This window comes from Triticum aestivum, chromosome 2D (genome assembly GCF_018294505.1).
Source record: "Triticum aestivum cultivar Chinese Spring chromosome 2D, IWGSC CS RefSeq v2.1, whole genome shotgun sequence".
Lineage (NCBI taxonomy): Eukaryota > Viridiplantae > Streptophyta > Magnoliopsida > Poales > Poaceae > Triticum > Triticum aestivum.
This window is the reverse complement of record NC_057799.1, coordinates 284,758,766-284,830,854: the sequence shown is the minus strand read 5'-3', so window position 1 is coordinate 284,830,854 and position 72,089 is coordinate 284,758,766.

Sequence of the window (72,089 nt, the reverse complement as noted above, 5' to 3'; positions counted from 1 at the left end):
ACATCTTCATGTTGATCGTATCTACTATACGACTCATGTTCGACCTTTCGGTCTCTTGTGTTCCGAGGCATGTCTGTACATGCTAGGCTCGTCAAGTCAACCTAAGTGTATTGCGTGTGTAAATCTGGCTTACACCCGTTGTATGCGAACGTTAGAACCTATCACACCCGATCATCACGTGGTGCTTTAGAACAACAAACCTTTGCAACGGTGCAAAGTTAGGGGGAACACTTACTTGAAATTTTAGCAAGGGCTCATCTTATTTATGCTACCGTCGTTCTAAGCAAATAAGATGTAAAACATGATAAACATCACATGCAATCAAATAGTGACATGATATGGCCAATATCATTTTGCTCCTTTTGATCTCCATCTTCGGGGCGCCATGTTCATCATCGTCACCGGCATGACACCATGATCTCCATCATCGTGTCTTCATGAAGTTGTCTCGCCAACTATTACTTCTACTACTATGGCTAACGTTTAGCAATAAAGTAAAGTAATTATATGATGTTCCAGTTGACACGCAGGTCATAAATAAATTAAGACAACTCCTATGGCTCCTACCGGTTGTCATACTCATCGACATGCAAGTCGTGATTCCTATTACAAGAACATGATCAATCTCATACATCACATATATCATTCATCACATCCTTCTGGCCATATCACATCACATGACACTTTCTGCAAAAACAAGTTAGACGTCCTCTAATTGTTGTTGCAAACTTTTACGTGGCTGCTATAGGTTTCTAGCAAGAACGATTCTTACCTACGCCAAAACCACAACGTGATATGAAAATTTCTATTTACCCTTCATAAGGACCCTTTTCATCGAATCCTATCCGACTCAAGTGGGAGAGACAGACACCCGCTAGCCACCTTATGCAACTAGTGCATGTCAATCGGTGAAACCTGTCTCACGTAAGCGTACATGTAAGGTCGGTCCGGGCCGCTTCATCCCACAATGCTGCCGAATCAAGATAAGACTAGTAACGGCAAGTAAATTGACAAAATCGACACCCACAACAACTTGTGTTCTACTCGTGCATAGAAACTACGCATAGACCTAGCTCATGATGCCACTGATGGGGATCGTAGCAGAAATTAAAATTTTCTACGCATCACCAAGATCAATCTATGGAGTTTACTAGCAACGAGAGGGGAGGAGTGCATCTACATACCCTTGTAGATCACGAGCGGAAGCGTTCAAGAGAACGGGGTTGATGGAGTCGTACTCGTCGTGATCCAAATCACCGATGATCCAAGCGCCGAACGGACGGCACCTCCGCCTTCAACACATGTACGGAGCGGTGACGTCTCCCACGCCTTGATCCAGCAAGGAGGAGGGAGAGGTTGAGGAAGAAGGATCCAACAGCAACACGACGACGTGGTGGTGGTGGAGTGACAGTTCTCCGGCAGGGCTTCGCCAAGCACACGTGGAGGAGGAGACGTGTTGGGGAGGGGAGGGGCTGCTCCTTGGATGTGGTGCCGCAGCCCTCCCCTCACCCCTCTGTTTATAGGGAGAAGGAGGAAGGGGGCCGGCCCCTCTAGATGAGATCTAGAGGGGGGCGGCAGCAAGGGGGGAGGGAGCTTGCCCCCCAAGCAAGGGGGGCGCCCCCCCCCTTTAGGGTTCCCCCCAAACCCTAGGCGCATGGGCCCTAGGGGGGTTGGCCCCCAGCCCACTAAGGGCTGGTTCCCTTCCACCTACAGCCCATAAGGCCCTCCGGGGCAGGTGGACCCTCCCGGTGGACCCCAGGAACCCCTCCGGTGGTCCCGGTACAATACCGGTATACCCCCGAATATTTCCGGTAACCGTATGGTGACTTCCCATATATAAATCTTTACCTCCGGACCATTCCAGAACTCCTTATGACGTCCGGGATCTCATCCGAGACTCCGAACAACATTCAGTAATCACATACAAACCTTCCTTATAACCCTAGCGTCATCGAACCTTAAGTGTGTAGACCCTACGGGTTCGGGAATCATGCAGACATGACCGAGACACCTCTCTAGCCAATAACCAACAGTGGGATCTGGATACCCATGTTGGCTCCCACATGTTCCACGATGATCTCATCGGATGAACCACGATGTCGAGGATTCAAGCAATCCCGTATACAATTCCCTTTGTTAATTCGGTACTTTACTTGCCCGAGATTCGATCGTCGGTATCCCAATACCTCGTTCAATCTCGTTACCGGCAAGTCACTTTACTCGTTCCGTAATGCATGATCCCGTGACTAACTACTTAGTCACATTGAGCTCATTATGATGATGCAATACCGAGTGGGCCCAGAGATACCTCTCCGTCATACGGAGTGACAAATCCCAGTCTCGATCCGAGCCAACCCAACAGACACTTTCGGAGATACCTGTAGTGCACCTTTATAGCCACCCAGTTACGTTGTGACATTTGGTACACCCAAAGCATTCCTACGGTATCCGGGAGTTGCACGATCTCATAGTCTAAGGAAATGACACTTGACATTAGAAAAGCTTTAGCAAACGAACTACACGACCTAGTGCTATGCTTAGGATTGGGTCTTGTCCATCACATGATTCTCCTAATGATGTGATCCCGTTATCAATGACATACAATGTCCATGGTCAGGAAACCGTAACCATCTATTGAATAACGAGCTAGTCAACTAGAGGCTGACTAGGGACATGTTATGGTCTATGTATTCACACATGTATTACGATTTCCGGATAACACAATTAAAGCATGAACAATAGACAATTATCGTGAACAAGGAAATATAATAATAACCATTTTATTATTGCCTCTAGGGCATATTTCCAACAGATTACCCATAATTCTATAAGTGGTTAGTTGTATTCCACCTTGGGGTCTCATATAATGCCATAGAGGAAATTCGATCCAATCGATAAGGGCAATTCCTTCTATGTGGATGTAGAAAATTTGACTGACTCACCCCAATGTCGTTTTTGTGCAATTCCACTAAAATAAAGCACCTCTATTGGCACGACTTCTACTCGGGCCAGACAATCTTTGAACATGGAGTGAGTGTAATTGACGATACGGCTGCAGTGCTTCTTCGCTCCTCTACACATAATAGGCGCGTTCCTCACTGCAATCAACATGTCCACGTACGAATCAACTTATTCTATCTTGCGTTGATTATTGTACCTAGTTATGACTGTAGGAATACAAGCAGAACGGTGAGGTTAGTTGGCGGCGGGTATGTGCAGCCATATAATTTTGTGTGGTTCTACTAAAATTGAGGTTTGTGCTTCTGATTACACAAATAGAAATGATATAGTTAGAGATAGGCATCCTTGTTTACACAAATATGTAATAGGGTGTGACGCCCCCACCTCGACCATGCACTAATCATACACGCAAATGTGCACGATCAAGATCAGAGACTCACGGGAAGATATAACAACACAACTCTGGACATAAATTCAAACATTAAGCTTTATATTACAAGCCAGGGCCACGAAGGCTCGAATACATAAGTCAGCGAAAGCAACAATATCTGAATACAGACATAATTAAATAAGTTTGCCTCCTGCCTGGTGCCAGATGCGTCTCCAACATATCTGTAATTTTTTATTGTTCCATGGTATTAAAGTACCAATCTTGGATGTTTTATATACATTTACTAGCAACTTTATATCATTTTTGGGACTAACCTATTGACATAGTGCCCAGTGCCAGTTGCTGTTTTTTGCTTGTTTTTTTACTTTGCAGAATATCAATATCAAATGAAGTCCAAAGGCACGAAACGTTTTGGAGATTTTTTCTGGCCAGAAGCCCTGGGAGCCAAAAGGAGCGCATGAGAGGAGGCCCGTGGGCCCACTAGGCACCAGGGCGCGCCAGGGGCCTCCGGCTCGCCCTGGTGGGTAGTGGAGCTCACAGAACCTTCTTGACCTACCTCCGCCTCTATAAATACTCTAAAATCCCAAAAATCCTTGGGCAGTCGAGGAAATATAGTTTCTACTGCCGCAAGTTCCAGAACCACGAGATCCAATCTAGAGGCCTTTTACGGCACTCCGTCGGAGGGGCAACGATCATGGAGGGGTTCTTCATCATCCTTGTTTCCCCTCTGATGATGCGTGAGTAGCTAGATGGATTCTTCTCTCTTTTTGATCTTCAATACAATGTTCTCCTTGATGTTGGAGATCTATTTGATGTAACTCTTTTTTTGCGGTGTGTTTCTTGGGATCCGATGAATTGTGCGTTTATGATCAGTTCTATCCATGAATATTATTTGAGTGTTTGCTGAACTCTTATATGATGATTGTTATAGCCTCGTATTTCTTCTCGGAAATATTGGTTTGCTTTGGCCAACTAGATTGATTTTTCTTACCATGGGAAAAGGTGTTTTGTGATGGGTTCGATCTTGCAGTGCTCATTCAGTGACAAAAAGAGACATGACACGCATGTATCATTGCTATTAAGGGTAAGAAGATGGGGTTTATTCATACTTAAGTTTATCTTATCTACGTCATGTCATCGTTCTTATTGCATTACTCTGTTTTTTCATGTACTAAATACACTAGATGCATGCTGGAAAGCGGTCGATGTGTGGAGTAATAGTAAGAGATGCATGCAGGAGTCGGTCTACTAATCTTGGACGTGATTCCTATATACATGGTCATTGCGTTGGATATCGTCATGATTATTCGCTTTGCTATAATTGCCCAACAGTAATTTGTTTGCCCACCGTATGCTATTTTCTTGAGAGAAGCCTCTAGTGAAAACTACGGCCCCCGGGTCTATTTTCCTATTTTTTATATATTTATTTTATTTTGTGTTCTTGCTATATCTATTTACCAAAAATTATACAATTTAAATTATCTCAATACCGTGGAGGGATGGACAACCCCTCTTACGCGTTGGGTTGCAAGTTTTTGTTGTTAATGTGTAGGTGTTGTTTACATAATGTTGCTTGGTTCTCCTACTGGATTGATTACCTTGGTTTCATAACTGAGGGAAATACTTACTTTGATGTGCTGCATCAGCTTCTCCTCTTCGGGGAAATAACAACGTAGATACAAGCAATCAGGAAGAATTTCTAGCGCCATTGCCAGGGAAACATCATCAACATCTATCAGGTACATACGCATAAACTCTCATCTCCTTGTAGTTACTTTATTTTCCATTTGCCTCTCATTTTCATCTCACCCACTTCTAAAAGGTTTCTTGCAAAAATACAAAAATATTTCCCGTTCGCCTTTTTCTTGTTAGATCTTTTGTCTGCTTGCGATCTTGTTTGTGTCGTCACTATGTCTCAAGAAAATACCAAATTGTGTGATTTTTTCAATACTAATAATAATGATTTTATTAGTACTCCTATTGCTCCTCCCGCCACTAGTGCGGAGTCTTATGATATTAATGTCGCTTTGTTGAATCTTGGTATGAAAGGGCAATTTCTGGTAATCCTAATGAGGATGACGCGTCCCATCTAAACACTTTCGTGGAATTGTGTGATATGCAAAAGAAAAAAGATGTGGACAATGATGTTGTCAAATTAATTTTTTTTTCCTTTCTCTTTGCGGGATCGTGCAAAAATTTGGTGTTCATCTTTGCCACGTAATAGTATTGATTCTTGGGATAAGTGCAAAGATGCTTTTATTACTAAGTATTTTCCCGCATGAAATTTATTTCCCTTAGAGACAAAATTATGAATCTCAAGCAACCATAGCATGAACATGTCGCGCAATCTTGGGAAAGAATGAAATTAATGCTATGTAATTGTCCTACTCATGGTTTAAATCTTTGGATTATTATACAAACGCGGGATTGAATTTTGTTTCTAGAAATCTTTTAGATTCCGTCGCGGGTTGTACTTTTATGGAGATTACTTTGGGTGAAGGTACTAAATTACTAGATAATATCATGGCAAATTATTCACAATGGCATATCAAAAGAGCACCTACTAGTAAAAAGGCTCTTCTGTTGAAGAAATTAGTACTTTGAGTGAAAAAGTTGAGGCCCTTATGAAATTGGTTGCTAGTAAAAATGCTCCTATTGATCTTAATGATGTGCCTTTTTCTACTTTGATTGATCAAAATAATGATGTCGTAGATGTGAATTTTGTCTCACGCTTATAGAGGTAAATTTAATCCTAGGCCTTTTCATGGAAATTCCTCTAATAATTATGGCATTTCCTATGGTAACTTTTCTTATAATAATAATAGGATGCCCTCTGTTCTTGAGAGTAATATTAAAGAATTTATCAATGCTTAAAAAGTTTTCAACACTACGATATAAGAAAAGCTGAATAAGATAAATGATATGTCTAGAAGCGTTGATAGAATTACGCATGATGTAGAATATCTCAAGATTAAAAAATTTCCACCCAAGGTTGATGAATCAATTGAGGCTTTATATGTTTCCATGGATGAAAGTAAGAAGAGAACCGCTATGCTACAAGCTAAAAGATAATTTTTAAAAAAAGTGTTTCCGCCTAATTTTTTGCGTAGTAACAATGAGGATGCTAAGATGATTCATGTTTCTTCTATTGATTCCTTGTTTAGTAATATTAAAATTGACGATAAGAGGACTGAAGAAGAGTCAACTTTATCTAGAAGGCGCCCTCATAATTCAGAAGGTGAAAATCTTGTTGAAAAAATTGATAAAAGTGGGCTTGAAGAGGTAAAAACTTTAGCTAGTCATGTGCCCACTCTTTTGGATTACAAAGTTTTTAATTATGAGAGTTTCTCCTTGATCGAGTGTATTTGTTTGTTGCAATCCATGCTAAATTCACCCAATGCATATGAACGAAATAAAGTTTTTACTAAACATATTGTAGAAGCGATGATGAAAGCTTTAGAAGAAAAGCTAGAATTAAAGATCTCAATTCCCAGAAAATTATATGATGAATGGGAACCCACCATTGAAGTCAAGATCAAAAATTATGAGTGCAATGCTTTATGTGATTTGGGTGCTAGTGTTTCCACAATTCCAAAACCTCTATGGGATGTGCTAGGTTTTACCAAGTTGGAAGAATGTTCTCTTAATTTGCACTTGGCGGATTCTACTATTAAAAAGCCTTTGGGAAGAATTAATGATGTTCTTATTCTTGCAAACAGGAACTACGTGCCCATAGATTTTATTGTTCTTGATATTGATTGTAATTCGTCTTGTCCCATAATACTTGGTAGCCCATTTTTACTTACTATAGGTGTCGTGATTGATATGAAAGAAGGGAATATTAAATTTCAATTTCCATTAAGAAAGGGTATGGAACACTTCCCTAGAACTATAATTAAGTCACCATATGAGTCAATCATGAGAGCAACCTATGGAACAAAAACCAAAGAAGACAATACTTGAATCTATGCATTATGCCTAGCTCGGGGGCGTAAAAGCACAGCGCTTGTTGGTAGGCAACCCAATACTTACCCTTTAATTTTTTTTCTTTTCTATTTTTCAATAATTACGCAATTATTCCTCCGTTATGAATGTGCTTTTTATGTTTTAATTAGTGTTTGTGCCAAGTAATGCCTTTAGGATGGCTTGGGTGATAGTTGATTTGATAATGTTGGAAAGCAAAAACTTTTACGTCCAGTAGCAGAATTGTTAAAAATCACTGGAGTGACGAAAAATTCTGAATTTTTTACACATGATTGATATACAGATTGCCAATGTTTTCCTAAGTTTTCAGAATTTGTGGAGTTACAGAAGTATGGCTAAAGTACAAATTACTACAAACTGTTCTGTTTTTTTACAGATTCTGTTTTCGTTGCATTGTGTGGTTATATTGGTGAATCTATGGATTGTATCGGGGGTTATAAGCCATGGTAAAGTTAGAATACATTAGGTATAATGCAATAATAAAAAATTGAATGGGTTTGCAACAGTACTTAAAGTGGTGATTTGCTTTATTATACTGACGGATCTCATGAAGGTTTTGTTAAGTTCTCTGTGATTGAAGTCTTCAAGTTTTGGGTGAGATCACGATGGATGAAGGAATAAGGAGTGAAAATAGGCTAAGCTCGGGGATTCCCATGGCACCCGAAGGTAATATTTAAGGAGTACCAAGCAACTAAGCTTGGGGATGCCCCGAAAGGCATCCCCTCTTTCTTCTAATGACTATCGGTAATTTTACTTGGAGCTATATTATTATTCATCACATATCATGAGTTTTGCTTGGAGCATCTTGTATTATATGAGTCATTGCTTGTTTTGCTTCTTAGTTTGTCACAATCATCCTTGCTGGACACACCTATTTGAGAGAGCCATAATGATGCTATGATTTGTTAGAATTGCTCTATGTGCTTCACTTAAATTTTTTGAGCTAGTGCATTGCTCTAGTACTTCACTTATATATTTTTGAGCACGGTGGTGGTTTAATTGTTGAATAAATGATCTCATGCTGCACTTAGATCATTTTGACAGTTAGTAATTTTTGAAGAAATATGCTCTCATGCTTCACTTATATTGTTTTGAGAGTTGAGAAAAAGGAAATTATTTTGAAGAAATTTATTTGAGAGCTTGAAAACTAGCAATGGTAATATACAAATTTATTCCCAAAGTGATAGATATTCAAGGGGGATATAACAAAAACTTTCATGAAGATCATTGGATATTATAAACTTGATTCCTTGTAATAGTTTTGAGATATGGACATAGTAATATGTGAGTCATGTTGGTGACTAAGTATGCTTAGTAAGAATATTGGTGTTAAGGTTCATGATTGTAACATCCTAAAATTCTAAATTTTGGAATGTTATATTAAATAATTAATTATGATTGTTTGTTTGATTGTTATGTGATTGATTGTGTGAACTTGAGTGGAAATTGTAACTTTTCGAAAGTTGAATGAGAGGGAATAAAAGGACTTTCCCCAAACTTTCATCTTGTATTTCGATCTCCATGAATTCAAATTCATTTCATCACAAAACCCTAGAGTGAAGATAATATGACTTCTTCCATTTAAAGAAATGAAAAGGGGTTTGAAAATGATTTGAATTCCATTTGAAATATTTCAAATTTAGAAACTTTATGCCACTCAAGGATTTTCATGAGAGAAGATAATAGGACTTCTTCAAAATATATGAAATAGAGTGGGAAGTGATGAGGAGCACTTTTGAATTTCATTTGGTTCACTTTTGAAAAGTTTTCCATTTTGAGTTTCAAGATAATTTCAAAAAAAGAGAGGATAAAATGACTTCCTCAAATATAAAAGAGTTGGAAGAATTATTAGAATATCATTTGGAGTATTTGAAGTTTATTTGGTATTTATTTTATTGGCAAAAAGTGCATTAATTGAATTACAAAATTATTTTCAAAATTATTTGAGTAGGAATTAATGTTCACTATGATACATATTATCAATAGGGATTTCAGGAATTTATGTGGTATTTTTAGAAATTCGTTTGGATTTGTTTTGGCCTCAAAACTTTCTGTGTAAAAAAAACAGGTGCACCACATGGACCGAGACCTTGTTCGGGCCAGGTGCGCACGAGCCGGCCTGCTCAGGCTTTCGGTCCACAGCCCGTCTAGCCGCCAAAGCGGTACGTAGCCGCCACGCTCGCTCCTCGCCTCTCGCCCGCACTCGCTTACCAGTGGGACCCAGTCCCAGGTCGCCCCCAACCTCCCTCCGCGCCGCTCGGGAGCAGCTCGCCTGCGCTCCCGCAACCGCCGGCCGCCTCTTGCTCAGGATGCGGCTTGTCCCTTGCCGACCCGAGCCCCGACCTCGCCTATAAATGCCCCGGCGGCCCCTTTGCCACACTCGTCGTCCGGCTTCTCCCCACGCCACTCGCACTGCTCGCCCATCCTTTCGGGTCTCGCCAGAGCAACGAAGCTCCACAGCCATTGCCTTGCTCCATCCCGGCCACCCCGACAACCGCCTCCACCGCCATCTTAACGCCCTCGACGAGTCGCACCCATCCATCTAATTAATCGTCGCCGGAGGCCACCACAGCCCCCCCTCGTCCATCACCCGGAGCGTCGCCGTCTTCGCCTAACCCGTCCAGACGTCGCCGACACCCTGCTCCACCACCACACAAAGGCCTGCGTCGCGCTTGATCTGGCCATACTTTCTGCTGCCGCCGGAGCCCGCTGGAGCCGCCGCCCCGTTCGTCACCCGACGCCTGCGCCGCCGTCGTTTGCCATCGTCACCGTTGTGAGCCACTGCCCCTCCCTCGTTCAAATTAGATTAGGTTTTTTTGTTTTGAACCAGAGCGGTTAACCGTGGTTTTAATTAAATTGTCCGGTTTTAGCGAAACCGGTCTGCAGTTTTCTTTTTATTTAGCCGACGCCGCCTTTTGCTTATGGTTCAGCCGTCTGCCGTTTAAGCAAAGCAGCGGACTATTTCCAGCTGGTAGGAAGCTGCCACGTGGCCGAGGACCTATTCACTGTAATTTACTTCACTCTTTAATCCCTGGAATTAGCAGATTAGTCCCTGAACTAGAATAGCCATAACTTTTTAACTGTAGATCCAAATTAGACAAATCCAGCGGCAGTTTGATCACCCTGATTAGATCTATCAAGAGAACTCATCTTTGAAAACTTTTGATAATTTCACATTTGAATTGTTTTAAATTCAAATTCAAACTCAATTCGGCCATATCTCCTAAACCGTAGCTCTGTTTGAATTGATTCATTTTGCATTTTGTCACCGTAGCCAAATCCTATGACCTGGAATTTATCATGGCATTTTTCACATAGCTAGGATCTTTCCATGATAGTTTTACTACTATGCCTTGTATGCGATGTAGTTCACATCATGTTTTGAACCATATGTCACATGTTGTTTTTGCATTTTTTGTTAGTTAAGTGTGTTGTATGTTCATTTGGTTTTTCCGAGCCTTTTTGCTTTGCGTGTTATTTTCATTATCTGAAATGATTGCTTATGTATGTTTATTTACTTTGACGATAGGTTGTCCGGAGTGCGAAGCAGATTATTATCCTTCTGTAGATCTGAACCACCAGTACCAAGGCAAGTTCACATTTGACCATTCTTTCAATTACCTATGTTTTATATACGCACTTAGTCCTTTGCAGTAGGATTGCATGATAGGAATTTTATGCCGGATGGCTATGCTTACACCCAGTAGTTCATTGAGGTAGGTCTGAAACTTACAACATTGTCTCCACCGTTTTACATTATTTTATTTCGCTAAAGTAGACGTGGATTGGGGAGTGATCATTATAAAGTATAAGTGACAATGTAGTAAACAGGACCTAAGATAATTAATGAACTACTTAGGCAGAAATTTGTTTGAATGGTGGTGAAGTACAGTGGGGCACGCATGGGAAAATGCATAGTGGTGCACCAGTAGTGGTCCGTCTGCTCGGGATCAAAGGGATCAAAGTTATTTCCATGTCTAGAAGCTAACGTGTGCATCCACAAGCCAATATGGGCTCTGGCTTAGTTGAGTAGTTAGTGTGAGCTCTTCCGGGATGGGCTAGAAGATGTAGAATGAGTAGGTGTACCGGCCTGTCCGTAGGTTAAGAGGGAATGCTTTCGAAAGACTATGTCTCGATCTTCCGATCATGGAGGTGGTCGAGTCTTGTGGGGAAAAGTCTGCAACCTCTGCAGAGTGTCAACCTAATCGATTAGCCGTGTCCCCGATTATGGGCAACTTGAGCATCTAGTAGTGGAAATGCCGAGAGATCTCATCCCCCTTAATTAAATCGGTTGGGTTTAAATGAAACATTGGGAATGGATTGAGTTGGGTTTGCCAACTCATCCTTTGCTATTTTGTAGTAGTAGAATAATATCTTATTGTACGGAAAAACTTTCTTTTTGCAAAACTAAACTTAGAGCTTTCCACCAAACAAAATGATGTAGTGTGGATACCCTTGGGCCGATATTTCACGATTGGAGCGGATCCTATGAAGAACACGTGGGGAAACGCGAGGGGAAAACGAGAGGAAACACTCAAATCAACGAAAAACGATCACACATGTGCTAGATCCATGAACATAGAGAGTGATACAAGATTCAAACGCAATAAAGGACGATACAAAAGGTCTTCTCCACGAGGAGGTCTTGAGGGGTCTTCCCGTGATGGGGTCTTGAATCCACTTGGGGGATCTTCTACGTAAAGGTGGTGAACTCTGATGAAGAAGGTATCAGGTGGATGAGCAAAGCTCTATCTCTCAAATGAGCTAATCCGCTGCTGACCTAGGAAAGATGGAGGGGAAGGAGTATATATAGTCTAAGTGGACGAAGGGGTACATGGGCCTCGGCCCAACATGCCGTCAACACACAGGCGTCGGACGTCCAACAGCTACCGGTCGTCTGGTGGCTCGCGAGGGTCCGGACGTCTGGCACTTGTCCAAAGTCCGACATTTTGGCTCTGGATGGTCGGCGTTGAATTTCCGGCCGGCGCCGGACGTCCGGGGCGTCGGTCGTCCGGTGGTGTCCATACTTCTAACGTATTGGTGTTGTGATGGTGGTGCTGGTGGTACGGAGGGGCTTGGTCATCCGGGGGCTGGATCATGTCGGACGGCCGGTCGGTGTTGGTCATCCGGTCACTGGAGCGTGCGTAGGCTAGGACTCGGCTGGCTGGCTAGAGCTCCCAGGCGTCGGATGTCCGATGAGTACCAGTCGTCCGGCGGCTGTCAACTTCAGGCAGCTTCTTCTCTTGGTCCTTGTACTTGGTGTCCTCGCCGTCTTGTCTGCTGGATGTAGTTGCTCCATGGATATCCTCTAAGTACCTCATCATGCATAAGGTTTCTTCTTGAGGTACTGTCTCACATGTAGAAAGTGGCAGCTCAGAGAGGAGCGAGTTCACCTTATCTTCAATAGCCTTTGCTCGAGCTCTTGGCATTGGTCCAAGTGGTGTCGTGAGAGACGTAGGTAGGTCCATGGTGATGACCAAAGGATGCTCCGCATCATCTCCCCCCCCTTGGGAAAGATCCGAACTCGGATCAAAAGCATCATCACCATAGTAGGGAGAGAGATCTTTGACGTTGAAGGTGTCGCTAACAAAGTACTTGTCATGTGGGATGTTGATCTTGTAGGCGTTGTTGTTCTAGCATTCAAGCACCTTGAAGGGTCCATGGGCTCTCGGTAGAAGCTCGGACTTGCATTCGTTGGGGAAGCGGTCCTTGCGAAGGTGTAGCCACACAAGATCTCCAATGTTGAATATCATGGGATGCTTGCCGAAGTTGATCTTGGCCGCGAGGCATTGTACTTGGCGCTCGATGGTGTGGCTTGTATCTTGGTGCATCTTCTTGAGGTAGATTGCTCGGGTGCTTGCATCCATATTGACTCGCTCTTGTAGTGGTAGAGGTAGGATGTCCAATGGGGACAACGGGTTGAAGCTGTAGACGACCTCAAAGGGGGACTTTCCGATAGTAGAGTGTCTTGCGCGATTGTAGGCGTACTCGGCGATGGGTAGGCACTCTTCCCACTCCTTGATGTTCTTCGTGATCAACACGCGTAGAAGGGTAGATAGTGTCCAGTTCGTGACCTCCGTTTGGCCGTCAGTTTGAGGATGGTATGCTGAAGAGAACAAAAGCTTGATTCCGAGCTTGGCGCATAATGTCTTCCAAAAGTAGCTTAGAAACTTGACGTCGGGGTCCAAGACAATTGTCTTCGGCACTCCGTGGAAGCGCAAGATTCCTACAAAAAATATTTGCAACATGTGAAGCATCGTCTATCTTGTTGCATTGGATGAAATAAGCCATCTTAGAGAATCGGCCCACAACAACAAACATGGAATCTTTGCCGTTTCTAGTTCTAGGTAAACCAAGCACAAAGTCCATACTAATATCTTCCCATGGGTGATATGGAATTGGAAGTGGAATATAGAGACCATGGGGTTGAGCTTTAGACTTAGATTTGTGACATGTAGAGCATCGGTTGGTGTAGCGTGAGACATCGCAGAACATCTTCGGCCAAAAGTAGTTCTTGGAGAGCGTGGCGAATGTCTTGTCGCGTCCGAAGTGTCCCATAAGTCCTCTTCCATGAGATTCTTGCAAAAGTAACCAACGAAGAGAAGACTCGGGGATACACAGTTTGTCAGCTCTCATAAGATAATCATCTTTGATGTAATAGCGTTCCGAAGACGTATGCGTCAAACATTTGCATAAGGGATAGCAAAAAGTAGGTTCATGTGCATATAAGTATTTTATGTGCTCAAAACCAATGGCATTCAATTCAAGTTGGGTAACAAGCTTGCATCTACGGGAAAGCACACCCGCCACAACGTTTTCGTTACCTTTGATGTACTTGATGACATAAGGAAATGACTCTATGAATTCACTCCACTTAGCATGACCCTTAAGATACTTAAGTGTTTCATGATCCATGTGAAGAATGAACTCAAGGGGGCGGAGATAATGCTCCCAAACATGCAAGACTCTCACTAAAGAATATAACTCTTTGTCATATATGGGGTAATTGAGTTGCGCTCTGAAAAGTTTTTCACTAAAGTAAGCGATGGGGCGCTTCTCTTGCATTAACACACCTCCTATGCCATAACCTCTAGCATCGCAATGTATCTCAAATGGTTTATCAAAGTTGGGAATTCAAGCAAAGGGGCATGAGTAAGCAAATTCTTAAGCTCATTAAATGCGATATCTTGGGATGGTCCCCAAATAAAAGGTGCATTTTTCTTACTCAAAGCATGCAAGGGGGATGCAATAGTGCTAAAGTTCTTAAGGAATCTACAGTAGAAGCCGGCTAGACCAAGGAAGCTTCGCACTTGTTGCAAGTTGGTTGGTTGAGGCCAAGTTTTAATATCATTGATCTTAGATTCATCTACATGAACACCCTTAGAAGACACAACGAAACCCAAGAAAACGAGATTATCAACACTAAAAAGGCATTTGTCCATATTAGCATAAAGGCGATCTTTTTTAAGAGTTTGCAACAAGGTTCTAAGATGGGTGACATGATCTTCGAGAGATTTGCTAAACACAATAATATCATCGAAATACACCACATCAAATACGCCAATGTAAGGGCGAAGAATAAAATGCATGCCACGCATAAAGGTGTCGGGTGCTTCGGATAAACCCATTGGCATGACCAACCATTCATACAAGCCAAACTTGATTTTAAAAGTGGTTTTCCATTCATCACCTTCTTGGATGCGTATTTGATAGTAGCCACTTTTAACATCAATTTTAGAGAAAAATGTGGCTCCGCTAAGCTCGTCAAGCATGTCGTCTACGCGTGGAATGGGGTAGCGATATCTAATCTTGATAGAATTGCTAGGATGACACATCGGAACACATGTGAAATATACCATCTTTCTTGGGAACAAGGATTACCGGGACGGCACAAGGGCTCAAGCTTTCTCGTACATGGCTATTGTCGATGAGTTGTTGTACTTGCCATTGGATCTCCTTGGTTTCCTCGGGGTTGACGCGTTAGGGAGCCTTGTTAGGAAGAGGTCCTCCGGGGATGAGGTCGATGCGGTGTTCGATGCCTCAAAGAGGAGGTAGACCCGGGGGTAGCTCATTGGGGAATACATCTTGGGATTCCTGCAATAGAGAAGATAACACTAAAGGTAGATTGTGAGAGGTGTTAGTTTTAGGTGCCTCGTCCTTGGATAATAGGACACAGTGCATAACACTTGATGGGTTCTCACACACTTCTCCCATCTCAAGTTTGGTAGCGAATAGCACTCGGTTTTTCTTGTCGCTCATCGTGGAGGCACTCAATTTTGGCTTCTGGCGCTCACTCTCTTTTTGGTGGTTCGCTCTCTCACTATTTTCTCCATGTTGGTTTGTAGCTTGCTTGTCGGCAATCACTTGGCTTGGAGACATAGGTCATAGCACATACTCCTTCCCTTTCATCTTGAAGCTATAGTGATTGGTTCGCCCGTTGTGGATGACGCCACGGTCAAATTGCCAAGGTCGTCCAAGTAGGAGGTGGCAAACGGACATAGGAACGACATCACAGTCCAAAGTGCCTTCATATGCTCCGTTCTTGAAGGAGACTTGGACCATATTTTCCACTTGAATTGTGCTGGAGTCGCTAAGCCATTGGACCTTGTAGGGATGCGGGTGCTTCATCTTGACCAATTGGAGCTTGGAGCATAGTTCTTCACTTGCCAAGTTATGGCAACTTCCTCCGTTGATGATGACCTTCACGGACCATCCATTGATGCCCTCCTTTGTGTGCAAGATATGGCATCTTTGGTCTTCGTCTTGTTGATGTTGAAGAGTCAAGACCTTGGAGACAACGAGAGCGGGGCTCGAACCTTCGTCACAAAAGACTTGGTCATCTTCATTCACTTGCCGGTGCATAGCCACAATCTCAAGGGCTTCCATTTCTCCTTCACTCATGGAGTCGTATGTACCATCGTCGTTGAAGATCATGGTGCACTTGTTGGTACACTCGAAGGACTTGTGGCCTCGGTCGTCGCATGTGAAGCATTTGATGGAACTTGTCTTGATGATCTCATCCGGCGGAGTCGTAGATGATGAAGCTCTCAGCTTGAATTTGCTTGTAGTAGGAGGACGACTTGAAGTTGTCGAAGTTTTCTTGTTACTTGACTTGTCGACTTTGCTTGTAGAAGGTTTGGTTCAGGTATAAGTTGGTGTAGTCATCAAATCTTGAGTGTATGAGCCATATGTCTTGGAAGAGTACTTAGCATATTTGAAGTCATCTTGCACTTGTCGCTCCGCTTTTGTAGCTTGGTGCACTAGCTCGATGAGGTTTGAGTATGGTTGGAAGTCGGCAATTTTCTTGATAGGGTGATTGAGTCCATTCAAGAAACGTGCCATAGCTTGCTCCTCATCTTCCGTGACATTAGCTCGTATCATGGCAATCTCCATTTCCTTGTAGTAGTCTTCAACGCTCTTTGTTCCTTGCTTGAGGAGTTGTCGTCACTTGAAGAGGTCGCGGTTATGGTATGTTGGCACGAAGCACGCTCGCATGACATCCTTCATTTGATCCCAAGTTTTTATTTCTGGTTCACCTCTTGCTTCTCGATGCTCAATGACTTGCTCCCACCAAATGAGGACATAGTCTTGGAACTCAAGGGATGCCATGGCTATCTTCTTCTCTTACTCATAGTTGTGCAAACGAAAGATCTTGTCAACCTTCAATGCCCATGAAAGCTACTCTTCGGGATCATTGCTTCCGAAAAACTTGGCCATGGTTAACTTGAGTTTGCCGTAGCATTGCTCTTCATTGTGTTGGGGTCGAGGGTGATGACGTCCTTCACGAGGAGGATTGTCTCCCTCAACTTGCTCTTGGCGTGGAGGATTTTCATTGTCTTATTGCTCTTGGCGAAGTTGAGGTCCTTGTTGAGCTTGTGGAACTTGTCGATGCAATCGTGCTTGATAGTTCCTTTCTTGAACTTCGTCGCGGAGTGCTTCTTCTTGCTCACGAGTAGGTCGGTTGCATGCGGCGACGGCATGACTTGTATCTTGGAGGGCATGTTGCGCCTCAAGTGCTTGAGCTTCACGCTGTTGTTGCTATAGACAGAGAGCTTCACCGTCTTGCTCGTCTTGGTGTTGGCATGCTCGCTCTTCCTCTTGTGGGCATAGGTGTTGCCGTTCTGGGCTTGCGCAAAGGTAGCTTGATTTTGGCGATGTCGACGTTCTTTCCCTAGAAGTTGCTCTTTAGGATCGGTTTCGTGTAGAGGATTACGATTTGCTTGATGGTCTTGGTGCCCGTCTCGACGAAGAGTGTTCGACGTTGGTGTACTTGAGCCGGAGATGGTGTCGTCGGAGTGTCGACTCGAGCGGCTCCGTCTTGAATATGACGAAGTGGTAGAAGAGCGGTTGACCAACAAGGCATGAATCTCGTCCATTCTTGCATTGTTCTCTTGTTTTTGTTCATCGAGCTTGTTGTCGAAGTAGTCTCTTGTACGTTGCTCGGAATGTCGCAAGTCGGTGGCGAGATTGTCGATGTGGTGGCTCAATGCTAGTTGTTCTTGATGCAATGCTCTTTGTGTACCGAAGAGGTGGTTCTTGGTGACATAGGTGTTTGGGTCCTCGTCTTGCTCGATGAAGAGTGGGTTGGTAGAAGTAGTTGGCCTATCCATCATTCCAAGTAAATATGTGAGTGGAAGAAAGGAAGAACAATACCAAATGTACCTTGACCGATGTTGAGAATGGATCAAAGATCACTCAATGATGTAACAAGGAAATAGCACAATTGGTACCGTATCTCGTCAATCTCTCAGACCTACACAACGACAGCTTATGGTGGAGCTTGGCTAGGACGGTGACACAAAATTTATGCAATTGTTAGTGAGACTCAATAATGTTGAAAAAGATTCGCAAATTTGCAAATGCAACAAGTAGACCAATAGCATGATATGATACACGGAAACACACACATGGATAGATAGATGGGGTCGTGCAACCAAGGAGTGAGCCAAAATGTGGAATCCACGAAAATGCTCTTGTTGCACAACGCTGGAGAGACGCTAGCTCGATTGCACCATAGGCGGATACAAAGCTTGTGCACAACCTACTAAGCAAAATGCGACGACTTCTATCCCAAGTATGCTATATGTATGGTGTTCCTATGATATGATCCAAGATGATCGAGTATGACAATCTTAATGTAGTATGATGATATGGTTCTTGCTTAGAAGCTCTTTGCTTATCTTTTCCTTTTGCTTAAAAGCTTGTTTGGCTCTTTCTCTTGTGAGCTCTTTCTTTGGCCTCTTATGCAAAACTTCACGAACCAAGATAGAAATTGTGTATATGTTATTACAACCTTGTGACACAAGAGATGATACCACAATATGTACCAAGATGATATGGTATGAATGCAATGGGAGCTGGGATCACTAATGTGCACAAGTAACATTGTCGGCAATACTCAATGGCTAGTCTCGATAGGAAAGGTACGCAAAATGGGCTATGTGGTTGTCAACGCAATGGCAAGGAAGTATACAAAGATGTCGTCGAATTTACCATCCTTGCTTACGGTTGAGGGTGTCAAAATTGTGGAGCGGTTGTTGTCGGTGACGAGTCCATGTCGAAGATGAGCGGCGGTGATGTCGATGTCGAACCGTCCCTAAGTTGCCGAAATGCGTTAGGAAACGGAAACCGCAACTCAAATTCTCAAAGTGTCAAAATTTCAGAGTTGGTAGTGGGTAAGCGATGGTGTTTGCAAAAAGCGGTGGTGGTTTGCAAGAGCGTATGCGGAAGTGGTAGAGGAATCGGAGTGTGCGAATGCGGAAGTGGAAATGGACCGGTTGGACTGAAGAAATTCAGTTTCATCAGGGATCATCGGACATCTGGTGGTGGTCGGACGATCGGTGGTTGTCGGATATCCGGAGACTTTCGGATGTCCGGTGCCTGGGCGATTTTGGGCACGGGATGAACTTCTAGGATTCGTGGTGGAGGGGCAAAATTTGGTCAAAATTGGACGAATTTGTGGATGGAAACGGGGAAGAAGATGGGGAAAAACTAGATCTACCTGCTACACACGAAACCCACAGATCAAATCCAACAAACCTTCATCAAATCCAACAAATCACAAAAGAATTGGAGCTATTTTTGGTGGGGTATTTTCGAAATTGGGACAAAATCAACAAAACAAGTCTAGAAAACAAGGGTATGGGCTTCAAATTTATGATCAACCAAGGCTCATGATACCAAATGATGTAGGGTGGATACCCTAGGGCCGAGCTTTCACAATTGGAGCGGATCCTACGAAGAACGCGTGGGGAAACACAAGGGGAAAATGCAAGGAAACACTCAAATCAACGAAAAATGATCATACATGTGCTAGATCCAAGAACATAGAGAGTGATACATGATTCACACGCAACAAAGGACGATACAATAGGTCTTCTCTGCGAGGAGGTCTTGAGGGGTCTTCCCGTGATGGGGTCTTGAATCCACTTGGGGGATCTTTTCCGTAGAGGTCTTGAACTCCGATGTACAAGGTATCAAGTGGATGAGCAAAGCTCTATCTCTCAAATGTGCTGACCCAAGAAAGATGGACGAGGAGGAATATATGTAGTCTAAGTGTTCGAAGGGGTATATGGGCCTCGGTCCAACACGTTGTCAACACACAGGCTTCGGACGTCCGACAGCTACCGGTCGTCCGGTGGCTCGTGAGGGTCCGAAGATCCGGTACTTATCCGAAGTCCAACGTTTTGGCTTGGGATGGTCGGCGTTGGATTTCTGGCCGGCGCTGGACATCCGGGCGTCAGTTGTCCGGTGGTCTCCATACTTCAGACGTTTTGGTTCTGTGATTGTGGTGCCGGTCGTCCGGAGGGGCTCGGTCGTCCGGGGGCTGGAGCATGTCGGACGTCCGGTCGGTGTCGGTGTCGGTCGTCCGGTCGCTGGAGCGTGCATATGCTGGGACTCGGCTGGCTAGCTAGAGCTCCCAGGCGTCGGACATCCGACGAGTACCGGTCGTCCGACGACTGTCAACTTCAGGCAGCTTCTTCTCTTGGTCCTTGTACTTGGTGTCCTCGTCGTCTTGTCCGTTGGATGTAGTTGCTCCATGGCTATCCTCTAAGTATCTCATCATGCATAGGGTTTCTGCTTGAGGTAGTAGCCGTGTCTCACATGTAGAAAGTGCCAGCTCGGAGAGGAGCGAGTTCACCTTATCTTCGGTAACCTTTGCTCGAGCTCTTGTCATTGGTCCAAGTGATGTTATGGGAGACGTAGGTAGGTTCATGGGGATGACCAAAGGATGCTCCGCATCACAAATTGCATGTGCAAATAGGTTCATTATACTTATGATGTGACTTGCCAGTACATTCAATGTACTGACCTATATGGCTGCAATGTATCATGTTGCAGATATATCCGACGAGGATTGAGGTGCGACAGGTCAATGTTCTACACTCAACCTTTGCTCATGGAGTTTACGGACTCATTTACTACTTTGCCTCCGAAGTATTTGTTTCATTTGGCATTATGCCCTATTTTGATTATATTGCTCCTGGACTAGCGATGTAATAAAGAGATGTGTGTTACTTCTGTTATTTCATCGAGTACTGTGTGTGCTAGCAAGTCGATCCAAGGACTAGCAAGGTAAGCACAAAGACTTTGACTCTTACCAGGTCGGGTCGCTACAGTGATTCCCTATGCAAGCACGAAAGTCAATAGTTATGCAATGAAGTTATATCCTACTTGTGGTGCATTATTCAGTGTTAGTTATGCTTAATGCTCATTTATGATCATTTTTGTTTCTTGGTTGGTCGCTTCTCAATCTATTTACTAGCCTTCATTTGTACTAAGTGGGAATACTGCTTATGCATCCAACTCTAATTTTCAAAATGAATTTCCTTTTTGTGTGCCCGTACCGCTCATGAAGCGGCAGGTGGTGGCCAATATTTTCCATGCTGGATATGTTATTCTCAAGGTGAGTGTTTATTCACTTGTCATTGCATGAGAGTATGGCAAGTAATAGGGATGCCCAGTCCCAAAATGAAATAAAATTATCTGTTGTCAATAATAAATTCCTTGAAAAGTGTTGGTACGGAAAGCACCCGTGGATACGGCTAGCCATGGATTGTCAAAGAATGGTGGAAAAGGAAATAAACTTTATTTTATGTTTGGGAACCACCTATGATTTATCTAGCATGGAAAGTATTGGGAATTCTCGGTCGTTTTCGTTGACAGGAAAAGCATGTCTCTCATCACAATTTTTATCTCTCAATTTAATCTATGAGCTCTGGCACGTCTACAAATCTCTGCTTCCCTCTGCGAAGGGGCTATCTATTTACTTTATGCAATTTTTATTTTTATATGAGTCTCCAGCTTCTCTTATAAGGCACAAACTAGGGAACACTATTACCATACTTGTGCATTGAATATATCTAATATTTGAGTGTGTTTCATGAATAGATAAATGACTGAGCATAATGGGCTAGGGATAGCTTTCTTTAGTGTTGATATTTTGAAAGACATGGTTGTTTGTTGAAATGATTGAGTATTGATGTCTTCATGTCAATTATAGACTATTGTTTTGAATCATCTAAAAGTCCAAATGTCCATGCTACAAAAGAAAAGAATATGTGATGAACATGTTAGGCAGCATTCCACATAAAAAATTCTATTTTTATCATTAACCTACTTGAGGACGAGCAGGAATTAAGCTTGGGGATGTTGATACATCTCCAACGTATTTATAATTTTTTATTGTTCCATACTATTAAAGTATCAATCTTGGATGTTTTATATACATTTACTAGCAACTTTATATCAGTTTTTGGGACTAGCCTATTGACATAGTACCCAGTGCCAACTGTTGTTTTTGCTTTTTTTACTTTGCAGAATATCAATATCAAACGAAGTCCAAATGCTACGAAACCTTTTGGAGATTTTTTCTGGCCAGAAGACACCCTAGGAGCCAAAGGAGCACACGAGAGGAGGCCTGTGGGGGCCGCTAGGCACCAGGGCGCGCCAGGGGCCTCTGGCGCGCCCTGGTGGGTAGTGGAGCCCACGGGAACCTTCTTGACCTACCTCCACCTCTATAAATACTCTAAAATCCCAGAAACCCTAGGGGAGTCGAGGAAATAGAGTTTTGGCCACCGCAAGTTCCAGAACTAGGAGATCCAGTCTAGAGGCCTTTTCCGGCACTCTTCTAGAGGGGGCAACGATCACGGAGGGGTTCTTCATCATCCTTGCTTCCCCTCCGATGATGTGTGAGTAGTTTAGCACAGACCTCCCGGTCTGCAACCAGTAGCTAGATGGCTTCTTCTCTCTTTTTGATCTTCAATACAATGTTCTCCTCGATGTTCTTGGAGATCTACTTGATTTGATGTAGCTCTTTTTTGCGGTGTGTTGTTGGGATCCGATGAATTGTGAATTTATGATCAGTTCTATCCATGAATATTATTTGAGTCTTTGTTGAGCTCTTATATGCATGACTATTATAGCCTCGTATTTCTTCTCCCAAATTTTGGTTTGGTTTGGCCAATTAGATTGATGTTTCTTGCCATGGGGAAGAGGTGCTTTATGATGGGTTCGATCTTGCGGTGCTCAATCTTAGTGACAGAAAGAGACATGACACGCATGTATCGTTGTTATTAAGGGTAACAAGATAGGGTTTATTCATACGTGAGTTTATCTTGTCTACATCATGTCATCGTTCTTATTGCATCACCCCGTTTTTCCATGAACTTAATACAGTAGATGCATGCAGGATAGCGGTCGATGTGTGGAGTAATAATAGTAGACGCAGGCAAGAGTCGGTCTACTAATCTTGGATGTGATGCCTATATACATGATCATTTCCTTGGATATCGTCATGATTATTCGCTTTTCTATCAATTGCCCAACAGTAATTTGCTTACCCACTGTATGCTATTTTCTTGAGAGAAGCCTTTAGTGAAAACTACATCCCCCGGGTCTATTTTCCTATCATATTAAGCCAAAAATACCTTGCTGCAATCTTTCTTTATTTTGTTTTGTTTTTTTCTTGCTATATTTATTTACCAAAACCTATACAATTTAATTTATCTCAATACCGTGGAGGGATTGACAACCCCTCTTACGCGTTGGGTTGCAAGTTTTTGTTCTTTGTGTGCAGGTGTTGTTTACATAGTGTTGCTTGGTTCTCCTACTGGATTGATAACCTTGGTTTCATAACTGAGGGAAATACTTACCTTTGTTGTGTTGCATCATCCTCTCCTCTTCGCGGAAATACCAACATAGATACAAGCAATCAGGGCCTCCTAACTACTCCTGGTCATCGGTGGTCTCCACGTAGTAGTAGGCTCCGTCGGGGTAGTAGTAGTCATCGGCGGGATCAGCTAGCTGCTGGGATCCATTATCTGATCGCGGCAATCGGGCAAAGGGGGAAAAGGTAGCAAAGCAACCGAGAGTACTCATCCACACTAATCGCAAGACTTACATTAGATCTATGCTTAGTATGCATCAGTATCAACGGGAAGGGGTTGTATCTGTGGACTATACTACAGAATGTCAAAGTATAGGGGTAAGGCCTAGCCTATCGAAGATTAGCATCTTGCAGCAACAGAAGAGAGTAGAGTAACATATCATATAGTAACAAGTATATAATAGCAACACCTAGTGATAGAGGCGAAGGTGTCCCGATGTTTCGATGAGATAGCTATCATTTTCTGTGGGAGTGGACCTTGACAATCCGACTACGAACGTGTGAGACGTCGCGCCTTAGCAATCGCTAAACCAACTTCCGAGGGGTTATTGACCACGCCGAGGCATGATCAACCTGACCACGAGGGTCTATTTCCTGCGAGCAAACAAAGAACAAGCAAGAAACTGAGATTGCAATCTAGATATTGCGAATATAAGAGGAATGATTTATTGATGAAAATGGGGTTCTGTGGCGTCTTGGTTTGGTCGTTGAACACAAACTAAGTACCCGAAGTTGCAGCTATGGCGAACTTTTAATCTAACCAAAACCAAAAGCCTAAACGACACCCTAAGGGCTTTATATATGGAGGAAGAGGGGGAATTTCATGGCCCCTTGAAGGAGGGATCTGAAACCAACCCTAACTCTGTTTTCCCCATACATACGGACTCTAAAAACAACCTATACTTCAGTATTTCGAAATTACATGGGCCTGGCCCAATAATAAGCTGACGCAACACCTATAATAGCGTCTCGACGATATTTAGGAAGTGGCATCTTGTATATTTCTTCCATGGCTTCATGCACTCATTATGGTGGCTTCAAAGTCCTAAAATCATCAATTGTAACTCTGTTCTTGTTCCCCTTGCGCATGCCATCATCTCCATGCTTGATCTTGCTCCAATGTTCATCCTTCTTGTCCAAGCTAGGCCCTTCATTTGTAAGCAAGACAAATTTATCCAATTTAGGCAGCATCATATTCTCATTAACATTAGAATCATTACCAAGAAACGGAAGTACCTGGTGATTTAATTGGCATGCGCGAGCTCTAGTAATTGGTCTAGTATGTATAGCAGCAGTGGTTATGGATGTAACAATGGTATTGATGTCCTCATCATCCTCCCCTTCTTGAAGTGAAGTCGTCCTCGACGAAAGCTCATCGTCCTCACCGAAATAAGGCTTCAAATCTGCAATGTTAAAAGCGGGACTAACCCCAAATCTGCAGGCAGCTCAAGTTTATATGCATTATCATTTATTTTCTCGAACACCTTAAAAGGACCATCAACACGTGGCATTAGCTTTGATTTGCGCAAATCAGGAAACCTATCCTTACGCAAAAGTAACCAAACAAGATCTCCAGGTGCAAAGACAACATGTTTTCTACCTTATCTCCAGCAAGTTTATATTTAGCATTCATGTGCTCAATATTTTCCTTAGTTAACTCATGCGTTTTTAAGATCAATTCAGCACGTTGTTTAGCATCAAAATTAACCTTCTCCAAAGATGGAAGAGGCAACAAATCAATAGGTGCACGAGGTAGGAAACAATATACAATTTCAAAAGGGCACATCTTAGTAGTAGAATGCAGCGAACAATTATAAGCAAATTCAGTATGAGGCAAGCATTCTTCCCACATTTTCTTGTTATTCTTCAAAACAGCCCTAAGTATGTAGACAATGTTCTATTGACTACTTCTGTTTGTCCATCAGTTTGGGGGTAACAAGTAGAACTAAAAAGCAGTTTAGTCCCTAACTTAGCCCATAAACATCTCCAAAAGTGGCTAAGAAATTTAGTATCATGATCTGAAACAATAGTATTTGGCACACGATGCAAGCAAATAGTTTCATGAAAGAACAAATCAGCAACATTAGCAGCAGCATTGCTTTTATGACATGGTATAAAGTGTGCCATTTTTTTACCATGACAACAAATATGCTATCCCTCCCCTTCTTTGTTTGAGGTAAACCCAGAACAAAGTCCATAGATACATCCTCCCATGGAACACTAGGTACATGCAAAGGCATATATAAACCATGAGGATTGAGTCGTGATTTAGCTTTTTTGAGATGTAGTGCAGCAAGCAACAAAGTGCTCAACATGCTAATGTGGACATCAATACCATTGTTACACCCACAGTCCCTGCTGCTATACATATTGGACCAATTACTAGAGCTCACGCACGCCAATTGAATTACCAGGTACTTCTGTTTCTTGGAGACAATTCTAATGTTCATGAGAATATGATGTTGTCCAAATTTGATACATTTGTGTTGATTACTAATGAAGGGCCTAGCATGGACAAGAGGGATGAACACTGGAGCAGGATCAAGCCTGGAGATGAAGGCATGTGCAAAGGGATCCAGAATGGCGTTTCTAGTGCATATTTGAGCACTTTGAAGCCTATGTGATGTCCTACAAGGACATGGAATAAATATACAAGATGCCCCTTCATAACTTTCGTCCATAGCTTAATTTAGGTGATGTGCCACCTTATTTTTGGGCCAGACCCATGTAATTTCGAAATACTTAAGTATGTTTTTAGAGTTCGTATGTGTGGGGAAACATAGTTTAGGGTTGGTTTCGGACCCCTCCTACAAGGGGTCACGAAATTCCTCCTACTCCTCCATATATACAGCACTTAGGGCATCATTTAGACTTTGGGTTTTTTTTAGATTAAAAGTTTGCCATAGCTGCAACTTCGCGTACTTCGTTTTTGTTCAACGACCAGAGCAAGACGTCACAGAACCACACCTTGATGAATACAGCTTTCATCTTATATTCGCAATATCCAGAGTGCAATCTTAGTTTCTTGCTTGTTCTTCGTTTGCTTTCCGGAAATAGACCTTCGTGGTCAGGTTGATCATGCTCTGACGTGGTCAATAACCTTTCGGAGTTGGTTTAGCGATTGCTAAGGCGGGACATCCTCGGACGTTCGTAGTCGGATCATGAAAGTCTACTCCTCTGAAGCGATAATCACCTTCTCATCGAAAGACGGGACACCTTTGCCTTTATCACATCCTCTCTCATCTTTGGCCAAAAGAAATGTGTAGCAAGCATATCCTCCATCTTATTCACGCCAAAGTGTCCATAAATCCTCCTCCATGCGCCTCCTGCAACAACAAAAGATGAACAGAGCTAGCTGGAATGTATAGCTTGTTAGCACGGAACACAAATCCATCGTTAACGACGAACTTGTTCCATGTTCTCCCTTCTTTACAATTCTGCAATACATCTTTAGATTCAGGATCATGCACATATTAATCTTTGATGGTCTCCAAACAAAATATTATAAAGTAAAGTTGTGAAAGCATAGTATAACGACGAGACAATGCATCAGCAATAACATTTTATTTACCCTTCTTGTGTTTAATGACATAAGGGAAAGTCTCAATGAATTCAACCCATTTAGCATGTCTACGGTTCAGTTTTGCTTGACTTTTAATATGTTTCAAAGATTCATGATCGGAATATGAATAACAAATTCTTTGGGCCATAGTAATGTTGCCATGTTTCCAAAGTCCGAACAAGAGCATATAATTCCTTATCATAAGTAGAGTAATTCAGACTAGGCCCACTCAATTTTTCAGAATAGTATGCAACAGCTTTACCATCTTGTAATAACACACCTCCTAATCCGATTCCACTAGCATCACATTCAAGCTCAAAAGTCTTACTAAAATCAAGAAGTTCGAGTAGAGGAGCATGTGTGAACTTATCTTTCAATACCGTGAAGGCTTCTTCCTATGTGGTACCCACAAAAGGCACATCCTTCTTTGTAAGCACATTGAGAGGTGCATCAATGGTGCTGAAATCTCTCACAAAACGCCTATAGAAACCAGCGAGGCTAAGGAAACTCCTCACTTGTATGACCGTTTTGGGCTGCGGCCAACTCTCAATAGCTTCAATCTTGGCTTTATCAACTTCAATTCCCTGTGGAGTAACAACATAGCCAAGAAAAGATACTCGGACGATGCAAAAGGTGCACTTCCCAAGGTTACCGAACAAACTTGCATCACGTAGAGCAATAAAAACAACACGTAAATGTTCCAAATGTTACTCTAAAGATCTGCTATAAATCAATATATCATCAAAGTAAACTACCACAAATCGTCCAATGAAAGCACATAAGACTTCGTTCATTAATCTCATGAAAGTACTAGGTGCATTAGTTAACCCAAAAGGCATGACTAACCACTCATATAATCCAAACTTAGATTTAAATGTTGTTTTCTATTCATCTCCCAATTTCATACGAATTTGATGGTATCCATCCAAACTTTGGAGAATATTATAGAGCCACTCAATTCATCAAGCATATCATCTAGTATAGGAATAGGATGACGATAATGAACAGTAATATTATTAATGCCTCTACAATCAACACACATACACGACGTACCATCCTTTTTTGGCACTAATATAATAGGAACAACACAAGGACTAAGAGATTCGCATATATAACCTTTGTCGAGCAGCTCCTGTACTTGACGCATAATCTCCTTTGTCTCCTCTGGATCGGTATAGTATGGCGCACGATTTGGCAGCGAAGCACCGGGAATTAAGTCAATCTGATGCTCAATCCCTCGAATAGGTGGTAATCCCGGTGGCACGTCTTGTGGAAAGACGTCAGTGAACTCCGGCAAAATGTTAGTGACAGCAGGAGGCAAAGACGAAGGCACGTCCTCGAATGAAAATAATGCCTCTTTGCACACAAAAGCATAGCAAACAGATGTGCTGAAATCTAGCTCATCAATATCAAATTTGGTGGCAAGTAAACATGCACTTTTCAATTTAATATCGGAAGCAACACTAGATGGTTTAATATTAGGCTTCATTTGTTGCTCAAATTCTTTTGCCACAATCTGATTTTCACTCTTATTTTTCTCCCGTTTTGCTTTATTAGCTCTATTAATATCATCTTTCAAAAAGGAATCAGGAGTCATAGGAAGCAAAGTAATATGTTTATCCTGATGAACAAGAGTATATTGATTGTTTCTACCATGGTGTACAGAATTTTTATCAAACTGCCATGGTCTACCAAGTAATAAGGAACATGCTTGCATGGGTACCACATCACAATCAACATAATCAGCATATGTAGACATACTAAAATGCACACGAATAGTATGTGTTACCTTAACCTTGCCGCTGTTGTTGAACCATTGGATGTAGTAAGGATGTGGATATGGTCTTGTGGTGAGAGATAGCTTCTCCACCATCTCCATGCTAGCCAAGTTGTTGCAGCTCCCTCCATCTATGATGACGCGAACAGAACGTTCCTTCACAACTCCCTTTGTATGGAACAAATTATGCCTCTGATTTTGCTCAGCTTGTGTGCCTTGCACACTCAAAACACGTTGAGCAACTAAACTTTCATACCTGTCAGCATCTTCAGGAGCCATGTATTGCGTCTCATGATTAGAATCATCTCCACCTTGTTCTTCACTTGTAATAAGAGCCAACGTCTCCTCATCATAGTCACTAGCAGACTCATAGCCACCATCCTCAGTAGCAATCATAACACGTAGAGATTTGCATTCTCTCGCATAATGGCCTCTACCCTTACAACGATGACAAATAATATCATGTGTGTGCCCTGCTGATGCCATGGATGTAGAAGCTGTAGGCCTGGTCGGTGTGCTTTTGGCAGATAGTGGTGGTAGTGCCTGCTTTCTTGTATCACGGGTAGAGGTGGTAGCTGACGGAAGTGCTGGTGTAGAAGAATGCTTGGAAGTCGAAGATGCACGCGGTGTCCATGATGAAGGTCGACCTGCAGAAAAATTAGTCGGCGCCAATGCGTGTCGATCCTCCACTTCACGTTCAGCTTTGCAAGCAAGATGGAATAAACGAGTGATATTGTTATACTCCTTATACTCTAATATGGTCTGAATCTCTCTATTTAATCCACCGATAAAATGTGCAAGCATAGCTTCATTATCCTCAACAATACCACATCTAATCATGCAAGTTTGTAATTCCTGATAATACTCCTCTACAGAATTTTTTCCTTGTCTCAAACGCTGCAGTTTTCTAAGTAATTCATGTTGATAATATGGTGGAACCCAAAGAGTATGCATAGCAGTTTTCAAAGCAACCCAAGTAGTAGGGATATTATCATGATATAATCTACAATGTATAGACCACCAAACAAAAGCAAAACTAGTGAATTCACAAACAACAGCAAAAACACGTCTATCCTCAGGATATTGTAAGCATGTGAAACGTTATTCAGTTTCTAACTCCCAAGTAAGATATACATCAGGAATGTATCTACCCTCAAACGGTGGAATATTCAATTTTAGTTTAGGAATATGGTCATAATCTCGTACCTGAGGTGGTGCTGCAGCCCTATTGTTGAGATTATATGCATGAGGAAGAGTTGGTGGTGGTGGTGCTGGTGGTTGCAAGTAGTTCTGATTTTGATCAACCTCATCCTCGTAATAGTCCTCCACCTTTGCAGTAGCAGCAGGAGCTACAGAAGCATCAACAGTAGTAGCAGCGGCACCAGAAGTTTGTCCTAGCTCAAGAGGAACACGCTGCACCCGCCCTGCTGGATCGCAACGTGGAGGTGGTTGTTGTTGTTGTTGTTGCAATGGTGTAGCAGATGCCGGTGGTGGCTGTGGAAGATGCGGATTGATGACATTGAGAAGAAAATTGACACCAAGTTGGACGCCAAGTTCGATGAAGTACTCACCCCTCTGTTCCTCCATATATGTAGCCCTTAGGGCACCATTTAGACTTTGGGGTTTTGTTTAGATTAAAAGTTTGCCATAGCTGCAACTTCGCGTACTTCATTTGTGTTCAACGACCAGACCAAGACGTCACAGAACCCCACCTTGATCAATAAAACTTTCATCTTATATTTGCAATATCCAGATTGCAATCTCAGTTTCTTGTTTGTTCTTCATTTGCTTGCAGGAAATAGACCCACGTGGTCAGGTTGATCCTACGCGAAGTTGCAGCTATGGAGAACTTTTAATCTAAACAAAACCCCAAAGTCTAAACGGTGCCCTAAGGGCTGTATATATGGAGGAAGAGAGGGGTGAGTACTTCATCGGACTTGGCGTCCAATTTGGTGTCAATTTTCTTCTCAATGTCATCAATCCGCATCTACCACAGCCACCACCCGCATCTTCTACACCATTGGTACAACATCAACAACGACCTCCACGCCGTGATCCAGCAGGGCGAGCGCAGCGTGTTCCTCTTGAGCCAAGACAAACTTCTGGTGCCGGTGCTACTATTGTTGATGCTTCTGTAGCTCCTGCTGCTACTGCAGAGGTGGAAGACTACTATGAGCATGAGGTTGATCAAAATCAGAACTATGTGCAACCACCAGCACCACCAGCACCAGCTCGACCTCATGCATGTAATCGCAATGGTGCGGCTGTAGCACCACCTCAGGTACGAGATTATGACCATATTCCTAAACTAAAATTGAATATTCTATCGTTTGAGGGTAGATACATTCCTGATGTATATCTTACTTGGGAGTTAGAAACTGAACAACGTTTCACATGCTTACAATATCCTGAGGATAGACGTGTTGCTGTTGCTGTTTGTCAATTCACTAGTTTTCTTCTGTTTGGTGGTCTGAACAATGTAGAATATATCATGATAATATCCCTACTACTTGATGAGGACATCAATACCATTGTTACACCCACAGCCCCTGCTGCTATACATACTGGCCCAATTACTAGAGCTCGCACACGCCAATTAAATTACCGGGTACTTTCGTTTCTTGGTAAAGATTCTAATGTTCATGAGAATATGATGCTTGTTAAATTGGATACATTTGTTTTTCTTACAAATGAAGGGCCTAGCTTGGACAAGAAAGATGAACCTTGGAGCAAGTTCAAGCATTGAGATGATGGCATGCGCAAGGGGAACAAGAATGAAGTTTCAAGTGATGATTTCAGGACCTTGAAGCCACCATAATGAGTGCATGAAGGCTTGGATGAAATATACAAGATGCCACTTCCTAAATTTCGTCGAGAGGCTATTATAGGTGCTGCGTCGCCTTATTATTGGGCCAGGCCCATGTAATTTCGAAATACTTGAGTATAGGCTGTTTTTAGAGTCCGTGTGTGCGGGGAAACAAGAGATAGGGTTGGTTTCGGACCCCTCCTCCAAGGGCCATGAAATTGCCCCCTCTTCCTCCATATATATAGCCCTTAGGGCACCATTTAGACTTTGGGGTTTTGTTTAGATTAAAAGTTCGCCATAGCTACAATGTAACATCCCAAATTTTCAATTTGGAATGTTATACATTAGATCATCATTGCATATCATCTTTTATTGCATTTTCGCAAATCCTCGAAAATCCTAAGCAACTCAAGGACCCTCGGAGAGAGTTGGGGATTTTTCACGGTTTTCATATTTGATTTTTATCAAATAATGAAACGAGGATTTTGGTTTAATTTATTGTTCTCTCCGAAAAATATTTCATATTAAAATAAATGAGAGGAGAAAATATGACTTCTCCAAAATAATTGAAATATTGGAGGAAAAATATTAAAATCAAATATTTGATTTTATTCGGATTTTATTTGCAATTTTAATTGCATTAGAAAAATTGCACGTTTTCAAAAACTGCATTTTTGGGCCAAGAAAATGTTCATCTCGTTCTAATTATTTTAATTAGACGGTGAAAATTTGGTTTGGCATTTTTGGATTTTTATTTATTTTTCTATGATTTTTTTAGGTTCGGCGAAATTATTTTAAAAAAAACTCGCGAGCGCCGACTGCGCCGAAACCCAGCCGACGGCCCAGCCCAGCCCCGCGCGTCGTCTCCCTCGTGGAGACCGAGACGAAGACCGCCGCCGCCCCGAGTCCCGCTCGCCGCCGCCCCTTGCCCCCTCCCCCAAGCCAGCACCCCCCCTCATTAAATACCCCCCCCCCCCGCCGCCGCCCCTCTCCTCACCCCGCCCCGACCCGAAGCCGCCCCGCCGCCGAGAGGACCCGCCGGAGCAGGAGCCGACGCCGCCGCCTCGGGAAGCCCCGTACGCCGCCGCCCTCGTCGCCCCTCGCCGCCCCTGACGACGCCCGAGCACCGCCGCCCTCGCCGCCCTCTCCCGAACCCGCCGGAATACCTCGCCGAGGTATAACCGCAGCCGCCGCCGCCGTGCCGGTTTTAAAAAAAACCGTTCGGTTTATTTTTTTTCAAAACCCTAGATTTTTTGAATAGATCGGTTTATTTTTTTTGGTTTAGTTAGTTAGTGAACGTTCACCGAGCCGTTCGTTTTAACGAACGTGTTCGTTGGTTTGTCGCAGCTAACGAACGTCCGTTCATTTAACTGTTCGTCAGTTTTCTTTTTCGTCAGATTTTCCGCGATTATTCCAGATCGCGATTTCTGATCAGATTTTCGTTCTGGTTTATCTTTTAGCTCATTTATCGAAATCAGGCGATTCAAGCGCCTAGAGTTTCGTCTCGAAATTCTCTTTCCGTTTAACCTATTCAAACAAGTTTTTGCTACTGTAAAATTTGACTTAGATCCAGATTAGTAAACGAAGCTTGTTTCCTTCGCCGTTTGACTTTCGTTGCTTCATTTGATTCGATTCTTTTTGCAAACCGGAGTTCTTAAGTTGAACTTTCTGGTTAGATCTTTATTTGAGTTTTACCTATGCATTAGATGAGTGCTTATTGTTTGCTTGTTTTTTGCGATAGAGTACCCGGAGTGCGCCGCTTGCTACTTCGAATCTCTAAGTTTCACGGATCATCAGCAAGGCAAGTAACACTTTGATCATACTTCTTTTACTACCCAGTTTTATTGCATTAGACCAATCCTCAAACATTGCATGGTTATGATCTAATTAAGCTGTGGGAATTGGGAAGTAGTTGAGGTAGTACCTATTACCTGTTTATTATCAAACCTTCGGGAGTTACTTCTACATTTGCTTATATTTCTATGCTATGCTAGTAGACGTGGATTGGGTTTGAGTGTTACCATGACAGATGTGAGATTGTTAATTAATGGCTAACCTTAAGGTGGCAACTAAAACTCACATCTGGGTGGATTGAGGTACCTGGGTATTCCAGGATTGCCTGTTTTCTTTTGGACCGCCACCCAGGTTCAAAGGGGTCATGAGATTATTCATGCTAGAAACTTCCGTGTGCAGCCGTAAGCTATTATGGGCTCTAGCATAGTTGACTAAGTTGTGTGAACTCTTACAGTGGTAGACTAGCAGATGTAGGGGAAAGTAGGTGTAACGGTCTACCCATTGGTAAGGTGCAAACACTTCTGAAAGACTGTGTCTCGGTCATCCGTTTCTCAAACATCATGTAGTGCGAGAATCAAGTGGAGGCGATCGAGTCTTGTGGGGAAAAGTGCACAAACCTCTGCAGAGTGTATAAACTAATCATGGTTAGCCGTGTCCCCGGTTATGGACATCTTGAGTATCTAGTTCTTGGATTATCATGTGAATCTCATCATGTTACTTTAATTAATTTTGTTGGGTTTGATGATGATACTTAATTGGGATTGAGAATGCTGTCAACCATTCTCAATGTTTAACAACCACCATGATAGTTAAATAAAATTTATTCCATTGTAGTAGGGAAAAATTGGCTTTTCGCAAAACTGTAACCATAGAGCCTTCTACCAGCCATATATGCATGTAGTATAGCATTATTATGTTCATTACTCTCTATGTGTTACATTGCCAGCATATTCCATGTGCTGACCCGTTTCGAGCTGCAACGTTTCATGTTGCAGACTTTTCAGACGACGAGTAAGGTGCCTCAGGTCATGGTCTTATACTCAGTGATGCCGTTGGAGTTGATGGACTCACTTATCTTCCAAGTCTTCCCCTGTTATCGTACTAGATGGCCTTAAGCCATATTTGTCATACTTATTTCTCTCTTGAGATTACTCGTTGTAATAAGTGTGTGATTGCTACTCTATTATAAATCCTCCATTTGTACTATGCGTGTCCGCATTACTGATCCAGGGATGACACTGGTGCACGGTAGATCAGACTATGAGGTCTGATCGCTACATACAACTTCGCATACTTCGTTTGTGTTCAACGACCAGACCAAGACATCACAGAACCCCACCTTGATCAATAAACCTTTCATCTTATATTCACAATATCAAGATTGCAATCTTAGTTTCTTGCTTGTTCTTCATTTGCTTGCAGGAAGTAGCCTCTCGTTGTCAGGTTGATCGTGCTTCGGTGTGGTCAATAACCCCTCAGAATTTGGTTTAGCGATTGCTAAGGCGCGACGTCTCGCACGTTCGTAGTCGGATCGTCAAGGTCGACTCCCACAGAAAATGATAGATATCTCATCGAAACATCGGGACACCCTCGCCTCTATCAAGTGGTATCAGATTTCCAAGTTGCTCGTTGAGATTTTCCAGTTTTTCGTAGTTTAGATCGAGTCTGTTCTTCATACCTATAGTCCACGTAAAAGCCAAAAAATTGTAGGGTTATTTCATCTTATCTGAACCAATATGAGCCTTTGCATAGTCTTTTTAGTGTTTTGCTTTGTTGAATTTTTGGTTGCCTCGTTGTGTCGAGTTGCTGGTCTTAGCGTCTAGTCCCTTAGTGTTTCAATTTTGGTCACAGGTTGTCACGCCGCTGCCGCACCATCGTCATCACCGCTGCCATATACCACCATCGTCATCACTGCTGCCATATACCACCATCATCATCACCACTAACATATACCACATATCCAGTGCCATCACGATAATCCGAGTCCACCGCCATCATAGATTCACCACCAGTCCGTGTTCCACCGCCCAACATATATCCGCCACCAGTCCGAGTTTCCACCAGATTCATCTCCGCCACCAGTCCTAGTCCGAGTCCAGTATTTGTTTCTTTTTTTCGATTTCCAGATCACGCCATACTCGGAGTCGTGACCAAGTGGGATTCCGCAACTTTCGTGCCACCGCAGAAGAAAAATAGTCTAATTCCGCAACTAAGTCTGGAAAATTCTGCGTAGGCAGTTTTTAGACCATTTGTAGACTTTTTCAAAAAAAATTGTTGCGGAGCAAAAAGCAGAGGGGAAACGTGCAAAAAAGTGAAGAAAAAGGAAAAAAATTAGAGCATGCTCCTCCCTTGTTTACGTGCAGCGCCGTGATTTTGTTAGTCTTCTAGGCTCGCGTCTCTAGCACGGTCTATTCTAGGACCAGCACAGTGATACGTCCATTTTGCATCATGCTTTTATATTGATATTTATTGCATTATGGGTTGTTATTACATATTATATGACAATACTGATGCATTTTCTCTCTTATTTTATAAGGTTTACATGAAGAGGGAGTATGCCAACAGCTGGATTTCTGGACTAAAAGAGGAGAAAATATTATAGACCTATTCTGCAAAACTCCAAAAGTCCTAAAACTTCACGGAGAATATTTTTGTAATATATAAAAAATATTGGGCGAAGAAAGTACCAGAGGGGGCCACCAGCCAGCCACAAGGGTGGAGGGCGCGCCCCCCATCCTTGTGGGCCCCCTAGCAGGCCTCCAACGCCCATCTTCTGCTATATGGTGTGTTTTGACCTGGAAAAAAATCAGAAGGAAGCTTTGGGGACGAAGCGACACCGTCTCGAGGCGGAACCTGGGCAGAACCAATATAGGGCTCCGGCAGAGCTGTTCTGCCAGGGAAACATCCCTCCGGGAGGGGGAAATCGAAGCTATTGTCATCACCAACAATCCTCTCATTGAGAGGGGGTTAATCTCCATCAACATCTTCACCAGCACCATCTCCTCTCAAACCCTAGTTCTTCTCTTGTATCTGATCTCTGTCTCAAAACCTCAGATTGGTACCTGTGGGTTGCTAGTAGTGTTGATTACTCCTTGTAGTTGATGCTAGTTGGTTTATCCGGTGGAAGATTATACTTTCAGATCCTTAATGATAATTAATACTCCTCTGATCTTGATCATTAATACGCTTTGTAGTAGTTACGTTTGTTCCTGAGGACATGGGAGAGGTCTTGTTATAAGTAGTCATGTGAATTTGGTATTTGTTCGATATTTTGATGAGATGGATGTTGTCTTTCCTCTAGTGGTTTTATGTGAACGTCGACTACATGACACTTCACCATGATTTGGGCCTAGGGGAAGGCATTGGGAAGTAATAAGTAGATGATGGGTTGCTAGACTGACAGAAGCTTAAACCCTAGTTTATGCGTTGGTTCGTAAGGGGCTGATTTGGATCCATATGTTTCATGCTATGGTTAAGTTTACCTTAATTCTTCTTTCGTAGTTGTGGATGCTTGTGTGAGGGGTTAATCATAAGTGGGAGTCTTGTCCAAGGAAGGGCAGCACCCAAGCACCGGTCCACCCACATATCAAATTATCAAAGTAACGAACGCGAATCATATGAGCATGCTGAAAACTAACTTGACAGTAATTCCCATGTGTCCTCGGGAGCGCTTTGCATTATATAAGAGTTCATCCAGGCTTGTCCTTTACTACAAAAAGGATTGGGCCACCTTTCTATACCTTGTTTACTTTTGTTACTTGTTACCCGTTACGAATTATCTTATCACACAACTATCTGTTACCGATAATTTCAGTGCTTGCAGAGAATACCTTGCTGAAAACCGCTTGTCATTTCCTTCTGCTCCTCGTTGGGTTCGACACTCTTACTTATCAAAAGGACTACAATAGATCCCCTATACTTGTGGGTCATCAAGACTCTTTTCTGGCGCCGTTGTCGGGGAGTGAAGCGCCTTTGGTAAGTGGAATTTGGTAAGGAAACATTTATATAGTGTGCTGAAATTTACTGTCACTTGTTACTATGGAAAATAATCCTTTGAGGGGCTTGTTTGGGGTATCTTCACCTCGACCGGAAGAGCAAAGAGTTGCTCCTCAACCTACTGCACCTACTGAAAATATTTATTATGAAATTCCTTCGGGTATGATAGAGAAACTGCTAGCTAATCCTTATACAGGAGATGGAACATTAAATCCCGATATGCACCTAATCTACATGGATGAAGTTTGTGGATTATTTAAGCTTGAAGGTATGCCCGAGGATGCCGTCAAGAAGAAGGTCTTCCCTTTATCTTTGACGGGAAAGGCATTGACATGGTATAGGCTATGTGATGATATTGGATCATGGAACTACAACCGATTGAAATTGGAATTTCATCAGAAGTTTTATCCTATGCATCTGGTTCATCGTGATCGGAATTATATATATAATTTTTGGCTTCGTGAAGAAGAAAGTATCGCTCAATCTTGGGGGAGGCTAGTCAATGCTGTATTCATGCCCTAATCAAGAGCTCCCAAGAGAAATTATTATTCAAATTTTTTATGCTCGGCTTTCTCATAATGATCGATCCATGCTCAATACTTCTTGTACTGGTTCCTATATGAAGAAACATATTGAATTCAAATGGGATTTATTGGAAAGAATTAAATGCAACTCTGAAGATGGGAACTCGACGAAGGTAAAGAGTCAGGTATAAACCTTAAGTTTGATTGTGTTAAATCTTTTATGCATACCGATGATTTTCGTAATTCTAGCACTAAATATGGACTTGACTCTGAGATGTTAGCTTCTTTCCGTGAATCTTTTGCTACTCATGTTGATCTCCCTAAGGAGAAGTGGTTTAAATATCATCCTCCCATTGAAGTGAAAGTAGTAGAACCTATTAAAGTTGACGAAGAAACTATTACTTATAATGTGTATCCTATTGTTCCTACTGCTTATATTGAGAAACCACCTTTTCCTATTAGAATAAAGGATCATGCTAAAGCTTCAACTGTGGTTCGTAAGAGTTATACTAGAACACCTACACCCCTTGAACAAATTAAAGTTGAACCTAGTATTGCTATGGTTAAAGATCTCTTGGTTCACAATATTGATGGACATGTTATTTATTTCTGTGATGAAGCTACTAGAATTGCTAAACCCGATATGAAAGATAAACATAGACCTATTGGTTGCATGCCTGTTGTTTCCGTTAAAATAGGAGATCATTGTTATCATGGCTTATGTGATGTGGGTGCTAGTGTGAGTGCAATTCTTTATTCCTTGTACCGGGAAATTATGAATGATATTGCACCTGCTGAAATAGAAGATATTGATGTTACTATTAAGCTTGCCTATAGAGATAGTTAGAGATGTTGGGATTGTTAGAGATGTTAAAGTCTTGTGTGGGAAGATAAAATATCCTGCTGATTTTCTTGTTCTTGCTTCCCCACAAGATGATTTTTGTCCCATTATATTTGGTAGACCTTTCTTGAATACTGTTAATGCTAAGATAGACTACGACGTCTCATAACTTTAATTTCTCTATATTTCGTAGACAACCCCTTGATAAAGAATTGCCTAGTAAGGATGAAATTATTGGTCTTGCTTCTATTGTTGTGCCTCCTACTAATCCTTTAGAACAATATTTGCTAGACCATGAAAATGTTATGTCTGTGAATGAAAGAACAGAAATATATGAAATATTCTTTAATCAGAGGCCTATTTTGAAACACAATTTCCCTGTTGAAATACTTGAGGATCCTCCTCCACCCAAGGGCGATCCCGTGTTTGAGCTTAAACAATTATCTAATACATTGAATTATGTTTATCTTGACGAAAAGAAGATATATCCTGTTATTATTAGTGCTAACCTTTCAGAGCATGAAGAAAATAAATTATTGGAAACTCTAAATAAGCACCATGCTGCTATTGGATACACTCTTGATGATCTTAAGGGCAATAGTCCCACTCTATGTCAGCACAAAATAAAATTGGAGAAAGATGATAAACCAGTTGTTGATCATCAATGACGGTTAAATCCTAAGATGAAAGAAGTTGTAAGAAATGAAATACTAAAGTTTCTGGAGGCAGGTATAATTTATCCTACTGCCGATAGTCAATTGGTAAGCCCTGTTCATTTTGTCCCTAAGAAGGGAGGTATTACCGTTGTTCCTAATGATAAAAATGAATTGATTCCACAGAGAATTGTTACAGGTTATAGAATGGTAATTGATTTTCGCAAATTGAATAAAGCTACTACAAAAGATAATTACCCTCTACCTTTTACTGATCAAATGCTAGAAAGACTATCCAAACATACTCATTTTTGCTTTCCAGATGGTTATTCTGGTTTCTCTCAAATACCCGTGTCAAAAGATCAAGAGAAAACCACTTTTACTTGCCCTTTCGGAACCTTTGCTTATAGATGTACGCCTTTTGGTTTATGCAATGCACCTGCTACCTTTCAAAGATGTATGACTGCTATATTCTCTGATTTTTGTGAAAAGATGTTGAGGTTTTCATGGATGATTTCTCCATTTACAGAACTTGTTTTGATGATTGCTTAAGAAACCTTGATCGAGTTTTGCAGAGATGTGAATAAACTAATCTTGTCTTGAATTGGGAGAAGTGCCACTTTATGGTTAATGAAGGTATTGTCTTAGGGCATAAAATTTCTGAAAGAGGTATTGAAGTTGATAAAGCCAAAGTAGATGCTATTGAAAAGATGCCTGGTCCTAAAGATATCAAAGGTATAAGAAGTTTCCTTGGTCAGGCTGGTTTCTATAGGAGGTTTATTAAAGACATCTCTAAAATTTCTATGCCTCTCACTAATCTCTTGCAAAAAGATGTTCCTTTTGTTTTTGATGATGATTGTGTAGAAGCATTTGAAATACTTAAGAAAGCCTTGATTTCTGCACCTATTGCTCAGCCACCTGATTGGAACTCGTGTTTTGAAATCATGTGTGATGCTAGTGATTATGTTGTTGGTGCTGTCCTAGGACAAAGAGTTGATAAGTAATTAAATGTTATTCATTATGCTAGTAAAACTCTAGATAGTGCCCAGAGAAACTATGCTACTACTGAAAAAGAATTTTTAGCAGTTGTATTTGCTTGTGATAAGTTCAGACCTTATATTGTTGATTCCAAAGTAACTGTTCACACTGATCATGCTGCTATTAAATATCTTATGGAAAAGAAAGATTCTAAACCTAGACTTATTAGATGGGTTCTCTTGCTACAAGAATTTGATTTGCATATTATTGATGGAAAGGGAGCTGAGAACCCCATTGCAGACAACTTGTCTAGGTTAGAAAATGTTCTTGATGACCCACTACCTATTGATGATAGCTTTCCTGATGAACAATTAGCTGTCATAAATGCTTCTCGTAATACTCCATGGTATGCTGATTATGCTAATTACATTGTTGCTAAATTTATACCACCTAGTTTCACATACCAGCAAAATGAAAAGGTTTTCTATGATTTAAGACATTACTTTTGGGATGACCCACACCTTTATAAAGAAGGAGTAGATGGTGTTATTAGACGTTGTGTACCTGCGCATGAACAGGGATAGATCCTACGCAAGTGCCACTCCGAGCCTTACGGAGGACACCACGCTGGAGATAGAACTGCACACAAGATATTGCAATCCGGTTTCTATTGGCCCACTCTCTTCAAGGATGCTCGTAAGTTTGTCTTGTCTTGTGATGAATGCCAAAGGATTGGTAATATTAGTAGACGTCAGGAAATGCCTATGAATTATTCACTTGTTATTGAACCATTTGATGTTTGGGGCTTTGATTATATGGGACCTTTTTCCTTCCTCTAATGGGTATACACATATTTTAGTTGCTATTGATTATGTTACTAAGTGGGTAGAAGCTATTCCAACTAGTAGTGCTGATCATAACACTTCTATTAAGATGCTTAAAGAAGTTGTTTTTCCGAGGTTTGGAGTCCCTAGATATTTAATGACTGATGGTGGTTCACATTTTACTCATGGTGCTTTCCGTAAAATGCTGGCTAAATATGATGTTAACCATATAATTGCATCTCCATATCATCCTCAGTCTAGTGGTCAAGTAGAATTGAGTAATAGAGAGATTAAATTAATTTTGCTAAAGACTGTTAATAGATCTAGAAATAATTGGTCTAAGAAAATTGATGATGCACTATGGGCTTATAGAACTGCTTATGAAAACCCTATGGGTATGTGTCTGTATAAAATGGTTTATCCAAAAGCATGTCACTTACCTCTCGAACTAGAACATAAGGCATATTGGGCTATTAAAGATCTCAACTATGATTTCAAACTTGCAGGTGAGAAGAGGTTATTTGACATTAGCTCACTTGATGAATGGAGAACCCAAGCCTGTGAGAATGCCAAGTTGTTTAAAGAAAAAGTTAAAAGATGTCATGATAAAAGGATACAAAAGCGTGAGTTTAATGTAGGTGATCATGTTTTGCTATACAACTCTCGTTTAAGATTTTTTGGAGGAAAGCTTCTCTCTAAATGGGAAGGTCCTTACATTGTCGAGGAGGTCTATCGTTCCGGTGCCATAAAAATCAACAATGCCGACGGCACAAATCCAAAGGTGGTAAATAGTCAAAGAATCAAACATTATATCTCAGGTACTCCCATAAATGTTGAGACCAATATAGTTAATACCGTAACACCGGAGGATTACATAAGGAACACTTTCCAGAATGTTTCAGACTCTGAGAAGGAATTGGTATGTGGTACGGTAAGTAAACCGACTCCAAAACGTTTCTAGTAGTATTTTTTCTCCGTTTTGGAATATTTAAAAAATTAGGGAAATTAAAAGTAGTCCGAAAGAGATACGAGGCCACCACAAGGTGGAGGGCGCGCCCCCCGTCCTTGTGGCCACCTCGTGTGCCCTTCGGACTCCGTTTTTTTGCACGATACTTCTTATGGTCGGTAAAAAATCATTATACCCTAGGAGTTTGTCCTAAAAACAACTTAAGCATCTACAACTACTGCCCTAATTAACATCTAGTTTACAATTATATTTACTTAACTACATTAGGTGTACAACAACTATATAACTACTTAAGCATCTACAAGTAGTAGCTAATTTGATGAACCCTAACTAATTAGATGAACCCTAAAATTTGATGAACCCTACGAACCCTAGCTAGGCAGAGGTAGGGGAGGAGGAGGAGGTTTAGGCGTGCTCACCTCGCGCGCCGGCGGAGTTAGGGAGCAGGAGGAGGCAGAGCGGCCAAGGGACGGGCACGCGGCGATGTAGGGCGAGCGGCGGAGGGCGGCGATGTAGGGCGACGACAATGGCGGCCACCGAGGGCAGCAGAGGGCGTGCAGAGGGCGATGGGAGAGCGCGCGGCGGCCGACGGGGATGTAGGGCGACGACGGCGGCGACAGCAGATCGAGGGGGGGGGGTTGGGGGAAGTGGCCGGGGGGAAGAAAAACCGTGCGGTTAAGTCAAAAATAGCGGTAGCGCTGGCCCAGAAACGCGCTACTGCTACATTAGCTATAGCGTTGGCTAACAAAATGCGCTACTACTACGTTAGCTATAACGCTTGTCCTGAAAGCACACTGCTGCTACACCTTTCTCCTTTATTTTTCTTTTTATTTTATTTTCCTTCACATTTTCTTTTTTACTTTCCCCTTTTGCTATTTATTTCATTTTCATTTACTTTTCTATATGTTTTTCATTTTATTTTATTTTCATTAGTAGTAGCACTTTCCGCATAAAACACGCTGCTCCAACCATGTTAGCAGCAGCGCGCCTTGCACTAGCTCGCTACTACTATTCCTAGCCTGCCGAGAACAGCGTGGGAATTGTAGTAGTAGCGCTTCTTTCTGCAAACGCGGTGCTGCTATAACCTTAGTTGCAGCGCGTTTATTTGTCAGGCACTAGTGGTAAATAGCAGTAGCACTTCTTTTTGACCGGCGCTACTGGTAAGTTTCTGTGTATAAGGTCTTCCCTAGTAGTGGCTCCTTCGCGAGCGAGCGTTCCAACGAGCAATCTCGTATCCTCACGCTATCGGAAGCCAAAGGACAGATGAGCCCACCAAAGTTAATGCATCAGGGAATGTACAATGGTTGATAAGATAGTCTTATCTTAAGTCTTGCATGTAATTTAGATATGGCAAAAAAAACGTCTACAACGGGTCATGTTTTAGCCGTATCTTTAATAACTAGCTATTCCTAAAAAATGTGGTGAGACATATTGTGCTAACAGATCATCTCTTGTCTTCTTCTAAATAAGAGAAGACAAACCTTTTCTTACGGGTTCTCTCTCCTCCACCTCATCATTTATCCTACGTGGCACTCCTAAGATAGCACCATTGTACATGCCCTCAGCCCACATGCGCGTGTACATCGCTCGACCCTCCCTACTCTCTCTCTCTCTCTTGAACTTTTAATCTTCGCCATCCTAATTTCAATGGGTGGGGCCCGGGTGGGGCCTAGATTTACCTTAAATGACATCCCAGACTTGCAAAAAAAGGCAAAGTGCAGCCTATCAAAAATCGCGCGTTCCAGCGCGCGCGCGAGTAAAGTGCCCTAAAGCAAATGCTGGTTTGTGGTTTCATTTTAAAAGGAAAGATATTTTTGCTGGGTCCCCAAATTAGGTGGTTACGGTTTTTGGCTGGTGAGATTTCATTGGTAAAAACAGAAAAAAAAGCAAGGTCACTTGTGGCTCTTTGACGAGAGAAAGTCCAGATTCGTTTTATCCACACAAAAAAAGATTCGGTTTGGCCTTGGGCCTGTACGTGACCTGGTAGGAGAGAGAGAAAATAACAACGAAAACTAAAGTTGCTAGGTTCGGTTGTGTACTAGAAGAAAAGTGTTGATCAGGTAGGAGGTTCAAGTAAAAAGAAAGAAAAAGGGAGCAGCCAACGTGGAGTTAAAAAAGATTGCCTTTTGTGTTGGTACAAGTGGAGACCGAAAGAAATATAAAGGCACCAACGCATCGAGAAAGAGTTGCAAAAAAACAGTAAGAAAAGAGAACTTGCGTGGGTAGTTTGGATCTTGGAAAGAGAAAAAAGTGATAGAGAGAAATTGGCTGGGTGCACATGTGAGGGAGAAGAAAATTCTGAGTTGTGCACATGGATTTGTGCATTGAAACTTACTCCTCACGTTGGATTTACAGAAGAAAGTGCATAGAGCTGTTGGGATTGATTCCCTTGCAAACCGTGAGTACAATACCTTTCACCTTGACGAGTGTATTGTTTCATCTTTCTGCTGCTGCGTGTGTCTTAGTCTTGCGTCTCTAGTATAGTCTAGCCTAGGACCAGCATTTGGCCACTTTGAGCGAATTTTCAGCTTGCATTAATTAACGTGGTTGTAGCATTTTTTTCATATATATAAAGCCAACCCAGCTCCACATATTTCTACTCCGTGCATACATACGTTCACCTAGCAACCGCTTTACCTATCTTTTGGAGTTATTTGACACCGCTGATTGCCGGTCATCACCTGTTGCATGATAAGAACTTGTAAGACTTTGATGATCCAAAGTCAATTCATGGGCTTTGTCGATCGTGGGAGACATGTCACCACCTAAGCAAATACCACAACTATCACCAGAGGTGCACAAACATCCAAATGCACATGCTCAGGTTAATGTTTCCATACCACCATTTAATGGTCGTTTTAGACCTGCTTTATATATTGAATGGGAGTTCGACATAAGTAATATATTTGCTTACCATAATCTTGCTGAACGTAAAAAAGTTAAGATCGCGGTTGGTTCATTCACTCGTTATGCTTCAGTTTGGTGGAGTGAATATTGTTGGTTACACCCTGATTATATACCTACTACTTGGGATGATTTGAAACTTGACATGCGATATACATTCGTCCCTGCTTATTATACTCGTGGAATGATTAAGAACTTGCAATATTTAAAACAAGGTGGTGACACCGTAAAGATATTATGATAATTTACAAGCTACCTTGTTGCATTTCTTCTTTAGAGGAAAGCGAAGAAGATTTTATGGACAGATTTTGGGGAGGATTGAGCAGAGACATCCAGGAGATACTAATTCATGAAAAGTGCTATCCTATGGACGTTTTGTTTCGTCTTGCTTGCAAAACTGAACAGGAGATAACAAGATGTGTTGTCCAGAAGATAAACAAGCGGACAGTGCAAATGCCAATAGTTGCGACGGTTGTTCCTTCCACCATTGCGCCTACTATGACAACAACATCCATTGTTGTGAGCACTACATCACCTCCTCCACGTGACCTGTCGCCACCTGGAGTGTCTACATCATTTGAGTTTACCATAAGAGGTAATGATAAAGGTATTAATCTTCCACCTCCACATGTATGATGAATGCCTTATCAATTTAAATGCACCATTTCTGGAGCCACCCACTACTTTGATCACATCGACTTCGGAACCATTTCCCACGCGCATCGTCACCTCGTCCTTAGGCAATCTTCGCTTAATCTGTAGTCCCTGTTTCGAGTTGCAAATATTAGCAACAGGACCAGTATCAAATACCCAGGTGCTACTGCGAGCATTAGTAAGGTACACATCAATAAATGTATATCACATATACCTTTGTTCACCTTGCCATCCTTCTTATCCGGCAAATACTTGGGGCAGTTCTGCTTCTAGTGACCAGTCCCTTTGCAGTAGAAGCACTCAGTCTCAGGCTTAGGTCCAGACTGGGGCTTCTTCACTTGAGCAGCAACTTGCTTGCCGTTCTTCTTGAAGTTCCCCTTCTTCCACTTACCCTTTTTCTTGAAACTGGTGGTCTTGTTGACCATCAACACTTGATGCTCTTTCTTGATTTCTACCTCTGCAGCCTTTAGCATTGCGAAGAGCTCGGGAATTGTCTTATCCATCCCTTGCATGTTATAGTTCATCATGAAGCTCTTGTAGCTTGGTGGCAGTGATTGAAGAATTCTGTCAATGACACTATCATCAGGAAGATTAACTCCCAGTTGAATCAAGTGATTGTAGTACCCAGACATTCTGAGTATATGTTCACCGACAGAACTATTCTCCTCCGTTTTGCAGTTGTAGAACTTATTGGAGACTTCATATCTCTCAATCCAGGCATTTGCTTGAAATATTAACTTCAACTCCTGGAACATCTCATATGCTCCATGACGTTCAAAACGTCGTTCAAGTCCCGGTTCTAAGCCGTAAAGCATGGCACACTGAACTATCGAGTAGTCATCAACAGGCGACTGCCATGCATTCACAATGTCTGCAGTTGTCGGCGCGGGTGGTACACCTAGCGGTGCTTCCAGGACGTAATTCTTCTGTGCAGCAATGAGGATAATCCTCAAGTTACGGACCAAGTCCGTGTAGTTTCTACCATCATATTTCAACTTAGCTTTCTCTAGGAACACATTAAAATTCAACGGAACAACAGCACGGGCCGTCTATCTACAACAACATAGACATGCAAAATACTATCAGGTACTAAGTTCATGATAAATTAAAGTTCAATTAATCAAATTACTTAAGAACTCCCACTTATATAGACATACCTCTAATCATCTAAGTGATCACGTGATCCAAATAAACTAAACCATGTCCGATCATCACGTGAGATGGAGTAGTTTTCAATGGTGAACATCACTATGTTGATCATATCTACTATATGATTCACGCTCGACCTTTCGGTCTCGGTGTTCCGAGGCCATATCTGCATATGCTAGGCTCGTCAAGTTTAACCCGAGTATTCTGCGTGTGCAAAACTGGCTTGCACCCGTTGTATGTGAACGTAGAGCTTATCATACCCGATCATCACGTGGTGTTTCGGCACGACGAACTTTCGCAATGGTGCATACTCAGGGAGAACACTTGTACCTTGAAATTTAGTGAGAGATCATCTTATAATGCTACCGTCGAACTAAGCAAAATAAGATGCATAAAGGATAAACATCACATGTAATCAATATAAGTGATATGATATGGCCATCATCATCTTGTGCCTTTGATCTCCATCTCCAAAGCACCTTCATGATCACCATCATCACCGGGGCGACACCTTGATATCCATCGTAGCATCGTTGTCGTCTTGCCAACTATTGCTTCTACGACTATCGCCACTGCTTAGTGATAAAGTAAAGCAATTTCATGGCGATTGCATTTCATACAATAAAGCGACAACCATATGGCTCCTGCCAGTTGCCGGTAACTCCGTTACAAAACATGATCATGTCATACAATAAAATTTAGCATCATGTCTTGACCATATCACATCACAACATGCCCTGCAAAAACAAGTTATACGTCATCTACTTTGTTGTTGCAAGTTTTACGTGGCTGCTATGGGCTGAGCAAGAACCGTTCTTACCTAGGCATCAAAACCACAACGATTTTTCGTCAAGTATGTGTTGTTTTAACCTTCAACAAGGACCGGGCGTAGGCACACTCAATTCAACTAAAGTTGGAGAAACTGACACCCGCTAGCCACCTGTGTGCGAAGCACGTCAGTAGAACCAGTCTCGCGTAAGTGTACGCGTAATGTCGGTCCGGGCCGCTTCATCCAACAATACCGCCGAATCAAAAGTATGACATGCTGGTAAGCAGTATGACTATTATCGCCCACGACTCACTTGTGTTCTACTCGTGCATATACATCTACGCATAAACCTGGCTCGGATGCCACTGTTGGGGAACGTAGTAATTTCAAAAAAAATCCTACGCACACGCAAGATCATGGTGATGCATAGAAACGAGAGGGGAGAGTGTTGTCCACGTATCCTCGTAGACCGAAAGCGGAAGCGTTCTGACAACGCGGTTGATGTAGTCGTACGTCTTCACAATTGACCGATCGTAGTACCAAAAGTACGGCACCTCCGCGATCTGCACACGTTCGGCTCGGTGACGTCCCACGAACTCATGATCCAGCAGAGTGTCGAGGGAGAGCTTCGTCAACACGACGACGTGATGACGGTGATGATGAAGCTACCGGCGCAGGGCTTCGCCTAAGCACTGCAATGATATGACCGAGGTGGATTATGGTGGAGGGGGGCACCGCACACGGCTAAGAGATCAATGATCAACTTGTGTGTCCATGGGGTGCCCCCCTCCCCCGTATATAAAGGAGTGGAGGAGGGGGAGAGGGTCGGCCTCCTAGGCGCGCCCAAGGGGGGAGTCCTACTCCCAATGGGAGTAGGATCCCCCCTTCCCTAGTTGGAGTAGAAGAGGGAAGGAAGGAGGAGAGGGAGAAGGAAAGGGGGCGTGCCCTACCCCCCTGGGCGCGTCCTCCGTCCTTGTTGCCGCCTCATGGCTTCTCCGACTTCATCTCCAAGTCTCCTGGTTTCTTTCTGGTCCAAGAAAGATCATCGTGAAAGTTTTATTCCATTTGGTATTCCTTTTCTGCGAAACTCTAAAGCAAGGAAAAAACAGAAACTGGCACTGGGCTCTAGGTTAATAGGTTAGTCCCAAAAATAATATAAAATAGCATATTAATGCATATAAAACATCCAAAACAGATAATATAATAGCATGGAACAATGAAAAAATTATAGAACGTTGGAGACGTATCAAGCATCCCCAAGCTTAATTCCTGCTCGTCCTCGACTAGGTAAATGATAAAAATAGAATTTTTGATGTGGAATGCTTCCTAACATATTTATCCATGTAATTTATTTATTGTGGCATGAATGTTTAGATCTGTATGATTCAAAACAAAAGTTTAATATTGACATAAAAACAATAATACTTCAAGCATACTAACAAGATAATTATGTCTTCTCAAAATAACATGGCCAAAGAAAGCTTATCCCTACATAATCATATAGTCTGGCTATGCTCCGTCTTCATCACACAAAATATTCAAATCATGCACAACCCCGATGACAAGCCAAGCAATTGTTTCATACTTTTGACGTTCTCAAACTTTTTCAACTTTCACGCAATACATGAGCGTGAGCCATGGACATAGCACTATAGGTGGAATAGAAGGTGCTTGTGGAGAAGACAAAAGGAGGGAGATTGTCTCACATCAACTAGGCATACTAACGGGCTATGGAGATGCCCATCAATAGATATCAACATGAGTGAGTAGGGATTGCCATGCAACTGATGCACTAGAGCTATAAGTTTATGAAAGCTCAAAAAGAAAACTAAGTGGGTGTGCATCCAACTTGCTTGCCCACGAAGACCTAGGGCAATTTGAGGAAGCCCATCGTTGGAATATACAAGCCAAGTTCTATAATGAAAATTCCCACTAGTATATGAAAGTAACAACATAGGAGACTCTCTATCATGAAGATCATGGTGCTACTTTGAAGCACAAGTATGGAAAAGGATAGTAACATTGCCCCTTCTCTCTTTTTCTGTCATTTTTTATTTTTTTCTTTCTTTTTTTTTTCTTTTTCTCTTTCTTTTTCTTTTTTTCCTTTTTTTTTCTTTTTTTTCTTTCTTTCTTTCTCTTTCTTTTATTTCCTCACATGGGACAATGCTCTAATAATGAAGATCATCATACTTCTATTTACTTACAACTCAAAAATTACAACTCGATACTTAGAACAAAATATGAATCTATATGCATGCCTCCGGCGGTGTACCGGGATGTGCAATGACTCAAGAGAGACATGTATAAAAAATGATGAAAGGTGGCTTTGCCACAAATGCGATGTCAACTACATGATCATGCAAAGCAATATGACAATGATGATGCGTGTCATAATAAACGGAACGATGGAAAGTTGCATGGCAATATATCTCGGAATGGCTATGGAAATGCCATAATAGGTAGGTATGGTGGCTGTTTTGAGGAAGGTATATGGTGGGTTTATGGTACCGGCGAAAGTTGTGCGGTACTAGAGAGGCTAGCAATGGTGGAAGGGTGAGAGTGCGTATAATCCATGGACTCAACATTAGTCATAAAGAACTCACATACTTATTGCAAACATCTATTAGTCATCAAAACAAAGTACTACGTGCATGATCCTAGGGGGATAGATTGGTAGGAAAAGACCATCACTCATCCCTGACTGTCACTCATAAGGAAGACAATCAAAAAATATCTCATTCTCCAACTTCGTTACATAACGGTTCACCATACGTGCATGCTACAGGACTCACAAACCTTAACACAAGTATTTCTCAAATTCACAACTATCACTAGCATGACTCTAATATCACCATCTTTATATCTCAAAACAATCATAAGGAATCAAACTTCTCATAGTATTCAATGCACTTTATATGAAAGTTTTTATTATATCCCTCTTGGATGCCTGTCATATTAGGACTAATTTTATAACCAAAGCAAATTACCATGCTGTTTTAAAGACTCTCAAAATAATATAAGTGAAGCATGAGAGTTCATCAATTTCTATAAAATAAAGCCACCGCCGTGCTCTAAAAAGATATAAGTGAAGCACTAGAGCAAAATTGCCTAGCTCAAAAGATATAAGTGAAGCACATAGAGTATTCTAATAAATGACGATTCATGTGTGTCTCTCTCAAAAGGTGTGTAAAACAAGGATGATTGTGGCAAACTAAAAAGCAAAGACTCAAATCATACAAGACGCTCCAAGCAAAACACATATCATGTGGTGATTAAAAATATAGCCTCAAGTAAAGTTACCGATGGACGAAGACGAAAGAGGGGATGCCTTCCGGGGCATCCCCAAGCTTAGGCTCTTGGTCGTCCTTCAATATTACCTTGGGGTGCCTTGGGCATCCCCAAGCTTAGGCTCTTGCCACTCCTTATTCCATATTCCATAATCCTTACCCAAAACTTGAAAACTTCACAACACAAAACTCAACAGAAAATCTCATAAGCTCCGTTAGTATAAGAAAATAAATCACCACTTTTGGTACTGTTGTGAACTCATTCTTTATTTATATTGGTGTAATATCTACTTTATTCCAACTTTTACATGGTTCATACCCCCCAATACTATCCATAGATTCATCAAAATAAGAAAACAACACATAGAAAACAGAATCTGTCAAAAACAGAAAAGTCTGTAGCAATCTAGATATTTTGAATACTTCTGTAACTCCACAAATTCTGAAAAATTAGGAAGACCTAAGCAATTTGTTTATTAATCTTCTTCAAAAAGAATCAGTATTTTATCACGCTTCTGTGACTTTAAACAATTCTGGGACTGAGTGCAAAAGTTTCTATTTATCAGCAAGATCAAATCAACTATCACCATAAGCTATCCCAAAGGTCTTACTTTGCACAAACACTAATTAAAACACAAAATGAGATCTAACCAGATGCTAGATTATTTATTTATTGCAAAACAGAACCTAAAAAGCAAAAACAAAAATAAAATTGGGTTGCCTCCCAACAAGCGCTATTGTTTAACGCCCTTAGCTAGGCATAAAACATGAATAGATCTAGATATTATCATCTTTGGCCTGCAATCGATAAGTGGCTCTCATAATAGATTCATAAGGCAATTTAATTTTCTTTCTTGTAAAGTGTTCCATACCTTTCTTTAACGGAAATTGAAATCTAATGTTTCCTTCTTTCATATCAATAATTGCACCAATCGTTCAAAGAAAAGGTATACCAAGAATAATAGGACATGTAGGATTGCAATCTATATCAAGAACAATGAAATCTACGGGCACATAATTCCTATTTGCAATAATAAGAACATCATTAATCCTTCCCATAGGTTTCATAATAGTGGAATCCACAAGATACAAATTTAAAGAACAATCATCAAATTCACGGAAAGCTAACACATCACATAAAGTTTTTGGAATTGTGGAAACACTAGCACCCAAATCACACAAAGCATGGCACTCATAATCCGTAATCTTAATCTTAATAGTAGGTTCCCACTCATCATAAAGTTTTGTTGTCACGACCGGTTTTTCAATAAAATAATTACTGAGAGACCAATCCTTTTTACGGACCAGCGAGGAAGAATTCCTTCTCACTGGTAGACAATATCTTGGTCACAGAAAAAAATACCAGGAGTACTAAATATAATACAAAGTTGAGCGGAGACTGCCCAACAATTTATTACATGCACGCCGATAAAACAAGACGGCGGATAGGGTGGCAAACTACTAACTCACGATAATAACGGTGGTGGAAATATCACCGCGAAGCGAGTGATATGATTCCAGAAGACTACAGCTCTTCGAGCGTCGGAGTGAGGCTCGAGGAGACTTATTGTGGGTGGCGGAAGCGTATACGATACAAGTGACCAATATCCGAGATCGCGCAGGACTGACTGGGACTCCTCTAGGCGTCGGACGCGCTATCAAACTCTTCATCCAAGAGATCGCCTTCGTCAACATCTGGCCAAATCAACAAGCCAGGTGAGTACCATGAAAGTACTCGCAAGACAGTTCGGACATAAGATATAACAAATGCAAACATGAAGCATATGAACAAGCTAACCAGTGTGATCAGACATAGAGATAATAAATGCTGGGTGCCAAGCGAGGGTCCGAATGACGCCTCGAGCGGAAACTGCTGAATATTAATACGGGTGCCAAACGAGTGTCTGAAAGACTCCTCGAGCGGAAAATGCGGAATAATAATACAGGTGCCAAACGAGTGTCTGAAAGACTCCTCGAGCGAAAATGCGGAATAATAATGCCACAGTCGGGCGTCGGGGCGACACCACATAAAGGGCTTATAACAGAAAATAAAGACAGTGCATGCCACAGTCGGACGTCTGAGCGACATCACATAAAGGGCTTATATTTAAAGTAAGAAGCAAGAACACGCCACAGTCGGACGTCTGCGTGACGTCTCATAAAGGGCTTATATTGTAGCTCAATAATACAATAGTTCGGGAACATAAATTATCACAAGCATGAGACAAATATAAAGTTAGTCCATCCACAGAAATAACAATAAATCTGGCTTTACCACTTGAGCTTGTTCACCGGGGACAAGTTTTCCACGCGGATAGATATGGATATAATGTTTTCATTACTTGATCATGGATACGATGATTTGGAAAGAATTGACTCTGCAGAGTTTGTACTTAACCACAGCCAACGGATTTCAGTAGTCACGGGGACTAGTTCCGTCTACGGTGTTTTGGAAGAAACACGTCTAACCAGTACACACCCAATTCAACCATCCGAAGCCAGGGATCACCCTCGGCAATGTTCAAGAAAAACCTTGAGACGGGGAGGCTACAACCTCGCGTAGCATGGGATCAAATTTCTATACGCGCGCTTTAAGGGGGTGCCCCCCCTCTCGGTCCCAACCGGAAACACCCATGCCCCCTGACCGGATGACTGGCTTTAATCCTAGGCCAAGGTACCATCATCCCGGCCTCTCTGTTTGGTGTGTACACGGAAAGAGGTTACCAACTTACTAAACCGCATCCTGGCAAATGAAACATGTGGTAGCACGGAAGGGGGGGAAGAACGATAACGTGGCTCCGACCACGTCAACGTCAGAAATAGTCGGATGACGCAAGGCTGGTATGCTACAACAGTACCACCTTGCTGCCCTTCATGTCACCACATGATTAGGCCATCTCTCATCAGAGATCATCGCAACTATGGAACATGCGGGGAAAAGAACGATAACGTGGCTCCGACCACGTTAACGTCGGAGAAAGTCGGATGACACAAGGCTGGTATGCCACAACAGTACCACCTTGCTGCCCTTCATGTCACCACATGATTAGGCCATCTCTCATCAGAGATCATCGCGACTTTGAAACATGAGGGTAGTTGCCTTACAAGCAACGAGGTATTTACCGACACTCATATGCCACGCACAAACTTTCACGCGAACATGTAAAACACCTGTCATATCAAATGTTCAAAACATGCTTGCCTGGTTCGGAGAAGTCGGAGTCTAGCTCGGCGAAGTTCGCGGCTCCGTCACCTCTCGCGGAACCTACTGCAATCACGAAACGGGCACTAACGTGAAAACCAATGGGTACACAGAAACTTCTCCAAATATTTTTCAAATAAATCCCATAAAAAACTAGACAAAATTTGAAGATTGTCAGAAAAAGAATCACTCAAAAATTCCTTTTTATTAAAAAGTTATAAAGGTTTCTGTCCAGGGACTTATCTGTAATGAAACAGAAAAGTTCTAGGGTTTTAACTGAGAAAACAGAAAACGGTTCGATTGGAAATGCGCAAGCGCAAGAGAGAAAGGGTATTTTGCCCGAAGGCGCCAACAGAAAACGGTTCGAGGGAGAAATAACAGAGGCTGACACGCGGGGTCCACATGTCAGGTTTGAAAAGCTCGCCGGCGCCCGAAGACTGCGGTGGACGCCGGTGTCGAACCACGGCGAGTTAGGAGAAACGGAGGGTACCAAGAGCTTCAGCGTCTTCTTCCGCGTCGGTGGGTGGTGGACTCGACCAACGGGGAGCACCACGTCGACGGCGACACTTTCTCCGGCGGACGGCGGCTCGGGTGAGGATGGGGAACTCCGGTGGAGGGCTGCAAACTTCGAATTGAAGCGTGGGTCAGAAAGAGGGATGCATGGTGAAGCTACTGGCAAGAGAATGGAAGCGGAGGAGCACACACGGGGGCGAATCGGGCTGGATCCCGTGGCGGGTCGCGGCGGCTGGAGTCGAGGAAGGAGACCTCCTCGGGGCTCTTCCAGTGGCTAGGCGTGCTCTAGGGGGAGTGCAGGGATGGTGGGTGCTCGAGTTGAAGCTCGGGGCCTCTATTTATAGGCGGATCGACGGGGTGGCCGTGAACGGAGAATCTCCGGCGAGAGATTACGGCGGAGCAGTGGATTGGCAGGTGGTTTAAGCGGCCAGGCAGCATCAGTGGAGGTTACTGGAGTCGTTTCACAGCTAAACGGAGATGGTCTTGGCGTAATGGCGTCGGTCCACGGTGAGGTGACCGCACGGGCTCGACGGCGGCAGAGAGCGCGCTCCGCGCCCTGCAGTTCACGACGAGAGCGGCAGTGCGTTCAGGGGAGTGGAAGGCCACGCGGTGAGCTCTGGTGGTTTGGGCGGCGCTGGGTGGCGTCGTCGATGCCGTGTCTCCCGCTGGCGTCCGCAAAGCCGCCGCCGGCGTTGGTCACGGGGCGGCGCACCTTCTGCTGCTCGTCGCCGACGCCCGCAAGGCGCCAGGCGTTCGTGCGGTGCAGGAACAAGGGGGAGGGGACGAGGAGCAAGGCGACGCAGTGGTACTGGCGAGATCGACGTCCTCCTCTGAAGAAAACGACAGCAGGCCACTGACTGAATCTCTGAATTTCTAAACTTGACACTGACCATGCACTGCAGGTGTTCGACAGAAAGATTTTGCAATGAGATGAATTTTTTCTGGAGCTGTAACTTGGTGAGGTGACCACTCAATGCACCTAGAGGCTGCCTGATTTTACTTGGAATTTTTGGAGAAGGTTTTGAATGAATTTCACCAAATTTGTCAAATCTGGTCCAAACTTGCAGTAGGTGTAGTTTGAAAATTTTGAAATGAAGACCAGTGGATCTTCATGGATCTTGGTTGAGGGTTCAAAGGACTAGGAGGGGAAAAAGGTTTGGTGGCAAGAATCAAGACAGAAAGTGGAGTTCCTTTGTAAATCTCCAAGTGCTAGAAAAGAAGGCAGAAATTGGTTTGAATAAGATTTAAATAGAAATAATCACATGGGGAGGTTCAACTTGCTGGATTTGATACAAATCATGATCCAAAGGTGAGGGAAGGGTTAGGAGAGAGGATTTGCACTAAGGCCATGGCAAGAAGGAATTGTTGAAAGTGGCAAAGGATTATTCCAAAAGCCATAGTGCATTTGCAAAAGATTTTCAAAAGTTATTTTCCCCAATGAAAAACATTTTGTCTTGAGTCCAAATGAAAAGCAAGAACCTCCAAGACCAAAGACAGATCTTGGGTGAATCCAAATAAAACTTTTGCCATAAAAAAAGAATATTTGAGAGGGAGAGTTCTTTTGAAGAAAAAATTTAAATCACTCCCCTCAAGTCAAATAAAAATCTTTTTGAAAAATCCAAATAAAAACTTGGGTGTCACAACACCTACCCCCTTAGGAAAAATCTCGTCCTCGAGATTTCTGCTGATCCTCAAATAGATATGGATACTCTGCTCGAAGGAAATCTTCCCTTTCCCATGTAGCTTCATCCTCAATGTGGTTGCTCCACTGAACCCTGAAAAATCTTGTTGTTTTCTGACGGGTCCTCCGTTCAGACTCTTCTAAAATCTTTATTGGCCTTTCTCTGTATGTGAGATCTGGTTGCATATCAATGTTCTCATGAGGTACATGCTTCTCCGGGTTACTCACACATTTTCTCAACTGTGAGACGTGGAATACGTCATGGACGTCTGACAGATCCTTGGGTAGGTCTAGTTGGTAGGCTACTGTGCCTCTTCGTGCCTTTACACAAAATGGTCCAATAAATCTTGGGGCTAGCTTCCCCTTTATTTTGAACCGTTGCAGACCCCTCATAGGAGATACTCGGAGGTATACGGAATCACCGGGTTCAAAGCTGACCTCACGATGCTTCTGATCATAGTAGCTCTTTTGTCGGCTCTGTGCCGTCTTGAGTCTGTCCCTGATTTGTTTAACTTTCTCCTCGGCCTCTTTAAGCATGTCTGGGCCGAAGATACGGCTGTCACCAGTTTCTGACCAATTCAGTGCGGTACGACACCTCCGTCCGTACAATGCTTCAAAGGGTGCCATTTGCAAGCTGGCTTGGTAACTGTTGTTGTAAGCAAACTCGGCATATGGCAAACTCTCTTCCCAACTGGATCCATAGGTGAGCACACAAGCTCTTAGCATATCCTCTAGGATTTGGTTTACACGTTCTGTTTGTCCATCAGTCTGAGGGTGGTATGCTGTACTGAAAGCTAGTTGCGTGCCCAGAGCTTGTTGTAGGTGATCCCAAAATTTGGAGACGAATTGGGTGCCTCGGTCTGATATTATAGTCTTTGGGACTCCATGTAAGCAAACTATACGAGAGAGATAAAGTTTGGCCAGTCTCTGTGTGGAGTAGGTAGTCTTCACGGGAATGAAATGAGCAACCTTGGTTAGTCGGTCTGTGATGACCCATATGGCGTCATTTCCGTGTTGTGATCGGGGTAATCCGACAATGAAGTCCATTCCTATTTCATCCCATTTCCACTCTGGTATCCTGTTAGGCTGGAGTAGCCCTGCTGGCTTTTGGTGTTCGGCCTTGATGCGCTGACAAGAATCGCAACAAGCAATGAATGTGGCTATATCTCTTTTCATACCATGCCACCAAAATCTTTCCTGAATGTCCTTGTACATTTTGGTTCCTCCAGGATGGATTGAGTATGGAGCGGTGTGGCTTTCCGTCAAGATCTGTTGCTTGAGTTCCTCAATGTTAGGTACGCAAAGTCTGTCTCAGTACCATAATGTTCCTTCACTGTCTGTGACGAACTCTGAAGTCTTACTAAGTTTCATTTTCTTCTTTATGCCTTCGATGCTGGGATGTCCCTGTTGAGCCTTCTTAATTTGTTCCACCAGGGTGGGTTGTATCTCCAGTTGATACGGTGCCCTTGGCGACTAACATCATGTTGAGCCTAGCGAACTCTCGCTGAAACTCAGGCCTCAAATCTTGCTGACCGTCATTGTCCGGGCTGGGGTTTCGACTAAGGGCATCGGCCACCACATTTTCTTTCCCTGGGTGGTAGTGAATACCAACATCATAGTCCTTGACCAGTTCCAACCAGCGTCGTTGGCGTAAATTCAGCTCTGGCTGTGTGAAAATATATTTGAGGCTCTTATGGTCCGTATATATTTCACAGCGATTTCCCAACAGAAAGTGCCTCCACTCCTTGAGTGCATGTATGACTGCTGCTAGTTCCAAGTCATGTGTTGGGTAATTTTCCTCATGTTTTCGCAGCTGCCTGGAGGCATATGCGACAACTTTGCCATCCTGCATTAGCACGCATCCGAGACCTTTTCGGGACGCGTCACAATACACTTCAAAGCTCTTGTGTATGTCTGGCACAGTTAAGACCGGTGCGGTTGTCAGCTTCTTCTTGAGTTCTTGGAAGCTCTGCTCACATGCTTCCGTCCATACAAATTTCTTGTCCTTCTTGAGTAACTGTGTTATTGGCTTTGCCACAGTGGAGAACCCTTCAATAAATCTCCTGTAATACCCGGCCATTCCTAGGAAACTCCGCACATCTGTGACGTTGGCGGGCGGCTTCCAGTCCAGTATGGCCTTGACTTTTTCTGGGTCTACGGCCACGCCTTCTTGGTTCAGTATATGGCCTAAGAAACCAACTTGTCTTAGCCAAAATTCACACTTGCTAAATTTGGCGTACAACTGATGCTTCCTCAACTCTCCCAAAACAATTCTGAGGTGCTCAGCATGCTCTTCTGGTGTCCTTGAGTAAACCAGAATATCGTCAACGAATACCACCACAAATTTGTCCATGAATTTCATGAACACTTTGTTCATGAGGTGGACGAAATATGCGGGGGCGTTCGTTAATCCAAAAGGCATCACTGTAAACTCGTATAACCCATATCTGGAAGTGAAAGCTGTCTTGGGGATATCTTCCGTCCGTACCTTCAATTGGTGATATCCCGATCTCAAATCAATTTTTGAGAATACCTTGGCCTGTGCGAGCTGGTCAAACAAATCATTTATCCGTGGCATCGGATATTTGTTTTTGATGGTGACCATATTGAGGGCTCGATAGTCGATACACAGTCTCAGTGTCCCATCCTTCTTCTTGGCGAACAACACAGGCGAACCCCATGGTGAGGAGCTGGCTCGAATGAATCCTTTGTCCAACAACTCCTTTATCTGCTTCTTCAACTCCACCAATTCTGAGGGTGCCATTCTATAAGGCTTCTTATAGATGGGAGCGGTGCCAGGTGCTAGTTCAATGCTGAATTCTATCTCTCGGTCTGGTGGCATGCCTGGTAGTTCTTCAGGGAACACATCAGGAAACTCGCATACCACTGGAACTTTCCTCAGTTCTGCAATGTCCATTTTGTTCAGTTTTGGTTTCTGTGATCGTGGCCTTTCTTGAGCGGAAACTCTTATCGTCTTGCCGTGATGGTGAGTGAGAATCACTGTCCGATTGAAACAGTCAATGAATCCTTTGTTGGTGGTCAACCAGTCCATTCCTAAAATGACATCCAGTCCCTTACTTTCCAACACGATGAGATTCGCGTGGAATTGTAGTCCTTCGAACTCAATGACCACTCCTTGGCAGTAACCCTGAGCGATTTGCTTATTTCCGAGGGACTTGATGATCATAGATTTTTCCAAGGGAAGTATCGGAAAACCATGTTGCGAAACAAAACTCTTCGAAACGAATGAATGGGAAGCTCCAGAATCAAACAAAACCGTGGCAGGTACTGTGTTGACAGGGAACGTACCGAGCATGATGTCTGGGGCATTCTGCGCTTCTTCCCTGGTCACATGGTTCAGGTGACCCTTCCTGTGGTTGTTGTTGGGGTTGAAATTGTTGCGCTTGGGGGCTGGATTGTTTCCACCATTGTTCGGCTTGGGTGCCGAATCTCTTGGCTTCGGGCACTGTTTAGCATAATGCCCTTGTTGACCACAAGCATAGCAGGTGACCCCTGGACGGTATGTGTACTCCTTATCCCTGGCATGAAATTGTCCGACGGGCCTTGGCTCAGTAGTCGTGGATCTCCTTGTGTCTGTCCTTGGGACCTCAGTCTTGCCTCGGTTGCTGCGGGCAAGAGTCGTCTTGTCCCTCTTTCGCTTGCGGATATCTTCCAGACTACGGCGCTCATTCTCCAAGGTGATGGCCTTGTCTACCAGCGTCTTAAAATCCGGAAAGGTGTGTACAATCAGTTGGCATCTCAGCGCTGGTGCCAGGCCGTCCAGGAATTTTTCCATCTTCTTGCTTTCCGTCATGTGCTCGTCGTAGGCATAACGAGACAGCTGGGTGAACTGACCATTGTATTCTGTCACTGACATGCCTCTCTGCTTCAGGTCATCAAACTCTCTCTTCTTGATCTTTAGGATGCTCCTGGGGATGTGTGCCCCACGGAAGCCTTCCTTGAACTCTTCCCAGGTGATGTTGTGTTCCCTGGGATGCATGTGTAGGAAGTTTCCCCACCATGCTGCGGCTGCTCCAGTAAGGTAGTGTGGTGCATAGAGCACCTTCTCATGATCTGAGAACTGAGCAATAATCAGTTTCCTTTCAATCTCACGAAGCCAATCATCGGCTTCCAGCGGCCTATCGGTGTGAGCAAAAGTTGAGGGGCGAGTCTTCTGTAACTCAGATAACTTGGAATGTGGTTGATAAGGTTCACGGTGGTTTCCCATATTGATGACATGATTCATCATCTCTTGGTGCTGTTGCTGGCTTTGCTCAAAGAGACGGCATACTTGAGACAGTGCTGCTTCGCTGTCTTGTTGGCTGGATTGACCCTGAGTGAAATTGTTGCTGGTCTGTGTCCCGTAAGCCTCTTCTGGCTGATTGGGCATGGAGCGAGTCCACGGGTGAGACATTTTTCCAGTCTAGGGTATTATTTGCAAAACCCATGAGAAAAACTGTGCAGCACAAGGAAAAATCTTGCAAAGGCAACAATTAAAAGGCTTCAAGATCTTTCATGAAAACATAAACGATTTTGCATGGAGGAGAAGTGCTCAACATAAATCTTACATGCGAAAAGCAAACACACGATACAGCACTCAGGATGCGCGTACACATCCTGACATGTTATTAAAAACTAGCGTACTACTCCGGAAGGCAGCAAACACACCAATACAAACTAGCGTACAGATAAAACAACACATCATACAAGCAGACATAACACGCGGCTACTCGGTGCTCTCAGTCGGAGATGGTGAAGATCTCCTTCCCCTTGCCGATGGCAAGGCTCAGCGGTCCAGGAGAGTCAACCTCCACCTCCTCTCTAGCTGGCTCCTGGCGCGTAACGCTGCGCTGCGGTGATGGTGCGGGGGCGACGGGTGGTAGAGCGCGTGCGGCAGGCGGTGCGGCTCTGACTGGAGTAGGAGCGATGACTCGGTCGAACTCCTCAGTGGTAGGCAGACGGCGAGCAGTGGCCAAAATGGCCGGTGCATACGAGGCTGAAGACGAGACGAATGTCAGAGGCGGCGCCGTGTGGAGAAGCTCCTTCCTGCTGGCAGGACCGCCCCGGACCAAGTCCATGCGGGCAGCCACAAGATCATCTACGAGGTTGTCGAAAGACTCCTCCAGAGCCTTGAGATACTCCACAACCATCTCGATGGCTTCATCTCATTCTCCCCGATGGCAGGCGAACGCATAGTGGCTGGTGTAAGGCACATGGCATGGAAGGTAGCGCTAGCGACGAGTCTTCATCGTAGGAAGGATGTCCCGAAGGCGAGCTATCGCCTCACGGGCAGCCATCTGCATGGCATGCCTCTCCGTAGGCATGGCCCTTCCCACAAACCGGAAGTGGCGGGCAGCAGAACGTCCTCCCTTGAACTGCACCACAGCTTGGTGCATAGACACGTCGTCACTGAGCTTGTGCTGATAGAGTGTGAACTCCGGGCGAGCTGCTGGCCCGATCGCGAGCTTCGTGATGGAGACGAGGAGCTTGACAAACCCCTCGGGCACGTTGGTGAACACTCGATTCTCACAGCTGCTGCCAGCCATCTACAAAAGTAGGCAAAAATTCTGAGTAGTCATGTCATAAATTTATGATGACCAACAGAAAATAGCTACAATTGCAAAATGCTGAAAAAGCACAAAAACGCTAATAACCGATTAGCGATCGCACCTAGTGGCTTCCTACAGTCAGCCTGGCTCTGATACCAAGCTTGTCACGACCGGTTTTTCAATAAAATAATTATTGAGAGACCAACCCTTTTTACAGACCAGCGAGGAAGAATTCCTTCTCACTGGTAGACAATATCTTGGTCACAGAAGAAAAATACCAGGAGTACTAAATATAATACAAAGTTGAGCGGAGACTGCCCAACAATTTATTACATGCACGCCGATAAAACAAGACGGCGGATAGGGTGGCAAACTACTAACTCACGATAATAACGGTGGTGGAAATATCACCGCGAAGCGAGTGATATGATTCCAGAAGACTACAGCTCTTCGAGCGTCGGAGTGAGGCTCGAGGAGACTTATTGTGGGTGGCGGAAGCGTATACGATACAAGTGACCAATATCCGGGATCGCGCAGGACTGACTGGGACTCCTCTAGGCGTCGGACGCGCTATCAAACTCTTCATCCAAGAGATCGCCTTCGTCAACATCTGGCCAAATCAACAAGCCAGGTGAGTACCATGAAAGTACTCGCAAGACAGTTCGGACATAAGATATAACAAATGCAAACATGAAGCATATGAACAAGCTAACCAGTGCGATCAGACATAGAGATAATAAATGCTGGGTGCCAAGCGAGGGTCCGAATGACGCCTCGAGCGGAAACTGCTGAATATTAATACGGGTGCCAAACGAGTGTCTGAAAGACTCCTCGAGCGGAAAATGCGGAATAATAATATAGGTGCCAAACGAGTGTCTGAAAGACTCCTCGAGTGGAAAATGCGGAATAATAATGCCACAGTCGGGCGTCGGGGCGACACCACATAAAGGGCTTATAACAAAAAATAAAGACAGTGCATGCCACAGTCGGACGTCTGAGCGACATCACATAAAAGCTTATATTTAATGTAAGAAGCAAGAACACGCCACAGTCGGACGTCTGCGCGACGTCTCATAAAGGGCTTATATTGTAGCTCAATAATACAATAGTTCGGGAACATAAATTATCACAAGCATGAGAGAAATATAAAGTTAGTCCATCCACAGGAGTACAATAAATCTGGATTTACCACTTGAGCTTGTTCACCGGGGACAAGTTTTCCACGCGGATAGATATGGATATAATGTTTTCATTACTTGATCATGGATACGATGATTTGGACAGAATTGACTCTGCAGAGTTTGTACTTAACCACGGCCAACGGATTTCAGTAGTCACGGGGACTAGTTCCGTCTACGGTGTTTTGGAAGAAACACGTCTAACCAGTACACACCCAATTCAACCATCCGAAGCCAGGGATCACCCTCGGCAACGTTCAAGAAAAACCTTGAGACGGGGAGGCTACAACCTCGCGTAGCATGGGATCAAATTTCTATACGCGCGCTTTAAGGGGGTGCCCCCCCTCTCGGTCCCAACCGGAAACACCCATGCCCCCTGACCGGATGATTGGCTTTAATCCTGGGCCAAGGTACCATCATCCCGGCCTCTCTGTTTGGTGTGTACACGGAAAGAGGTTACCAACTTACTAAACCGCATCCTGGCAAATGAAACATGTGGTAGCACGGAAGGGGGGGAAGAACGATAACGTGGCTCCGACCACGTTAACATCAGAAATAGTCGGATGGCGCAAGGCTGGTATGCTACAACAGTACCACCTTGCTGCCCTTCATGTCACCACATGATTAGGCCATCTCTCATCAGAGATCATCGCAACTATGGAACATGCGGGGAAAAGAACAATAACGTGGCTCCGACCACGTTAACGTCGGAGAAAGTCGGATGACGCAAGGCTGGTATGCCACAACAGTACCACCTTGCTGCCCTTCATGTCACCACATGATTAGGCCATCTCTCATCAGAGATCATCGCGACTTTGAAACATGAGGGTAGTTGCCTTACAAGCAACGAGGTATTTACCGACACTCATATGCCACGCACAAACTTTCACGCAAACATGTAAAACACCTGTCATATCAAATGTTCAAAACATGCTTGCCTGGTTCGGAGAAGTCGGAGTCTAGCTCGGCGAAGTTCGCGGCTCCGTCACCTCTCCCGGAACCTACGGCAATCACGAAACGGGCACTAATGTGAAAACCAATGGGTACACAGAAACTTCTCCAAATATTTTTCAAATAAATCCCATAAAAAACTAGACAAAATTTGAAGATTGTCAGAAAAAGAATCACTCAAAAATTCCTTTTTATTAAAAAGTTATAAAGGTCTCTGTCCAGGGACTTATCTGTAATGAAACTGAAAAGTTCCAGGGTTTTAACTAAGAAAACAGAAAACGGTTCGATTGGAAATGCGCAAGCGCAAGAGAGAAAGCGTATTTTGCCCGAAGGCGCCAACAGAAAATGGTTCGAGGGAGAAATAACAGAGGCTGACACACGGGGTCCACATGTCAGGTTTGAAAAGCTCGCCGGCGCCCGAAGACTGCGGTGGACGCCGGCGTCGAACCACGGCGAGTTAGGAGAAACAGAGGGTACCAAGAGCTTCAGCGTCTTCTTCCGCGTCGGTGGGTGGTGGACTCGACCAACGGGGAGCACCACGTCGACGGCGACACTTTCTCCGGCGGACGGCGGCTCGGGTGAGGATGGGGAACTCCGGTGGAGGGCTGCAAACTTCGAATTGAAGCGTGGGTCAGAAAGAGGGATGCATGGTGAAGCTACTGGCAAGAGAATGGAGGCGGAGGAGCACACACGGGGGCGAATCGGGCTGGATCCCGTGGCGGGTCGCGGCGGCCGGAGTCGAGGAAGGAGACCTCCTCGGGGCTCTTCCAGTGGCTAGGCGTGCTCTAGGGGGAGTGCGGGGATGGTGGGTGCTCGAGTTGAAGCTCGGGGCCTCTATTTATAGGCGGATCGACGGGGTGGCCGTGAACGGAGAATCTCCGGCGAGCGATTACGGCGGAGCAGTGGATTGGCAGGTGGTTTAAGCGGCCAGGCAGCATCAGTGGAGGTTACTGGAGTCGTTTCACAGCTAAACGGAGATGGTCTTGGCGTAATGGCGTCGGTCCACGGTGAGGTGACCGCACGGGCTCGAGGGCGGCAGAGAGCGCGCTCCGTGCCCTACGGTTCACGACGAGAGCGGCAGCGCGTTCGGGGGAGTGGAAGGCCACGCGGCGAGCTCTGGTGGTTTGGGCAGCGCTGGGTGGCGTCGTCGGTGCCGTGTCTCCCGCTGGTGTCCGCAAAGCCGCCGCCGGCGTCGGTCACGGGGCGGCGCACCTTCTGCTGCTCGTCGCCGACGCCCGCAAGGCGCCAGGCGTTCGTGCGGTGCAGGAACAAGGGGGAGGGGACGAGGAGCAAGGCGACGCAGTGGTACTGGCGAGATCGACGTCCTCCTCTGAACAAAACGACAGCAGGCCACTGACTGAATCTCTGAATTTCTAAACTTGACACTGACCATGCACTACAGGTGTTCAACAGAAAGATTTTGCAATGAGATGAATTTTTTCTGGAGCTGTAACTTGGTGAGGTGACCACTCAATGCACCCAGAGGCTGCCTGATTTTACTTGGAATTTTTGGAGAAGGTTTTGAATGAATTTAACCAAATTTGTCAAATCTGGTCCAAACTTGCAGTAGGTGTAGTTTGAAAATTTTGAAATGAAGACCAGTGGATCTTCATGGATCTTGGTTGAGGGTTCAAAGGACTAGGTGGGGAAAAAGGTTTGGTGGCAAGAATCAAGACAGAAAGTGGAGTTCCTTTGTAAATCTCCAAGTGCTAGAAAAGAAGGCAGAAATTGGTTTGAATAAGATTTAAATAGAAATAATCACATGGGGAGGTTCAACTTGCTGGATTTGATGCAAATCATGATCCAAAGGTGAGGGAAGGGTTAGGAGAGAGGATTTGCACTAAGGCCATGGCAAGAAGGAATTGTTGAAAGTGGCAAAGGATTATTCCAAAAGCCATAGTGCATTTGCAAAAGATTTTCAAAAGATATTTTCCCCAATGAAAAACATTTTGTCTTGAGTCCAAATGAAAAGCAAGAACCTCCAAGACCAAAGACAGATCTTGGGTGAATCCAAATAAAACTTTTGCCATAAAAAAGAATATTTGAGAGGGAGAGTTCTTTTGAAGAAAAATTTAAATCACTCCCCTCAAGTCAAATAAAAATCTTTTTGAAAAATCGAAATAAAAACTTGGGTGTCACATTTGTAGGGATAGAAACTTCCAATTCAAGCTTTTGTTCAAAAGATTGCATCATAGCATCAACGATATGTTTAGTAAAAGCTTTGATTTGATTGTAAGCATGAGGAGAATTCAACATGGATTGCAATAAGGAAATACAATCTATTAAAGAACAATTATCATAGTTAAATTCCTTGAAATCCAAAAGAGTGGGTTCATTGCTATCTAAAGTTTTGACATCTCCAATCCCACTTTTATCAATCATTGGGACGCCTTTTAACTAAAGTTGACTCATCTCCAGTCCCATATTTATCAAGATTTATATTGTAAAACAAAGATTCAATAGGAGTCACATCAATCACTTTAAGATCTTCATCATTATTTTCACGGAAACTAGAAGAACATGTTTTTACAAACTAATCTTTTTTAGCATGCATCTTAGTGGTTCTTTCTTAGCACTCATCAATGGAAATTCCCATAGCTTTGAGAGACTCATTGATATCATGCTTGGGTGGAATGGATCTAAGTTTCAAAGAATCAACATCAAGAGAAATTCTATCCACCTTCCTAGCCAAATCATCAATCTTAAGCATTTTTTCTTCAATCAAAGCATTGAAATTATTTTGCGAACTCATAAATTCTTTAACACTATTCTCAAAATCAGAGGGCATCTTATTATAATTTCCATAAGAATTGTTGTAGGAATTACCATAATTATTAGAGGAATTACTAGGAAACGGCCTAGGATTAAAATTACCTCTATACGCGTTATTACCAAAATTGTTCCTACCAACAAAGTTCACATCCATAGATTCATTATTATTATCAATCAAAGTAGACAAAGGCATATCATTAGGATCAATAGGAGCACTCTTGCTAGAAAATAATTTCATAAGCTCATCCAGCTTCCCACTCAAAACATTTATCTCTTCAATCGCATGCACCTTTTTACTAGTGGAAGATCTTTCGGTATGCCATTGAGAATAATTAACCATAATATTATCTAGGAGTTTAGTAGCTTCTCCTAAATTAATTTCCATAAAAGTACCTCCCGTGGACGAATCTAAAAGATTTCTAGAAGCAAAATTCAATCCGGCATAAATTTTTTGTATAATCATCCACAAATTCAAACCATGAGCAGGGCAATTTCGTATCATCAATTTCATCCTCTCCCAAGATTGTGCAACATGTTCATGATCAATTTGCTTAAAATTCATAATATCGTTCCTAAGGGAGATGATCTTAGCGGGAGTAAAATACTTGAAAATAAGAGCATCTTTACACTTATTCCATGAATCAATACTATTTTTAGGCAAAGATGAAAACCAAGTTTTAGCACGATCTCGAAGCGAGAACGGAAATAACTTCAATTTATCAATATCATTATCCACATATTTTTTTATTTTTCATATTATGCAAATCAATGAAATTATTTAGATGGGATGCGACATTTTCACTAGGAAGGCCGGAAAATTGATCTTTCATAACAAGATTCAACAAAGCAGCATTAATTTCACAAGATTCCGCATTAGTAGCGGGAGCAATAGGAGTACTAATAAAATCATATTGTTGGTGTTGGAAAAGTCACACAATTTGGTATTCTCTTGAGTCATCATGACAAAGCAAGCAATCCAACACACAAGCACACAAAAAGCAAGCGAAGAAGACGAACGGAAGAGGAGCGAAGAAAAGGAAAATATTTTCGAAAATCGTTTTAGAAGTGGGGGAGAGGAAAACGAGAGGCGAATGGCGAATAATGTAATGCAAGAGATGAGAGTTTATGATGGGTACTTGGTATGTCTTGGCTTGACGTAGATCTCCCCGGCAACGGCACCAGAAATTCTTCCTGCTACTTCTTGAGCTTGCATTGGTTTTTCCCTTGATGATGAATGGGTGATGCAGCAAAGTAGAGTAAGTATTTCCCTCAGTTTTGAGAACCAAGGTATCAATCCACTGGGAGACAACGCACAAGTCACCGAATAACTGCACAAACAAATGCCAACTTGCACCCAACGTGATAAAGGGGTTGTCTATCCCTTCACGGTTATTTGCAAAGTGAGATCTGATAGAGATAGATAAAAGGTAAAGTAAATATTTTTGGTATTTTTGGTTTATAGATCGGAAAGTAAAAGATTGCAAAGGAAGTAAATTGGAAACTAAAATTGTAGATCAGAAACTTATATGATGGAAAATAGACCTGGGGGCCATAGGTTTCACTAGAGGCTTCTCTCAAGATAGAAAATATTACGGTGGGTAAACAAATTACTGCCGAGCAATTGATAAAAAACCACAAAGTTATGACGATATCTAAGGAAATGATCATGAATATAGGCATCACGTCTGTGTCAAGTAGACCGACTCCAGCCTGCATCTACTACTATTACTCCACACATTTACCGACTCCTGCCCGCATCTAGAGTATTAAGTTCATGAAAAACAGAGTAACACATTAAGTAAGATGACATGATGTAGAGGAATAAACTCAAGCAATATGATGTAAACCCCATATTTTTATCCTTGATGGCAACAATACAATACGTGCCTTGCTGCGCCTACTGTCACTGGGAAAGGACACCGCAAGATTGAACCCAAAGCTAAGTGCTTCTCCCATTGCAAGAAAAACCAATCTAGCTGGCCAAACCAAATCGATAGTTCGAAGAGACTTGCAAAGATATCAAATCATGCATATAAGAATTCAGAGAAGATTCAAATAATATTGATAGATAAGCTGATCATAAATCCACAATCATCGGATATCGGCAAACACACCGCAAAAGAGTATTACATCGAATAGATCTCCAAGAACATCGAGGAGAACATGGTATTGAGAATCAAAGAGAGAGAAGAAGCCATCTAGCTACTAGCTATGGACCCGTAGGTCTATGGTAAACTACTCACTCTTCATTGGAAGGGCAATGGTGTTGATGTAGAAGCCCTCCATGATCGAATCCCCTCCGGCAAGACACTGGAAAAGGCCCCTAGATGGGATCTCACGGGTACAGAAGGTTGCGGCGGTAGAAAAGTATTTTCGTGGATGCCTCTGGTGGTTTGGGCATATAAAAGTATATATAGGCGAAAGAATTGGGTCAGGGGGTGCACGAGGGGCCCACAAGGGTGGGGGCGCGCCCTAGCCCCCTAGGCACGCCCTCTGTCCTTGTGACCACCTCGTGGCTTCTCCGACTTCATCTCTGAGTCTCCTGGTTTCCTTCTGGTCCAAGAAAGATCATCGCGAAAGTTTTATTCTGTTTGGACTCCGTTTGGTATTCCTTTTCTGCGAAACTCTAAAACAAGGGGAAAACAGAAACTGGCACTAGGCTCTAGGTTAATAGGTTAGTCAGAAAAATAATATAAAATAGCATATTAATGCATATAAAACATCCAAAACAGATAATATAATAGCATGGAACAATCAAAAATTATAGATACGTTGGAGACGTATCACTTACCCACCGAGACTAGTGAGTTGAGAATTGTTGGGCCACGCTATATTGTGCACCGTAGTGATCTTGCTATCATCATTGTGCCCTAAGTCTCTCCCGTCCATATCTTACATACTTGTCTCATATCATACTTGGCTCGAGCATCAAGCATAGAGAAAAAGAAAGAAAGAAAGAAAGAAAGAAAGAAAGGAAGGGAGCTTTTAAGCAAAAGAAGAGAAACAAATAGCTTGTAATAAATAACATTGAGCCATTTTGCATCGCAACATCATCTTGGTCATCACATACATAACATAGTTGGGATTGAAGATGGCACGTTTCTCTCATAGGTAGGTGCACAAGCGTATCTTGCCCATTTGAGCAATCGAGCTAGCGTCTCTCTAGCATCCATACAACAAGAGCATTTTCTGGGGTTACACATCTTGAGCTCACTCCTTGGCTGTGCGGATCCCATCTATCTTTCGTGTGTGTGTTCCTAGTGATATCCTTGGGTTTCATCTATTTGCTTTACTTGCAATTTTCTGAACCTTCTCAACCTTATCGATATCTTGACTAACACATTTGCTTGAAATTTTTTTGCCACTGTCCTAACCAAGCTCCTCCATAAGCTTTAGATGTATAGGTGGGAGAAACAAACCAGGTACCAATTCTCCTATTGTGTCATTACATTGAGCGATACTTGATACATCCACAATCCTCGGGAAAAGGTAACTTCAGTATTGTTCTCTCATTTTCCTACTCACACCACTTGGTTATGATGGACAGGCCAAGTTCTTCGGCGAACCCACGTTTCGAGGAGCAAGGTGACGATCACGACTATGTCACAAAGAACCACTTCTTTGTTGCCCAATGAGCTCTACATTAAGAAAGTGAAGCTTTGGGTGAGCGCCTCGAGCAACTCGCCACCGACCTTCGTCAATCAGAAGCAAGGAATCGCAACTACCTAGTGAAGGAAATATGCCCTAGAGGCAATAATAAAGTTGTTATTTATATTTCCTTATATCATGATAAATGTTTATTATTCATGCTAGAATTGTATTAACCGGAAACTTAGTACATGTGTGAATACATAGACAAACAGAGTGTCACTAGTATGCCTCTACTTGACTAGCTCGTTAATCAAAGATGGTTAAGTTTCCTAGCCATGGACAAAGAGTTGTCATTTGATAAGCGGGATCACATCATTAGAGAATAATGTGATTGACTTGACCCATCCGTTAGCTTAGCACGATGATCGTTATAGTTTCATTGCTACTGCTTTCTTCATGACTTATACATGTTCCTCAGACTATGAGATTATGCAACTCCCGAATACCGGAGGAACACCTTGTGTGCTATCAAACATCACAACGTAACTGGGTGATTATAAAGATGCTCTACAGGTGTCTCTGATGGTGTTTGTTGAGTTGGCATAGATCAAGATTAGGATTTGTCACTCCGTGTATCGGAGAGGTATCTCTGGGCCCTCTCGGTAATGCACATCACTATAAGCCTTGCAAGCATTGTGACTACTGAGTTAGTCGCGGGATGATGCACTACGGAACGAGTAAAGAGACTTGCCGGTAACGAGATTGAACTAGGTATGAGGATACCGGCGATCGAATCTCGGGCAAGTAACATATGATGACAAAGGGAACAACGTATGTTGTTGTGATGTTTGACCGATAAAGATCTTCATAGAATATGTAGGAGCCAATATGAGCATCCAGGTTCCGCTATTGGTTATTGACCGGTAGCTTCATCATCACTGTCATCATGTCATCATGCTGACAAAACTCTCCCTCCACACTCTGTTGGATTGTGAGTTCGTGGGACGTCATCGAGCCGAAGGTGTGCAGATCACGGAGGTGTCGTACTTTCAGTGCTAGGATCGGTCGATCGTGAAGACGTACAACTACATCAACCGCGTTGTCATAACGCTTCCGCTTACGGTCTACGAGGGTACATAGACAACACTCTCCCCACTCATTGCTATGCATCACCATGATCTTTCGTGTGTGTAGGAATTTTTTTGAAATTACTACGTTCCCCAACAGTGGCATCTGAGCCAGGTTTATAAGTAGATGTTATATGCACGAGTAGAACACAAGTGAGTTGTGGGCGATAATATTCATACTGCTTACCAGCATGTCATACTTTGATTCGGCAGTATTGTTGGATGAAGCTGCCCAGACCGACATTACGCGTACGCTTACGCGAGACTGGTTCTACCGACGTGCTTCACACATAGTTGGCTGGCGGGTGTCAGTTTCTCCAACTTTAGTTGAATCAAGTGTGGCTATGCCCGGTCCTTGTTGAAGGTTAAAACAGCACATACTTGACGAAAAAGCGTTGTGGTTTTGATGCGTAGGTAAGAACGGTTCTTGCTCAGCCCGTAGCAGCCACGTAAAACTTGCAACAACAAAGTAGATCCCATCTAACTTGTTTTTGCAGGGCATGTTGTGATGTGATATGGTCAAGACATGATGCTAA